The 71,559-nt window shown below is 43.9% G+C and overlaps 4 protein-coding genes and 2 long non-coding RNA genes across 6 annotated transcripts in view; 1 reads left to right on the forward strand and 5 right to left on the reverse strand.

The window, feature by feature from the left end:
- LOC115363733 (uncharacterized) overlaps nucleotides 1–8,189 on the reverse strand; it is a 26,160-nt gene extending 17,971 nt beyond the window's left edge. The window contains exons 1-3 of the mRNA XM_030058002.1: nucleotides 8,078–8,189; nucleotides 6,493–6,746; nucleotides 2,809–2,931 (exon numbers count right to left, since the gene is read on the reverse strand). Of these exons, the coding sequence (XP_029913862.1) occupies nucleotides 2,809–2,931; nucleotides 6,493–6,746; nucleotides 8,078–8,189 (489 nt within the window). The remainder of the gene's footprint in view (nucleotides 1–2,808; nucleotides 2,932–6,492; nucleotides 6,747–8,077) is intronic.
- A 4,953-nt stretch (nucleotides 8,190–13,142) lies between these two features.
- On the reverse strand, nucleotides 13,143–15,156 carry LOC115363604 (uncharacterized). The gene is made up of 4 exons (XR_003928598.1): nucleotides 15,107–15,156; nucleotides 13,874–13,941; nucleotides 13,729–13,772; nucleotides 13,143–13,345 (listed from the first exon to the last, which is right to left on the reverse strand). It is a non-coding gene; the product is annotated as an uncharacterized LOC115363604 (long non-coding RNA).
- Nucleotides 15,157–17,998: 2,842 nt separating this feature from the next.
- Nucleotides 17,999–28,675, reverse strand: LOC115363506 (protein NLRC3-like). Its single transcript, XM_030057764.1, has 3 exons — nucleotides 28,610–28,675; nucleotides 20,441–20,731; nucleotides 17,999–19,773 (listed from the first exon to the last, which is right to left on the reverse strand). The coding sequence occupies exons 2-3, from the start codon at nucleotides 20,712–20,714 to the stop codon at nucleotides 17,999–18,001; spliced, it is 2,049 nt and encodes a 682-aa protein (XP_029913624.1). The 5' UTR covers nucleotides 20,715–20,731; nucleotides 28,610–28,675.
- A 7,757-nt stretch (nucleotides 28,676–36,432) lies between these two features.
- Nucleotides 36,433–38,839, reverse strand: LOC115363563 (interferon alpha-1-like). Its single transcript, XM_030057834.1, has 5 exons — nucleotides 38,711–38,839; nucleotides 37,400–37,489; nucleotides 37,152–37,313; nucleotides 36,814–36,885; nucleotides 36,433–36,528 (listed from the first exon to the last, which is right to left on the reverse strand). Exons 1-5 carry the CDS (start codon nucleotides 38,837–38,839, stop codon nucleotides 36,433–36,435), a joined length of 549 nt encoding a protein of 182 aa, XP_029913694.1.
- Nucleotides 38,840–43,049: 4,210 nt separating this feature from the next.
- Nucleotides 43,050–44,891, forward strand: LOC115363734 (ABI gene family member 3-like). The gene is made up of 3 exons (XM_030058003.1): nucleotides 43,050–43,215; nucleotides 43,340–43,468; nucleotides 44,392–44,891. Exons 1-3 carry the CDS (start codon nucleotides 43,050–43,052, stop codon nucleotides 44,553–44,555), a joined length of 459 nt encoding a protein of 152 aa, XP_029913863.1. The 3' UTR covers nucleotides 44,556–44,891.
- Nucleotides 44,892–49,071: 4,180 nt separating this feature from the next.
- Nucleotides 49,072–70,786, reverse strand: LOC115363608 (uncharacterized). The gene is made up of 4 exons (XR_003928601.1): nucleotides 70,775–70,786; nucleotides 53,742–53,841; nucleotides 52,675–52,855; nucleotides 49,072–49,098 (listed from the first exon to the last, which is right to left on the reverse strand). It is a non-coding gene; the product is annotated as an uncharacterized LOC115363608 (long non-coding RNA).
- Nucleotides 70,787–71,559: the final 773 nt, after the last annotated feature.

Genomic DNA, 71,559 nt, shown 5'->3' on the forward strand with positions numbered 1-71,559 from the left:
GCAGATCAGCTGTGTGGGATTGTTGAGCACATGTTCAACCTGAGCCTGACGCTGAGGAGAGTGCCACAGCTGTGGAAAACATCCTGCGTGGTACCTGTGCCCAAGACTCCGCACCCCAAGGATCTCAACAGCTACAGGCCAGTGGCGCTGACATCCCACCTGATGAAGACCCTGGAGCGGCTGGTCCTTGTTCATCTCCGCCCCCTGGTGGGACCATCACTGGATCCACTTCAGTTTGCCTACCAGCCTGGCATTGGGGTGGATGACGCTGTGATCTTCCTCCAACACCGAGCTCTCTCTCACCTGGAGAAACCTGGGAGCACTGTGAGAATCATGTTTTTTGACTTCTCCAGTGCTTTTAATACCGTACAGCAGCAGTGAAATGTAATTGCAACAACTCCGTTTTTTTTTTTTTTTTTTTTTTTTTCAAGAGAGTTGAATAGTGTGCTGTGGTCGTAGGTAATTAAGCCAGAAGAAAGAGAGGTCAAAGAACTAAAGAAAGCTAAGAAAGTAACAAACAAAAAGCACAGTCTACGCGGAGCAGTCACGACGGCGTCTGGACTCGTCCGCGCCATCTTGAATCAAAGAGTACAGAGAATTGACGCAGGACTTTGTGGACTGGTGCCAGCAGAACTGCCTCCAGATCAACGCGGGGAAAACCAAAGAACTAGTGGTGGATTTCCGTAGACGAGCACTCTGCCCCCCGACACCGGCGAACATCAAGGGAACGGATATTGAGATGGTGACATCTTATAAGTACCTGGGAGTTCACTTGAACAATAAACTGGACTGGAGCCACAACACAACTGCACTTTATAAGAAAGGCCAGAGCAGACTCTATCTGCTCAGGAGACTGAGGTCTTTTGGAGTGCAGGGGGCACTCCTGAAGACCTTTTATGACACCGTGGTGGCATCATCCATCTTTTATGGAGTGGTCTGCTGGGGGAGCAGCATCTCGACGGCTGACAGAAAGAGACTTGACAAACTGATCAGGAAGGCCAGCTCTGTCCTGGGACGCCCCCTCGACTCAGTGGAGGTGGTAGGTGAGAGGAGGATGATGGCTAAGCTGTCATCCATGATTGTGAACGACTCCCATCCCCTGCAGGACACTTTAACTACACTGGAGAGCTCCTTCAGCGACAGACTGCTTCACCCAAAGTGTGTGAAGGAACGCTATCGCAGGTCCTTCCTTCCTGCAGCCGTCAGACTCTATAACAAGCAGTGCTCCCAGTAGACCACACACTCTCCAGGACTGCACTGACTGCACTAGAATGCACATTCTCAGCACCTTAACTACCCCCCCCCACCCCCACATACACACACACACACAAACACTGCACTACTGGTAGATAACACGTAAAGACTGGAGGGAAGGGGTGACTCCATGAGGCTGGATCAAGTCTGACAGTTCCTGAATCCCAGGACCGGGAGTCAGGTTCTGCTACTTGGTCTCATGGTTTCACACTAAGACAAGGCAAAGCAAGGCAAGTTTATTTGTATAGCACAATTCAACACAAGGTAATTCAAAGTGCTTTACAAAGATATTAAAAGCAACAAAACACAATTTAAAACAATAAAATCAATAAAATAAAAATAAAAAATAAATTCAATAAAAAGGGAAATAGAATTGAGAATGATAGCGAAAATAAAATACAGTAACATAAAATATCAACAGGCTCAGTACACTGCCTGAGCTATACGGACTTCCCCGTCACCACCTGCAGGGATGCCGACAGCCCAACCTCTTAATTCCTTAGACTCTGAAACCTCTCCTATTGGAGATTTCAGTCCAGACTCAGTCCTCAGCCCTGGAATCTCTGACATTTGACATCAGAACTTTTCCTGACATCAGAACTTTTCCCGACATCAGAACTAACCCTGAACCTCCGTCAGAGCGTGCTGTCCCTCAGGTTTTAGGTTATTTTCTTCTATTGTTTTAAATTGTTCATATAGTATTTTTCTACATTCCTTATTTATAATGTTTATATTGCTTTTTGGTACTTTATTATCTGTTTATACTGTTTATAGTGTAAATTGTGCTTCATATCTTGCTATCCACTTTGCTGCTGTAATACGTGAAACTTCCCCACCGTGGGACTAATAAAGGAATATCTTATCTTATCTTATCTTAGTAAGCTATTATTAACAGTTTACTGTTGCACACATTGTAGCATTTTGTATTGAGTATTAAGTATTTGTAAATAACCAAATGAACTGTAAACTTTAAAGAAATCATTTGTAAAACATCTACACACATTACATAGATAGATGGAGCAGATTTTGTTAATGGGTGATAACTGGTTTATATACCATATATGAACAGTATTTGGATGGCTACTGTGCAGTTGCATTGATGTGATAAATAGTTCATAAATACTGTGTAGTACATCATTAAACATTGGGATGGATTTTATTTTTAATTAAGTTGTGAAGCTTTCAACATTCACTGCAGCTTTATTCATTAGATAATTATTACCGGCAGTAGCAGCATTTTTATAATGGTTATCAAAATAATATTGATGGTATTGCAATGGCGCTCATTCAGTCGCCATAGTAGGAAACAAAAACTGTCTGTCAGTGGTTAGCTTAGCCAAGGAGGGGCCAACTTTGAATGAGGTGTTTACAATCTGCAACAACAAATCCTGTTTTTGCCTTTAAAGGCTTAAAATTAACATGAACCCCAACTTCATCTGACTGTTTCCAAAATACTGACACCTTTTCATTTGGACTGGCCAACTAACATGGAAATGTGAAATGAAACCTGACGCATGGCGGCTGTTGGGCTGGGAGCAGAGAGGACTGGCTTACCTTAGGCTGGACACGGTTGGCAGGATGTCCGGACAGTTTGTACGTCTGATTTGGGATCAACTTGCAGTCAGAGATAGTTTCAATATACCTTGCGCCATTTCTCTCCTTCCAAATCCTTTTCACCTGATAATAATAATAATACCAAAATAATAATTTATACCAAACAAAGCAATCAGGTGTTCTCTACAGATGGCCACTGGGGGCAGCAGAGGATCTGAGTAGGAACAACTCATCCTGGAGGAAGCAGACACAGAACTGTAGTGCACTGCACTCACATTACCTAAAACCCAAACGCGCTCTAGCGTGATTGCCCCCGGTATGCACATCATCACGTTGAAATACAACAACAGGCATGGTCCGACATCATCATAAATCAGTATAGTTCAAATACATTCATCATGTCTTCCTTTTAACTAAAAGACGCTTTTTGTTTCTTTTGATCAGACATGGGATGTTTATTTACCTTGATTTACCTCTTGTAAAAGTGGCCCAGCCACCGCCACCTCTGCTCTGTAGGCATAACTTGTTGATCACAAGTGGCTTTTCTCAGGCTCAACAGATAGATCACAGATAAACAGAACCGTTTTAGTCAAAAGAAAAGGCTCTTGATGATCACTTCAGACTAGAGTGTGAAATTGGAGGTGTGGCGTGAGAGCGTGCCAAGCCAATCAAATGCGTGAGTCTCACGGCCAATGCGTAAGAGTTGGCAGCTCTGCAAGCCTCAGCTGGAGGGCTCAACCATCAGCCAAGGCCATTATGTACCATCACCATATTAACAACCTTGCATTCTTTGTAGGGGTGTATAGCCATTGCACTATTTGTATTCAGGTTCAGATTCAGGCTTTTAAAAAAAACTTCGGATTCGGGAAGAAGCCGGAAGTGGGCGCACTAAAGACTTCTGCCAAGCTAACCACCTAACTTCCGGTTTACCCCTCGGCTGACTAGAATGGGAATAAAATAATTTAATCATGCGGCTCTTCTAGACTTTCCAAACGTAATCGGACTGAATGGATCAAATTCTGCAAGTGAAACGAGTCGTTTCTAGCTTTTGTTTTGAACTCACAGCAAATAGTGTTGGCACCACTGACATTTCTCCAGTCTGCAAGTCACGACAGTCAGTAATTAACGTTAGCTCCCAGATTCAACTTACCTGCCTGTGTTGCTACAGTGCTGCCTGCTTTTGTTCTGTGCTGCTGCTCCTCTGTGATGACGTAAGGGTCTGAGCCTGAGGGCTCTCACCAAAACCAAACTGTGGCAGTGTCTCAGATGGATGTGATTGGTCAAAACATGCATCAACATGTTTTTTGTTACGGTTTGTTTTAATCTCTTGTAATTGGCTCAAAATCATGCTCAAAACATCCATCCAAATGTTTTTTTTTTTCTTTAGAAAAAAGCTCCTGAATAATGACGAGAAACTTCGGACAGAAAAACTATTCAGGATCAAAGCATTATTTGCGTACTTCCGAATATCGTATTTGGGTTTGGGTACTACTTAATTGTTTGGTTAATGAAAGCAACCAAAGATGTACATGACTACATCACACACACACACACACACACACACACACACACACACAGTCACAGGAAACCACTGGATGGTGCTCTCCTTGTTCCCATACACACCCAGTGGAGAAAATGACTGTTGATCACAAATGGACCTTATTCCATGTCATGTGTATCAAACCCAATGTAAACACTCAGTGTAACGTCAGCAAAGGTCATGTGGATGTTGTACTAGTTAGGAGAGCTATGCAGCCATCTAATCTGAGACATTGTGTGGGCCTGATGAAATAGGTAACAAATGTGTCTTACCCAGGATACTGGTTAATGTGCCATGCCAGGAGAAATTGGATGTAATGTATCGCTGAACATTAGACCAACTTAATTCTAACTAGTTAGGTTTGGCAGTGTTTAACAGACTCTGCATTCTGTCTTCAGAGGAGACCACCCATGTGGTACCTCTCCAGCACACTTTGCTTACTTTCCTGGTGTTCATTTAACTCGTAGCACTAATCCATAATTGGCTCACGTTCTTTCAAAACAGGCCTAAATTAACGTTCAGAGCTACACGGTGCTACAGGTCCATGGTGGTTGATTAGTCCGTGGTATAACCTCATCTACCTTACATAAGAGTTTCTCACTTTGGGATCAATAAAGTACATCTATCTATCTATCTATCAATAGTGGTGGAAAAAAGTTTTCGGACACCCTTAATATTTTACACAATCTCACAATCTCAAATATTATCATGAAATATTTGTGGAAAAATCTTTTATAGTTGACAGTGTTTCCTGCGTTAGGTTCCTTGTTTTAGCCATTTTTGTGTCTGAAGCACTTTCAGATGTGCTGCTTTATATAGACACCAAGCTTGGCAACAAAAACTGGGTCTTTTAATAAAAAGAACCACTTTCATCACTGGTACCAAAATGAGCCAATACTCCAAATGTCTTATGTATTTTTATGGAACCAATCAATTTTAAGTTTTTAATGGCTTTTTTAGGATTTGTTTAGTATTTTGGCTGTGACTGGACTAAAAGAAATTGCACTTGAAGACCTAAGAGTGATTCTTAATGCAATATTTCACAAATGCATGGGGTGTCCAAAAACTTTTTTCCACCACTGTATATATATCATAGTTTGTAAATAGTAGTTGTAACTGTAATAAAGTGTCTAATACACATCAGTTGTTCAAGTATTTTATGAATGGAAATCTTGATCCCTATTCAGGAAAGCCTACGCATATAGTGTACTTTATGCTTAGGCTACCAGTACTAAGGTAATGTTCCCGGTGTAAACTGCTTTCTTGCCTGATCACCAACAGATGTAATTTTGATTGGTAATTATTACGCCTATCCTCAATAAAAACTGTCTTGGTGAACTAATAATCACTCTTATGGTGATTAATAATAGTTTTCAATAATTTCCATTTCCGCATTTTTAGTGACGGCACCACAGGAATGGAATTCAGTACCAACAGAGAGAACTTAGTACTTAGCATTCCTTCACAAGGCAGCTGAAAATAAAGCCTCTGAATAATCAGCCGTGTGTTTGTTAGTTCTGCTCCTGCAGCATCTTCTCACCTGACTCGTCCTGCTGGCTGGTCTCCAGTTTGTACTTCTCTCTCGTTCAGTGTGTGTTGCTGTCTATGGTGTGCTATTCTACGTGCTCCAGTACCATATATGTGCTTTTATTGTAGGGGCATTTGCTCTGCTACAGCCTGTTACCGTGTGCACTCTGCTACAGTATATTATGAATGATTTACTTACATGTACATTGTTTTGTCTGCCTGCCATTGTCTGCTGATTGGGTCTTTGATGTGTTACTGAATCTCAGCTTACTTATGTAGCTTTTAAACCAATAAAATGAATGAATAAGAATATTATGCTGTTGTTATGTTATGAATTGGATGACAGAATGGGGTGACTGCATTGAACTTGAATATGCCAAACTGGTTATGTTGTCTGTGTTTGCCTGTTGTCTGACCAGCGGGTTTCTCCATCTGTTGACAATGAGGCAATGATATCGGCACCACAGCTGTTCAGAGTTCAGCCCAGTTTTTCACACAATTCAGACTGAAACTGGGTCCAATGGTTACACCATCCCTGCCTTCATTTCATCACTGGGGCCAACAAAGACACTCTGCTTTTCAGGTGTGGACAGGCTGAACAGGAAAGTCTGCTTTACCTGATCGATGCTGGCGTTCTTGGGCAGCAGCAAAACGAACAGCGAGGCGTAGAGCTCCGGATCGTCCGACGGCTGGTGAAACAGCAGCACCATGCCATTGATGGGACCTTCGGACTCATTCTTCCTGCCCAGACCGAAGCGAGAGAAGCCAGAGATGCTGATGGCCACGTACTGGTCTGTTACCGTCTGAGGCTGGATGAACTTGACCCCGTCCTTCGTCACGTGGACCACAAACATCAAGTCCTGCCCGCCGTCTGCAACACACAGAAACTCAGCTTTTACAAATAGACTCAGGGTCCTATCTTGTGCCAGACTCCCTAAACCCGTTATTTGCGGATTTAGGATTGCACAAGAGGCGTTCCCCCGCAAAAGTTGCTATCTTGCGCACCTGCCGTTACCCGTAAAACACCTGCGCTACCGCTATATTATGCATAGGAGTGTTTTGGGCATTACGCCAGTTCAACCAGTCAGTGTGCCAGGTGCCATTGCCTTTAAGGGCAGGATGCGCTATCCTAAATCCGCAAACCGAAACCCGTGATGGAGAGAGGGAGGTCGCGATTTAGTACTATCTCTGCCATTTTCTCAGGGGTTCAACTGAGGCTGAAGCAAGGTGGCTTTTTATTCGGGAGGCAGAGCCGCATGTGCACGTCCAGATGTGTCCAAGTCGACACACATTGATGGCGCCTGGTCGCGCTCTTGTAACAGCCGAAAACTGTGTCCCTAAACTGTGTCCGCAAGATAGCAATTTTAGGGATAACACATGAAACACGCCCACGGACACACCTGCATGCGCAAATAACAGAGTCAGCATAATGGATAGTGGGTAGTGTGGGCACAAGATACCGTTTAGGGAGAGTGGAAGCTCCTAAATCCGCAATTCACGGGTAGCGGGTGGCACAAGATAGGGCCCTAAGTGTCCACTTCATCACATCCAAATGCATAATCTAATCTAATCCAGTCCAGCTGTTGTGCCATACAGTTTCCTCTCCTGCTGCCTCAGCTTGTCTTGTTGTCACGGTAACAGAGGTGTTCATTCACTTCTGTGTTTGGCATTGAGCTCATAGTTAGTGCTGCACTTTACTGACAGCTGTTTCCACTATTCTGTCCCTCCTCATATACACTCCTGATCAAAATTTAAGACCAGTTGAAAGATAGATTAAACAAGAAAGATGGCGGAGCCGGCTGGCGGTCTGGCAGGAGCCGCAGACGCGCTCACCAAACTTTCATCTTTGTTCTCGTCTGCACTGTTAAAACCGGCTGAGGAATGCCATGATCGCACCCATACTACAAAAGGCAAACTTGGGCCGAGGATTGAGGACTTTATACAGCAATCGGCACTTTTAATCTACATTGTAGTGCTGCTGATCTTCTCGGTCCGCAGCTGCGGGATCAATCAGCTGATGGCCTCACGAGACACTGCTCTGCCACCAATGCAACTTGTCATACACAATGAATGGAGCCGATTAACCCTCTACACCGCAATACTACGAGATAGCCGAGCAACAGCACCATGTGAACAAACCAACGCCACGAGAGATAAAGCTTCACGTTCATACAGAAAGCTGTTCGCTTACCTGTTGACTACCCTCCTCCCTGCCGGCGACGTGCAGCTGAACCCGGGGCCTGTCTCTGTGCAAGATCCGCAGCCTCCAGCTGGGACGCTCACTAATCCAGGTAACGTGGGTCAACAGGGACATTCATGTGGAAACCCGGCGATCACAAAACACTTCAATATCGGGCTCTTTCAAACTGTTCAGCACTCCAAAATCATTTGGGACCCACGCGCAAAACCGAAAGGTCTCCTTGGAGGTCATCTGAACATTCGTAGCGTAAAGGCAAAAACTGAACAACTCGAAAAACCTGTAGCTTCTTTTACAATGCCTGGCTACAAGGTTTTCAGAAAAGACAGAAATAAAGGAAGAGGCGGCAGACTGCTTATGTACGTGAGAGATGAGATTAGATGTGAACAAATCGATCTAATATGTACAAATGAAACTGAATGTATTGTCATCAATATTACTCTGTCTAAGCAGATGTCATTTAACGTGATTGGCGTGTATAGACCACCATCATCTGGCGTCACGTTTTATGTGCATTTCAAGAACCTGCTTAAAGAATTGGATAGAAAGAAGGAATGTATAGTTCTTGGTGATTTTAATTTAAACTGGACTGAAAAAACAACTAGAAAGAGACCAAAAGAACTTACAAATCAATTTGAACTGACTCAATTAATAGATGGACCCACAAGAATAACAAATGTCTCGAAAACACAAATTGATCTCATCTTTAGTAATAAGCCTGGGGGAATCATCAGATCTTACAACCTTCTCACTGGTTTGTCAGATCACAATATGACTCTTATTGCAAGGAAATTAACAAAGAACAGGTTTATTTACCAACAAGAGATAATTAAGCACTTCTATGGAATAAGAAAACAAGATATGAATGCATTTAAGGAAGAATTAAGCCAAACTGATTGGAGAGATGCTTTACTCACAGATGATATAGAGGCCTCTTGTGAGTCCTTTATAGGTACAATAAATAGAATTAAAGAAAAATGCATAAAAACATTTAAAAATGGACGCCGTAAGAGTAACCTGCACTGGTTTAATGACCACCTGTGGGACTTGATGAAAAAACGTGATTTTGCTTTGAAAGTAGCGCTAAAGTCTAAATCAATTAACGACAGACGCATTTTCATAAGCCTTCGTAATAAGGTAGTGAAAGAACTAAGGAAAGCAAAGGCAAACTTTTTTATGGACATTATCAAGGACGGAAAAGGAGACAGTAAATTGATATGGAGGAACATAAATAAACTGACAAAGAAAGACAGCAAGCAAAATCAGGGAAAGGGACATGAACTGAAAATTCAGGGAAATTTAACCAATGATCTTAATGAAATTGCCTCTGCATTTAATACTTACTTTACTGCGTCAGTGCAAAATCTATCACACACTTTTGGTGCAAGACCTAAAGACATAGCAGCACCAGATTTTACTAAACCGATTTTTAAGATAGCTGAAGTCCTTGAAAGTAAAGTTTGTAAGATCCTAAGCACTTTAAGGTCCTCAAAGGCAAAAGACACTTTTCAGTGGGATTCAACATTTTTAAAAAACAATATTCACTCCCTCAGCACCCCCCTTACACACTTAGTTAATTTGTCTATAAAACAGTCAATTTTTCCAGCTGCATGGAAGGCTGCAGTTGTAGTTCCCATTTTTAAGGCAGGTGAACCAACTGATGTAGCCAATTATAGGCCCATCAGTATTTTGCCTGTGGCATCAAAGATCGTAGAAAAAGTGGTAACTGAACAACTAACTGACTTCCTAAATTCTGGACAAGCTCTCTTTCATCCCATGCAATTCGGCTTCAGGAAAAACCACTCGACTGAAATGGCTACTTGTTATTTTATTGAAAAAATCAAATCAAAACTAGACAGTGGGAGTGCTGTAGGAGATGTCTTCTTGGACCTTAAAAAAGCATTTGATACAGTAAACCATAATGTCCTTCTCTCAAAGTTGTCAAATTTTAATTTTTCTGATGATGTAATGAAATGGATGGAATCCTATCTCACCATGAGAAAACAATGCACCAGAGTTGGGGATAAAATGTCATCATTCATTGACTGCTCTGTTGGTGTCCCGCAAGGCTCAATTTTAGGCCCTTTATTATTTAGTTTATATGTTAACGACCTACCACTTGCATGCCCTGAAGTTGAAACTCAAATGTATGCGGATGACACGGTTATCCTTGCACATAGAAGAGACAGATGTGAAGTAGCAGCCAAATTAACAACAGCAATGGCCAAAATTTCTACTTGGCTTTCAGAGTCTTGCCTGACACTAAACATCAGTAAAACTGCATGCATGTACTTCTATATAAGAAAAAATGGAAACCAGCCAGATATCCTTGTAAATGGGGACAAGATCCAGACTGTGTCATATTTTAAATATCTGGGAATTACTGTCGATTCACAGTTGTCCTATAAGAAACACATAAAGCAGGTGTGTAATACTGTCAAATTCAACTAAAGAAACTTTAGACACATCTGAAACCAGCTTCCCTTAGATGCCACCAAACTATATATGCACTCAATGATTTTTTCACACATTGCATACTGTATCACAAGCTGGTCACAAGCTGGAAAAATAACACTTGCTCAGCCACAAACGCTCTATAAACAAACTCTCAAGGTACTAGACAGAAAGCCATTAAGTTATCATCAGTGTAACATCATTCAAAAGCATAAACTTTTGACTTTTGATAATTTTGTGTGTCTTGCTGATGTTAGTTTAGTGTATAGAGTAATTCACGATTTGGCTGCTCCTCCATTAAAGGAGTTCATATCACTGCGCCCTGACAACAGGAGAACAACTAGGATGACCAGCAGAGGTCACTGTGCAGTACAGCACAGATGTGCTGTGAAGGAAATTGTGAATTTCCTTCGGGATGAATAAAGTATCTATCTATCTAAAGTATCTATCTATCTATCTATCTATCTAGATGTACTGAGTTTGGTAGATCAGCCTTCTCTGTCAGAGCCACTAATTATTGCAACTCAGTACCAAAATAGATCAGAGAGATTAGCACCTTTGCTGGTTTTAAATCCAAGATAAAATCATGGCTTAAATCAACTCAATCATGTACCCATCAATCATAAACTCAAACACTGGCTCACAATTCAATTGGTTTGTAATCGTGTTAGTGTCATGTTTTAACATTATATTGTCTTATATTGTCTCGTTGTTGTGTTTTGAAGACTGTGAAACCTTGTTATTGTTGTTGTCTGATAAGGCTGTTTTTGTGACGATGTTTTTATACTTGTTTGTATCTGTATGTGTTTATCTGTTTTGTATTGTACTGTTACACTTTGTTTTTTCTATTCCTGCTCAGGGACTACAGATGAAAATTAGCTAGTAGCTAATTCTGGCATGGCTGAGAGCTATCCACTGTCCCAAATAAATTAAAAAAAAATTGCAAGAATTTACATTTTGCACTGTTGGATCTTAAGAAGGTTCTAAGTAGAGCTTCAAAATGCAAAAAGAAGAAATGGGAGTGAGGCAAAAAAAAAAAAAAAGAGTAAGCAATTTATTGCAAACAACCATGAAACTGAACTAGGCTGTTCATCAGCTGATCAAAAGTTTACCACCACAGCCTTCAAAAGCCCAAATCTTCGCCTTAAAAGCCCAAATCTGATGGCAAAGGCACAAAAGCTTTCTGTCTTTGAACGTGGTCGGATTGTTGAGCTGCATAAGCAAGGCCTCTCGCAGCGTGCCATTGCTGCTGAGGTTGGACACAGTAAGACAGTCATTTTAAACTTCTTAAAAGATCCTGAGGGTTATGGAACAAAAAAGTCAAGTGGTAGACCCAAAAAAATTTCAACGGCCCTGAGCTGCAGGATTCCATTGGCTGTCCGTCAAGACACGGGACGATCCTCGGCCCAAATTAAGCTTGTCACTGGTGCCAACTGCAGTCCCATAACCATCAGACGGCATCTGCCAGAGAAGGGTTTTAAGAACAAAAAACATCTTCAAAGGCCTCGTCTCCTTCAACGGCACAAAATTGCCCGTTTGGAGTTTGGAGCACCAAACATGGGACACTGAAAGGTGGAAGAAAGTTTTATTCTCTGATGAGAAAAAATGTAACCTTGACGGTCCTGATGGCTTCCAACATTACTGGCATGACAAGGAGATCCCACCTGAGATGTTTTCTACACGGCATAGTGGAGGGGGGGCCATCATGATCTGGGGGGCTTTTTCCTTCAATGGAACAATGGAGCTTCAGGTTGTGCAGAGGCGTCAAACGGCAGCTGGCTATGTGGAGATGTTGCAGGGGGCATCCCTCAGGACTGAAGGCCATCGTCTGTGTGGTCATGACTGGGTTTTTCAACAGGACAACACTGCAGTTCACAATGCCCGCCTGACAAAGGACTTCTTCAGAGAAAAAACATCACCCTTTTGAACCATCCTGCATGTTCCCCTGATCTAAATCCAATTGAGAACATTTGGGGTTGGATGGCAAGGGAAGTTTACAGAAATGGACACCAGTTCCAGACAGTGGCTGCCCTCTGTGAAGCTTCTTCACCACTTGGAGCCACATTCCCACTAGCCTCCTGGAAACACTAGCATCAAGCATGCCCAAACCAATTTTTGAAGTGATTACCAAGAATGGCGCAGCTACTCATTACTGAGTCCTTTTTTGAAAATTTTATATTTCTATTTTAGGGGGGGTTTGGGTTTTTTGAGATATGGTCTTAAACTTTTGATCAGCTGATGAACAGCCTATTTCAGTTTAATGGTTGTTTGCAATAAATTGCTGACTCAAATTTTTTTTTGTCTCACTCCCATTTCTTCTTTTTGCATTTTGAAGCTCTACTTAGAACCTTGTTAAGATCCAACAGTGCAAAATGTAAATTCTTGCAATTTTACAACTGGTCTTAAGATTTTGATCAGGAGTGTATATGCGTATTTCAGTGAAAATTCAATTCCTACATCATTTTCCTACACCTTGATTCACTAAAACAGTGTATCAAACAGTGTAAACCTAAAAACAGTGTATCTTGTAATAGGCATGCAGCTCATAAACTTGGTCTAACAGGGGTGAATAAATTACACATTTTTTCTGTTTCTACACTTCATACTGACCAGAGAAGATCTGGCAGTGCGGCAGTTGGAGCCGGTGGAAACTTCCTCTCAGGCAGGTGAACTTGACCAGAGGTCCTGCCGGCCGCCAGCCTTTTGTGGTGAGGATGTTCCTTTCCCAGGGAACTATCTGGTAGGTGACATCACCCTCGCCCTCCAACACCAAACCGGTGAGACTGCAGCGAAATGCTCCGGCGTGTGGACACCGCAGCCTGGAGATGCAGCATGAACAACAACAGTAACACATTCATGCTAAACACTGGGGCTGTAACAGTACACAGAAGTCACAGTTTGGTTCGCGTTTGGTACAACGGGAAAAAAGGAAAGAAAAAACACAAAAGTATAAGGCTATGTTTCTAACAAAGAGCGGTGCCAGTTTAAGTTTTTTCCACCCAGTGTTTACTTCCCCCTGAGGTGGCTGGAACAGGAGTATTATGCAGTAAACAGTGAACATACACAAAAGGCAACAGGAAGACTTGTGCACAGGGAGTGTTTAAATTTGCACCACTTAAGTTTACAGTTAAACATTAAAAGATGAGTACAAACACTTGTTATGACATATGCGCATTAGAGATGGAAGAGAAGCCTGTGTTACCGGTATATGTTGCCTTCCTCCTGGACTTCAGGTGTAATCTCAGTCTAGATAAATGAAATGAAAGGTAAATAAAACACAAAATGCATTTCCCAATTGCTGATTAGCCTGCAGTGAATCAGAAGACCAGTTCAACTTCTCCTGTTACCAGTAATGAGTCTGTGTCCAGCTCTGCTCGGGGGTCACACCATGAAGCCTGGCCCTGCAGACCGACACCTGCAACATAACACATCACTTAGCCTGATGTTGTCTTTCACATGAAGTCTTAATGTGAGGCCTTCTGTCCCAGTGTTTTAGCAATACTATCTACAGTATTACCATTTAATGTATAAAAGATCAGTTACTGTAAGTTCCCCAATGTCTTTTACACCAATAACTCCTAAGCCAGTTATGGTCATTTTCACGTTTAGGGTTACACAATCCTCTCTGGGCTGAGAAAACTCTGCCAACCTTCATCTAATGAAACGCTTTTAACCCCACGCAAGAAAGTCAACAATGAATTCTCCAAAAGCTGATGTTTTGGCAGATATCAAGTTTTTCTTGCACAAATATTGGCTTTGATCAGTCTACTCCAGACATGGAAAAAATAAGGCCTGCGGGCCGGATTGAGGTCATGAAAAAATTTAATATGGCCCTCAGACATACATCATGATTTCTGCTGCCAAATTTATGTTTGTATAGAGAAACAAATTTTTTTTTTTCACAAAGCTGCTGTGCACCAACAGTCCTGTAGATGGCAGTGTCAGATAGGGGTTGGGCTGAGTTTGACTTGGAAGCTCCTCCTGTACGCGCTGAGTGGGCGGAGCTCAGCTGGAGACGCCACAGTCAAGTTTCACTGGCTCACAGAATCACAGAGACAGACTGAAGCATTGTGGGAAACTACAGGCACCATGCGCAGTTCTCACTTATTTTTGTGTAAACTGAACTGATGAACATTTGTGTGTCAAACTAAGAGGGTCCACCTGAGAAAATGATGAAAGAATACGAAGAAACTGAGAGGACGACTCCACAGTTCCTACTGAGATGCAGCATCACACGCTGCTGATGAGTTCTGAATATTTGGAAGAGCAATAATTAACAAAATGTTTAAAAACGGATTTTGTGAGGGAAAAGTGCTGTGATATACCTGAATGTGTTTTGAAACAAAAAGTATTGGTATAGAAACTTGGTTATAACTAATTTAAAACTTGGAATGCTCTCTATCCGGCCCCACAAACAAAATGTCTGCCCACCCCTGATCTGATCCCAGGTAAGCAGGTAGTTCACCTGGGCCACGGTCCAGCCATGGCTGAGAACAAACAGCAGGAAGTGAAGCTGCACCATCTAAACAGCTGAGTGTTTGCTGCTTAGTGATGAGGAATCAAACTAAATCCACACTTACACTTCCCCAGCCTGGGTTTCAGCCTGTGCTCTCCACCATGGTCCACCCTGGAGGAAGAAAACAGAGTCAGCTCTGAACGGACTGAAGAACTACTGACACCTTTTTTTGTTATTAGAAAACAGCATAGCCTTGGTTTTGTCTGCATTTAGCACGAGTCTGAGGTGGAACAGCTGCGACGGAATAACATCAAATACCAGCTGCAGATGTTCGAATATCAGGGCAGCAGTGTTTGCACAACAATAAACAATACTGTGACTCGCATAAAGATGCTCAGATGTGTTTATATTTTGACCCACAGATGAATAGTGAAGAGAGTGGGTCCTAAAACTGAACCTTGTGGCACACCTTTGGTGACATAAAGACAGCTGGAAGAAAGACCACTAAGCTGCACACATTGCTTACAATTGGAGAAATAATGTGAGAACCAGCCAACAGCTTGGCCTGACAGGCCTAAATCTGACAGCCTCTGACATTAAATGTCATGGTCAATCATATCAAAAGCCTTGGACAAATCAATAAAAAGTGCAGCACAATTATTCAATAATGGAAACATGGGCAGTAAATAACCTTCCCTATGAGTGACTTAGGCCAAACAAAAAAATACCTTGGGTTCCGGTTCCTTGTCATTTAAGGGCATGAATAGGTAGGCAATTTATTTTATTTTATTTTTTATTTTATTTAGCATTTTAAGGATGGGTAGGGGGGATTTATTTTATTTTATTTATTCATGGGAAGGATGGGTAGGTAGGGATTTTATTTTATTTTATTTTATTCTTTTTTTATTTTTGGAAGCGACGCATGGGTTGCTTTTTAAATATAATTAATTCAATATTTGCATAAGTTACCACCTTTTTAACGGACAGAGCAGCGTCATTACTAGCAGAGGGAGTTAGGGTTAGGTCTCTGGCTCAGATGCCTGAAGTGGAATCCACCCATCACACCCACCACCACAGCGCCAAGCTCCACGGTGGGGAAATCTCCAGTGGCACGATTTCACCTCTTGCACCACATCTGCAAAGGTTTCCTCTTGTAGTCAGATTATTTTCTCTGGTGGTTTGCGAGGACAGATCACACACACCGTGCAGAAGTCCATTCTTTCCAGCCAGTGCTGTCGGTGGCGCGTGACTCCATGAAGTTTTTTTTCCAAAGTTACGCGAGAACATCACAAATAAGGCGAGTGCAACATAGATCAAAATAAAAGCCCTGCTTAACTTTTGACCAGTGCCAACAAGGTCACACTCGGTCGCATAATGCCTTTATTTTATTTTTTTATTTTATTTTTACACAGAGGCCAATGAAATAACCTGACTAGGGGGTTAAATGGTCAGGAACCAGAACCCAGAATTTTTTTTTGTCTGGCCTTACCAGACGACGTCACTCAAATTCACCATCCACCATGAAAACATACTCCTCAGGCCTCTATAAGACATTGTGTGTGTCTCTCCATACCTGAGAATCTTCAGTCTCCAGGTTGGATCCTCCAGTCCAGCAGAGAGCAGCTTCACTCCTGAGTCTCCTGGATGATTGTAGCTCAGGTCCAGCTCTCTCAGATGGGAGGGGTTGGAGCTCAGAGCTGAGGCCAGAGCAGCACAGCCTTCCTGTGTGACCAGACAGCCTGACAGCCTGAACATCAACAGCACATTTTCTCATTAGTGCACTGTTCAGAAATTCATCAGGGTAACTCATATACCGGCAAAAACTGTAACCATCACAGAAGCATGACTTTCTTTGTATTTTCATCCAGTCCAGTTGGACGGTTCTCCACTGAACCAGTAACAGAATCTAAGAAGTCAATTCTTCTGGTATTTTTAGCTCTCAACAACAGAACATTTTACAGTCATCCTACTGACAGAACCTCTACACGAGGTTTCACCTCCTTATTAGAGGTTAAACTGCCCTGGTTAGTGATGTGTTCAGTGACATGAAGCTGCATGTAAATCAGGACTGAACTTGTCATGTGTTGATCAGGTTGAGGAATCCTGACCTGAGAGCCTCCAGTCTGCAGTGTGGACTCTCCAGTCCAGCAGAGAGCAGCTTCACTCCTGAATCCTGCAGCTGGTTGTGACTCAGGTCCAGCTCTCTCAGACTAGAGGACTGGGAGCTGAGAACTGAGGCCAGAGCTGCACAGCTTCTCTCTGACAGATTACAGCCACTCAGCCTAAAGAGGATATGGAAAGATTAAGTATTAGGTTTAAAATAAATATATTATATATTTAATTAAATATAAGGTTAAATATTTCTTAAATCTGGGACTTGAGAACTGAAAACAACTCCTTGTAGCAATTTGTTGTGGGCTTGTTGTGATCAAACCACACAAAGCAAAAACATGTTTCTCTACATTTTAGAAACGTATGAGAGATATTTTAGACATTCAACTCAGGGAGGAACAGGACAGAGTTATGTTTTTTACTCAAGTCCACTTGGGCAGGATGCATTTTATGTTTCAGATATGTGGTCTATGTTTTAACCCTGACCACCGATTTAATTTATTAACAGTAACCAAAACATTAACAAGAGGTATTTAAATCAGTTGTTGATTTTGAGAGTTATGTCATGGCTGGGTGTATGACTGTAGATACTGCTTGAAGGTTTTCAGATTTGACCCTTGAGTCCTGACCTGAGAGCCTCCAGTCTGCAGTGTGGACTCTCCAGCCCAGCAGAGAGACGCTTCACTCCTGAATCCTGCAGATCGTTGTGACTCAGGTCCAGCTCTCTCAGACTAGAGGACTGTGAGCTGAGAACTGAGGCCAGAGCTGCACAGCTTCTCTCTGACAGATTACAGCCACTAAGCCTGAGGAGGAATAAAAAAGGAACACCATAACACTGAAGATATTTTTCGCTTGTGTAGAAAACATCATGTTATCTGTTTAATATGTCCGGTTTTCTATGAACTTACACAGATTTCCTGGAGGCTTTGACCTCTGGTAGCAGCCTCAGAAGAGCCTCCTCTGAAGCAGAGTATTTCTTCAAGTCAAACACCTCCAGATCTTCTTCTGATGTCAGTAAGATGAAGACCAGAGCTGACCACTGAGCAGGGGAGAGACTGGCTGTGGAGAGACTTCCTGAACTCAGGTACTGTTGGATCTCCTTCACTAGAGAATGGTCATTCAGCTCATTCAGACAGTGGAACAGGTTGATGCTTCTCTCTGGAGAGGGATTGTCCCTGATCTTCTCTTTGATGTACTGGACTGTTTCCTGATTGGTCTGTGAGCTACTTCCTGTCTGTGTCAGCAGGCCTTGTAGGAGAGTCTGAGTGGCCGGCAGTGAAAGACCCAGGAGGAAGCGCAGGAACAGGTCCAGGTGTCCATTTGGACTCTGTAAGGCCTTGTCCACAGCACTCTGGAGGAGGTGTTTTAGTTGGGAGGTTGATTGTCCTTCTGTCAGCAGATTGACTCCAGAGTTGATGAATGTCAGAAAGACATAAAGAGCCGCCAGAAACTCCTGAAGGCTCAAATGGATGAAGCAGAAAACCTTGTCCTGGTACAGCCCACGCTCCTCTTTAAAGATCTGTGTGAACACTCCTGAGTACACTGAGGCTGCTCTGATATCAATGCCACACTCTACCAGGTCTGCTTCATAGAAGATCAGGTTGCCTTTCTCCAGCTGCTCAAAAGCCAGTTTTCCCAGAGACAGGATCATCTCCCTGGTCTCTGGAGTCCAGTGTGGATCTGTCGCAGCTCTCCCATGATACTTGATGTTCTGCACTTTGAACTGAACCAGCAGGAAGTGGATGTACATCTCAGTCAGGGTCTTGGGCAGGTCTCCTCCCTCACTGGTCTTCAACACGTCCTCCAGAACTGTAGCAGTGATCCAGCAGAAGACTGGGATGTGGCACATGATGTGGAGGCTTCGTGATGTCTTGATGTGGGAGATGATTCTGTTGGCCTGCTCCTCATCTCTGAATCTCTTCCTGAAGTATTCCTCCTTCTGTGGGTCAGTGAAGCCTATCACTTCTGTAAACACATCAACACACTCAGGAGGGATCTGATTGGCTGCTGCAGGTCGTGTGGTTATCCAGAGGTGAGCAGAGGGAAGCAGTTTCCTCTTGATGAGGTTTGTCAGCAGAACGTCCACTGAGGTGGACTCTGTAACATCAGTCAGGATCTGGTTGTTGTTGAAGTCCAGAGGAAGTCGACACTCATCCAGACCGTCAAAGATCAACACAACCTGGAACTGCTCAAACCTGCTGATTCCTGCTTCTTTGGTCTCAGTGAAGAAGTGATGAACAAGTTCCACCAAGCTCAACTTTTTCCCTCTCAGCAGATTCAGCTCTCTGAACGTGAATGGAAATGTGAATTGGACATGCTGGTTGGCTTTGTCTTCAGTCCAGTCCAGAGTGAACTTCTGTGTTAAGACTGTTTTCCCAATGCCAGCCACTCCCTTTGTCATCACTGTTCTGATTGGTCCATCTCTTCCAGGTAAAGGTGTAAAGATGTCCTCACATGTGATAAGTGTTTCTGGTGTGTCTGGTTTCCTGGATGCTGTTTCAATCTGTCTGACCTCATGTTCAGTATTGATCTCTCCACTCCCTCCCTCTGTGATGTACAGCTCTGTGTAGATCTGATTCAGAGGTGTCGACTTTCCTGCTCTTTTGATTCCTTCAAACAAATCCTTAAACTTCTCGTTCAGGTTGAATTTGAGATTTCTCCGGCAGTCAGCAAGAATGGCTGAATAAAGAAATAACAACAGATGATATCAACTAGAGGATGCAGTAGTAAATCTTAATTGCATTGTCTTCTTTTGTGTGACTTCCTTTCAATTTCTGCTGTTCTTGATTATATATAAATTACTTTTGAGATTACGTTTTGGACAACACATGCATTGGTAATGTGAAATAGCCATAATACCTTTGTGGACCGTCCTTAATAAAGCATTGCTATAGTTCATGTGCAGCACTGGAGGTCATTATGGTCCGGACAAGCATTATTGATACTAAAGTTTGGCTGCAACCACTTCACTCACTGACTCCTCTCATGTCTGGAACCTTCCTCTCATCCCTGTGCAATCAGTGTTTCTCAGGCTATTAGACATTTGCCTTGCCAGACTTTCAGGCCTAACAGTGTTTTGTATGTGTAATCTTATTTTGATCAACATATAACCCCACCTATTTATCTTCTGTCTTTTAATCTCCTCCTAGCAGCACATCCACTTTTAAGTCTAATAAACCAGAGACACCTTTAGCCTTTTTTTTTTTTTTTTTTTTTTTTTTAAATATAAATATATTTATATTTACATGGTGCACATTGATGCAGCTTCACCTCTACACAGAGTGAATGATCTGATAATGTGTTAACTTTCTAAGATGTCCCTTTTTCTAACCTTCCCCAGACTTACCTTCTGGACTTGGGCAGTGTGCCAACTGCTGAACGAGGTCATTCTTGTTCATCTTAGTCAAAACCATCTTGGTGACTTCCACAGTGTACTCGCTGTAGGTCTTGACCATTTCGTCCAGCGTGTCCTGCCTGTCTGCCGTCTCCAGTCGGCTCTTTGGGATGGCCGGGAGCTCATTCAGGATGCCGGGTTGCTGCAGGAAACACTTGAATGATTTTAGCTCTTTTTCTCCCAGATCCTCCAGAACTCGGAAGAGCAGCACTACTGGAGTCGCCATCGATGGATCGTTGGTCCCTCAGAGGAAAAACAGAAGAAAGTGAAAATGATCACAAAAGATGCATCGTGATCCCATCACTCAAACCAGCTGCCGAGGATTCTGGGAGATATTTGACCACGTATTATTTGTAATGCGTCCTGATGTGTCCCTGACAAGAGCATAGTGAAGGAAGTGATATACACCCTCAGAAAATAAAGTCTCCTGAGCACTTCAGGGGCAGCTCGTCCCCGGGGCCTCTGAGGGCAGCCTCTGTCCCCTTGACTCACTCAATTCACTGATTCACTGAATTCTGTTGGTGTTTTCAACCAAAATTATTATTTTGATAAAAAATAACTGCACTGCTGAGGACATTCCATACATACAGTTGGGTGGCCTTTGACTGGCGTTGCTTTGCCTGCTACATTTTACATGTCAATCCTTCTAGCTCACTACTGGGTTTACAGGCGCATGTGTGCAAGTAAAAATGTGAATAGGTGGATTTATTTGTTCAGATGCTGCTCGATATGTGCAGTGCACGACATCGTAAATGTAATGTAGGTCATCACAGGTGGCTAACCCCTTAGCTGTTCACAGTTTGGTTTTCAAAATTACACCAATCACTTTCAGGTTATAAAAAATGAGCAAAATATCTGTCTTTTGTCACAAACAAACACCTGAATGTTCTAATTTATTTTGAAGGCTTTGAGAAAACTGCATTCACTTCTCCCATAGATGATTATCTGCATGTCTGGAAATGCCAACAAACCAGCGTTGACTGATGTGGAACACATCAACACACATTCAAGTAAGGTTAAAATCAAGGTCAGCTGGACTTGATAGCAGGTTTTTGAAGACGTTTCGCTTCTCCTCCAGGAAGCTTCTTCAGTTCTGACTGACTGGCAGGGAATCCCAGTTATTGAACCTGTGTGGGGCCAGGACTCAACATTCAGCCTACACCTGAAGAACAAAGGCAGGGTATATGCAGGAATCTTGAAGTTAATTTTAATACCTTTTTAAGACTTTTTCAAGACCTTCTCAATATTTTTTAATACCTCACCGCCACTTCAAGCTGTAACCATTTACATCAGTGATATTTTTAACTAGGGATGGCTCGATACCACTTTTTCACATCCGATACTGATACCGATACTGCAGCCTTGAGGATCGGCCGATACCGATTCCGATCTGATTCTTTTTGTCACTCTAAAAGTTGTTAATAATACGTGGATGTAATTTGCTTGATACTGACATCTAAAAACACCACATTCACTGTACAACAACTATTCTGATCCCCTAAAGAAAGAAGGAAAACATGACAACAACTGAAGTCGTGTAACTGCTGTGGCTTAAACTTAAAGCTCACATCACTTTTTACAGCATTTATAAACACAACAGACCCAGCTGCACCATTCAAATGTTAGAAATAAATTAAAAGTGCAACTTGGTGCAAATTTTGCATTTGAGTTAGTTTTATCAACTCGGAGTAGTTTCACCTGGAGTTAAGCGCGTGCACAAGAGCTATAAGACGAGTCACCGTGGCAACGGGGAAGCGTCAGGCTGCGTTTTTCACCCCAATTGAATTGGAAATCTTAATGCATTCATACAGCGAGTTTGAACATGTTTAAAAAAAAAAAAGTGCAGCAGCGCTGCAGTGGCAAAGGAGAGGGAGACGGCGTGGGAGAACATTGCTGCTCGGGTCAATGCGTAAGTTTAAATGGAGTCCGTTGCAATCAATAGCCTAATATTACAGGGGAAAACTGCTTGAATTACTGCCGGCTTATTAATTTATTTCATTCAGGTGGCGTGAAACGGTGACGCTCAAAAAGATAATTGTCTGGAAATGCTAAAACATCTATGCGCGGTCTTATAACCATCTCCCGACGAATATTTAATTCTCTGTGCAGAAACACTGCACCTTCATCCACGGGATCGCTGTCGAAAGGACATGCCATGTTCGCCACCTAACTACTAATGGACTTCTAATAAAGGCCTACTGACTGTTTTTTATTTTATTTATTTATTTAAAATAACAGACGGCAGAACTAATATGCCACACCAAAACTCGCCTGCTGACTGAATGAATGAGGAAGTTAAATCCCGTGTGTGGCTGAAAGAGGGCGGACACACAGAGAAACTCCAGGTTTCATGAGAAACACCTGGTCCTGACCAGGTTAGTTTCATGGAGTCTGTTACTGCGGTAACTGACCGAGAGCTTAAGTTACCTCCCTCTGTGAAACAGGCTGGAGTTACCCCTCTGTCTCTGCTTTGAGTTCCCTCCCTCTGGGAAACAGGCTGGAGTTACCCCTCTGTCTCTGCTTTGAGTTCCCTCCCTCTGTGAAACGGAAAACTCAGAGTTTCCCTCATTTCAGGGTTAACAGACTCAGAGTTTTCACTAAACCTGCTTTGGGAAACAGACCCCAGATTTGCTGCACCAAAACAAAAACGGTTCGCTTTTCTTTGCACTCGCCTGTAAAAAGTCTCTGTACTCCTTTCCATGATGCTTCTTCAGATGCTTTATTAAGTCCGTTCGTCACGTGACGAAAACACAGGCACATGGCAACCATGGCGACAGCTCGTCTGTGTTACGGCATGTCGCGCAAAGTGAAGTTGAGGATATATGAGATAGCTTGGGCTTATGGATCGGATCGGACGGGTTCTAATAAAAAAAATTTGATACCCGATCCAATCATTTTGGCCTGGATCGGACCCGATATCGATCCAGTGGATCGGATCGGACCATCCCTATTTTTAACTTCACAGTTTTAGTTTGTGATAAAGACTATAGACCACTGATACAACATAGTGTACTTTGTGCTTCTGAATTTCCACCCGCCCGCTCACCCTGGCGCTCTCAGAGACAATTTACGAACGCACCCACAATAGCCTAGTTTTTTTATGTACCTGTTCATCTTTGTTTTTTAATAAAAATGAATAAATTCACACACTTTTACGATGTTTTTGGGACTCAAACTCTTGGACAGCTAATTCAGAAAAAATACTTTCAAAATTTAAGACTTTATAAAGTCGTGATAAGACTTTTTAATACTTTTTAAGGGTCTTAATTTTCCCAAAATTGATTTATCACCTTTTAATACTTTTCAAGACCCCGCGGATACCCTGAAAGGACACACCTTTGAGGACCACAGTGTCCATATTGTGGACGGGGAGGACAGCTGGTTTGAAAGAGGAGTGAAAGAGGCGATCTGTGTCAAAGCAGAGAAACCATCAGTCAACAGAGGAGGAGGCCTCCGACACCACCTGTCCTCCATCTACAACGCTGTCCTCTCATCCCTTCCCAGGAGATTGAACCACCACTCACACCTGACCTCATGTGACAACGGTTGATCACACCTGGCACCAGGTGACTCCAACCACTCTCAGTGATGATGGTTAACACCCAGCAGCTCCTATGTTAGTGGTATCAATGCCCCTGACAGTGACCCCACACAGGTTAAATACCTGGGATTCCCTGCCAGTCAGTCAGAACTGAAGAAGCTTCTTGGAGGAAAGAAACATTTTCTGAAATCTATCAAGTCCAGTCGACTTTGCTCTAACCCTACCTGCATGTAAAATATTATATAACAGCTACAATAACTGGTCAGAGTGTTTTGCTTTCTTGGTGGATCAACGGGAAAATAAATGAACTCAAGTCAACTTTCTCCAAGCTGTCAGACTGGTTCTGTAACTTATTTTGCATATTTCATCGATGAGGAGCTCAGATTACAGCTCACCTGACGCAGACTTTGGTCAGCAGTAAAACACACAGGTAAAACATTTCAGACAAAGATGGTTTTGCCCTCAGTCAACATTAAATATCATGACATGATGAATATTTAGATGCTGAAACACGTTAACCCCGTTTTGAAAGCCTTTCCACATGTGCTGGTCCCAGTGTGCTCTCCAGTCCTCCAGCTCTGAAACACAATGTAGGAGCCTGTTCATCAAACATCTCTAATGATCCCTGGTCTATCCTTACCTGCTGAGTCAAAATCCAAGAGACTTTCAGCTTCACCTGGAGAGGAAACCCAGAGAGAGAAGACGCTGCTGCTTCTGCTGCCACACTGCTGAGTGTGTGTGTGTGTGTGTGTGTGTGTGTGTGTGTGTTTGGTTGGTATAACCCAAGAGGAAGTGATGAGTTTTTTTTTCTAAGCCTTGTAGTGTGGCACACACTACAAGCCATAACCTGAAGAGGATTCTTCCAGTTAAGCTGCGCCCTAACATGGAATGCAATTCTCTATTGAAATGAACAGCAACAGCGCCCTCTGCTGACAGAAAGGCAGCACTGCAGAAAAAAATAATAATAGTTCACTGTGAGATGAAAGATTTGTGAAGGTTTTAGAGTTTTTGAGTGAGTGTGTGTCCTTGCTGCTCGTCAACGTTCCGTTTGGTTTTGGTTGATCTAACCCAAGAGGAAGGGATGGGTTTTTTGTCCAAGCCATTGAAAACACGGAAATGAAATGATTTCCTTCTGCATTCAGTTGAAGTTGAAAGTGAATGTGCGGGTTGGCACACACACACAGCCCCCTGCTGGCCAGATGTTAGAACTACAAGCCATAACCTGAAGAGGATTCTTCCAGTTCAGCAGCGCCCTGTCATGGAATGCAGTTCTCTATTGAATTGAACAGCAACAGCGCCCTCTGCTGACAGAAAGGCGGGACTGCAGAATAAACAACAATAATAGTTCATTGTGAGATGAAAGATTTGTGAAGGTTATATTGGTTGAAATGTTAATTCACAGCCAGTAGAGCAGGATGATGTCACTGTGTCAGATGTTCTGTTTTACAGGAAGTAGAGGTCACGTGAGGTCATTTCATGGGGACTTACAGCACCCCAACGTACTCCTAGGGGACGCATACCCCCATTTGAGAACCACTGGTGTCATGAACCAAAAACAGTGACGTGCAAAATAAAGAAAATGAGCTCATCACGGAATCAGAGGCAGGCGACGCCACACCAACCTGTGTGTGTGTGTGTGCGTGTGTGTGCGTGTGTGTGTGTGTGTGTGTGTGTGTGTGTGAGACCATCAGCTGATCTCCTCTGGCCCGGCCACACACTCCCATTGTTCACACCCACTGCCAATCAAACTTCTCTGCGATGCTATTGGCAACCTCAGACAGTGTGTGCGCTGGGTGTGCGTTGCCTGGGCAGCCGGAGCGCGCGGTGTGTTTGTTGTCCGACAGGCAGAGGTGTCAGAGCACGAGGCCCCGCCCACCGCGGGAGCCCCGGTGCAGATAATAATAATAATAATAATACATTTTATTTGGAGGCGCCTTTCATGTCACCCAAGGTCACCTTACAGAAGATAAAAGCATAAAAGAGTCGAAAACATAGCATAGAAGAGTCAGTAACATAAATTAGGACAAGACAAAGCAGCATAAAGCAGGAGAAGAGCACAGTGTCCAGTTAGAGTGAGTGTGCCAGTCTGAACAGGTGAGTTTTGAGGTGGGTTTTAAATGTGGTGATGGAGTCAGACAGTCTTATATGTGGAGGAAGAGAGTTCCAGAGCCTGGGTGCTGAGCAGCTGAAGGCTCGGGCACCCACGGTGCTGAGGCGTGACGTGGGGATGGTTAAGAGAGGAAGAGTGGAGGTGCGGGAGGGAGTGTATTCATGAAGGAGGTCGTGGAGGTAAGTTGGGGCTAGGTTATGGAGAGCTTTAAAGGTGAGGAGGAGGTTTTTGTACTGGATGCGGTATTGTACAGGGAGCCAGTGAAGTTGGATGAGAACAGGGGTGATGTGGTCAGATGATTTGGTGCGGGTGATGATCCGGGCAGCCGAGTCCTGAATCATTTGCAGTTTATTGATGAGTTTGGTGGGGAGTGCGGTGAGGAGGGCGTTGCAGTAGTCGATGCGGGATGTGACGAATGAGTGAACCAGGATTTCAGTGCTGGATTGGGACAGAGATGGGCGGAGCCTGGAGATGTTGAGGAGGTGAAAGAAAGCAGTCCGGGTAACATTTTGAATATGGGGTGCAAATGAGAGGGTGCTGTCCAGAATGATGCTGAGGCTCTTGACTTGGAGGGCAAAGGGTACAGGGAATCCATCAATGATGATGTGTGGAACTGGGGTAAGTTGGGTTTTGGTGAGGGTAGATTTGGAGCCGATGAGTAGGGCCTCGGTTTTATCGCCGTTCAGCTTGAGGAAGTTCCTGCTCATCCAGCTCCGGATGTCATCGAGGCAGGTGATGAGGGAGGTGGGGGGGATGGCAGTGTTGGGTTTGGAGGAGATGTAGACCTGTGTGTCGTCAGCGTAAAAGTGAAAATGGACTCCATGGTGACGGAGCAGAGAGCCAAGGGGGAGGAGGTAAATGATGAAGAGAAGTGGGCCCAGAACTGACCCCTGGGGGACACCCAGTGAAACACCAGAACTCCCAGACTTGTGGTTCCTAAGTTGAACAAATTGTTGGCGGTCACTGAGGTATGATGTGAACCATGAGAGTGCAGCACCAGTGATCCCAATGTCAGCCAGACGGTGTAGGAGCAGTGGGTGGGAGATGGTATCAAATGCTGCAGTGAGATCGAGGAGGATGAGAATGGTTAGTAGTTCTGAGTCAGCTGCATGGAGGAGGTCGTTGGTAATTTTGACCAAGGCTGTTTCTGTGCTGTGTTTAGGACGGAAGCCGGATTGGAACGGTTCATGGAGCAGACCTCCGGAAGCAGAGCTGACAGCACACCGAGCACACAGCCGCTCCACCCGTTCTGTCCCGTGGGTTTGTTTACTTGTTTACTTGTTTACTCGGCTTGTTGTTGTGTTGCACAGCTGGAGCAGTTTACGACATGTCGTGGAACAGTGGAGAGACAGACAGGAGAGAGGAAGCCAGCCCACGTGGAGACACACACATACACACACACACACACACACAAACACTGTTTACCTGGCTGACTTGCTGTCTGTGATGGGTTTGAGTCCAGGCTGCAGGCAGGGAAAATGAACACTGCCACGCCGCCTTCACTGCCACGCCGCCTTCGCTGTCACGCCGCCTGCACTGTCACACCGCCTTCGCTGTCACGCTGCCTTCACTGCCACGCTGCTCTAATGTCACGCTGCCTTCACTGCCACTTCACAGCCCTCCCAGGGCCCATAGAAATGAATTGTAGGGTCAAAAATGTGAAAAAAAAAAAAAAAAAAAATCTCATCATGTAAGTCTATGAGAGCGTCTGGGGTGATTTTCAGTCGGACTGAGATCGCCCCAAGGGAAGCCCAGTCTGTGGACACTTTCAAAACAGGACTCAAAACTTTTTTGTTCAGGCAGGCGTTTTTCAGCTGACCTTAGTTGAATTTTCATCCTGTGCTCTTCCTCTTCCTTCCTTTTAGCTGTTCTCTCCTTGTTGATGATTTTTTACTGTTTTACTGCTCGCTGTGTTTTTGTTGCTATTTTAGGTTTTTGTAGCACTTTGAGATTCTTTTATGAAAAGAGCTTTACAAATAAAATTTATTATTATTATTATTATTATTATTAAGGGGGCGGGGCAGCTGGTTGGACATTCAGGTTGCTGATGTCACAGCGATATTCGGGCTGCTGATTGGACAATAATATTAAGACCTAGATCAGCAGAATAAACTTTTTTCTCTCTTTTTTCGTTTGGCTTTAGGAGGGAGATGCACTATCGCCCTCTATGGGCCAGCTGCCCCTGCCATGGGGCATGGTAATAATAATATAATAATAATATATATTAACATGGCACCACCTCTGAATATTGTTTTCCTCATTTATTCGCCGTTTGGAAACTGCCGCTGGTTACCTGAAGCAGCTAGAGCTGTTTAGCAGCCCATCACCTTATTTTCAGGTTTCAAAATACCTAAGTTTCGGTATACCTTGCAACACTAATTGAAACACATTGAAACGCACTGAAAAGCATTGAAATGACACTTGAAAGGCTCCGGCAGCAGCACAGCCGTGTGAGAGCGGCTCCACTCACCGGGTGTGTCTCTCCGCAGCCGAGAGGCTCCTGCTGCTGCTGCTCCGCTCCAACACAGATCACCGCCCGGACTCACTGTGGGACCCGGACTCACTGCGGGACCCGGCCTCACTGCGGGACCCGGACTCACTGCGGGACCCGGACTCACTGCGGGACCCGGACTCACTGCGGGACCCGGCCTCACTGCGGGACCCGGACTCACTGCGGGACCCGGACTCACTGCGGGACCCGGCCACAGGCTCCGGCCGCCCGTTCACTTAGACAGTCCGTTAGAGTTACAGACAGTCCGTTAGAGTTACAGACAGTCCGTTAGAGTTACAGACAGTCCGTTAGAGTTACAGTCAGTTGCTGTCAGTTGGCGCTGTGCTGCGGCGGTGACTCTCAGCTGAACTTCCTTCCTGGTTAACCGCCGTGCTCCTCAAACAGCGCGCTCACGACACCAGCTTCATGCACGCGCATCCGTGCAGCAGATACAGAGGTGAGGACAGTGAGCCAGGCTGTGCTCCAGGTGTGCACAGGTGCTGTCAGTCATTACCAGCAATGCATCACACGAACAGACCTTTGACCACATCGTCCCACCAGCATGTATTGTAAGCCAGGGGTTCTCAAACTTTTTTGGCCCAGGGACCACCTGGAGGGGTCAAAATTTTCCAGGGACCCCCTGACACTCGCAACACTGATAAGCATAATACTTATATCTACATTTGTACTCTCTGATGCCGTGAAACTTTTTAATCAAAATTATTCAGACCTGTTTTACAGTCATAAATAGAAATATTACAATTTGAATCATGCTAATACAATTACCTTTAAACAGAATAGCTTTATTCAAATTGCTCTTGTACAAAACTTGACAGCACACTTTTCAAGTAACAGCTGATCTTAAATATTTTCAGAAAAAGAACAGTAGCAAGACTTGCTTCAGAAAATGAGCAGCAGCATGACTGGTATAGTCCTAATAAAAACAGACATGTAAAATTACCAGTCTAATAGTGACTTTCAGTAAGTGCTTCAGCTTTATTTAATAAACTTATTGTCCTTTCTCAAATCCTTGGCACGTTGGCATAAAGCTCTCAACAAATCTTAAATAAACACTGTCACAGAACACATCAGTAATGAGGCCTATGTCTTCAAAAAATTGTCAGTCTTAAACACATTTCAATTTGAATCATGTTAATAGGATACCACTTATTAACAGGTTACATTTGTACAAAACACACTTCAAGTAATGCATCTTGAAAGCTTTCAAAAAATGAACTGTAGCAAGACTGACATAGTCAGAATAAACACATTTAAATGCTACATTTAAACCTTACTTTCAAGTAAATAGTAAGTGCTTCAACTTTTTTAATAAACGTGTGTGTGTGTGTGTGTGTGTGTGTGTGTATGAACTTTGGCTTGGCTGACATTGGAGCATATACAGCACACACAGCTACACATGGAATGAAGAAACAAATGCCATACAATGCAAAAGGGCAATGCTTGAGCAAACTACATGTACCACTCAACATACATGTATTATTTTATGCTTGTTATTTTACTTCTAATGCACTTCAGGGTCTCTGTTTGAGCCTTTGAAGTAGAAACCAAAGAACCATTAACTATTGTGTTATTAATGACTGGATTGTTTTATTAAGGTGCACTGAAATCTGTGTTAACTGACTGCTATTGAAATTGATTACTGGAAGTACTGACAGAGCAAAAGAAGCAGATTTTATTTGTGGAAGATTTAACTGTTTTTGTTGTAGTGATGCAAAATGATCAAGAAAAAATTTTACTCACAGGTATTACAGCCAAATATCAACATTGAGTGTTTGTGCAGCTTTATCAAGTCTCTGTGTAATGAAGGTGTGGATGTTTGTAATGTTTGTGTTGGGTGAATAAAGGGGCAGTGATGTGCAGCTTTCAAGGCAGCTCACTGTGCCACATGCTTTCTGCACATTATCTGGTATCTGGTGTGAGTGAGACAGAAAGAGAGAGAGAGAGAGAGAGAGAGAGAGAGAGAGAGAGAAAGAGAGAGAGATTTGGTTCTTATTGAAGTCACTGGCAGCTTTATAACAGAAGCTATCGTAACAGTATTACAGAACTGATCCCATTTTAAGTGGAACATTTGCATTAAGCTTGTTAGCTTGGTCAACTCACCACTAACTTAATGAGAAGGATGAGCTTGTTTCTCATTACACAGTTTGTCCAGTCTTGGACTGATGGATGACAGGCAGACTCTAAGATCGTTTTCCACATGCAAACGAGCCCTGTACTTTGTCTTTATTGCAGTCATGGTGGAGAATGATGACTGGCAGAGGTAGGTGGTGGGAAAGGGGAGCAATATCCGCATGGCCTCAGTAGTGAGCTCAGGATACTCATGTGAGAGGGAGGCCCAAAAGTCCTCATGAGCCAGTTGTCTGAATCTGACCTTCAATGTCCCATCACAGGACAACTCCAACAGCTCCTCTTCTGCCTTACCAGTGAGGTCACTTGTTGCACCTTCAAGATACAAGAAATGTATTGTAATATGTACAGTAAAAACAGCTAGTGTTCACAATGAAATTCTTACTTTGCCTTCCACTGTGCACACCTAAAATAAATTAAATTGATTACCAGTTAAAAATCTAAATATAAAAAGCAGAAATAGACAAACAGAAATGCACAAATAGAACAAGTTAGCAGGACCTCCTACCTAGGAATAAAAGTAAATGTGTGTGAGTTTATGTTCATGTGTGTGTATGTATATGTGAGCAAATATGTACCTGGAGCAAACGGATCCCGCACCCAGTCCCAGGCAGCGGTGTTCACATCAGTGAAGTATGAGCTGAAGTGCTCACTCAGCGCAGTGAGATGAGAGGTGACTACCTTTCTCACTATATCCACAGTCTCCACAGACACTTCTTTTTCGCAGATAAACTCTGTCAGTTGGGGGAACATGTCTGTTATTCCGTCTTGTATGCGTCTGCTCCATAGCTGTGTTTTCTTCATGAAGGCGAGGATTTTATCGCTGACCTCGAGGATGGATGCATAGCCCCCTTGGATAGAGAGGTTAAGGTCGTTGAGCAAGTTGAAAACGTCGGCAAGGTAGGCCAATTTGGCAACACACTCCGGGTTGGAGAAAAACTCTGCGATGTCAGGTTTGTGTTCTCTCATGAACTCTGACATCTCATTGCGCAGTTCACAAACCCGCTGCAAAACTTTTCCACGAGAGAGCCATCGCACTTCCGAGTGAAACAGCAGTGTGTCATGATCAGCACCCATCTCCTTACAAAGCTTTGCAAACAAACGCGTCTGCAGTGCCCTTGACTTCACAAAATTAACCGCAGTCACAACTGTGTTCAAAACTGAGTGAAGGTCTGGTTCCATATCTTTGGATGCGAGCGCCTGTCGGTGAAGCATACAGTGCGTAGCAATAACTTTAGGGTTGACAGCCTTTATGCGTGCGATAACCCCCTTATTTCTACCTGTCATCGCCGCAGCACCGTCCGTACAAACGGCGACACATTTTTCCCAACTCAGCCCCGCTTCAGTCATGAAAGCATCCAAGATTCCAAAGATTTCCTCACCCGTTGTCCTCCCTAGCACCTCCTTGCAAAACAGAAAATCCTCCAAAATCTTCCTTTCCCATGGATAGCGAACCAAAACGATCAACTCAGCCGCGCAGGCAATGTCTGTTGCTTCATCCAATTGAATGGAAAACTGCGGACAGGGACGCAATCTATCCAGTAGCTGTGACTGAATGTCATCGGAGAGATCTTCAACTCTCCTCTTCACTGTGTCGTTGGAGAGAGGCACAGCTTTCACTTTATTACCAAACTCCTTTCCAAACATGTTTTCACATATTATCTCTGCAGATGGAATTATGAGGTCTTCCCCAATGGTGTGTGGCTTCTTGGCCTTAGCTATTTGTTGAGAGAGCAGATAGGATATTTTCTGTGCGTTATTTGAAATTGTGGAAATGTTCACCATAGTCGTTTTCTGGCGAGTGTATTCCTCGCTCTTGCGAAGAAAAAAGTCTTTTGTTTTGTTTTTATACTCCGGGTGCCGAGTTTGCAGATGCCGCTTTAGTTTAGCGGGCTTCAAAGTTTCATTTGCTAACATCTGAAGACATAAAACGCATTTTGGTCTGCCTTGGCTGTTCTCAATAAAACCAAATTTGATGTAACTGTCATTATATTTTCTGAGCTTAGATCGTTTGGCAGGGGGATTCTCAACACACGATGAAGTGGAAGGGGACACAAATTTGTCCATGCTTGTCGTCGCGAGCATTAGCACATAGCCTCATCTTACCAGTAGGGGTGCTCTGAGTGTTTGTTGTTGCTGTTACTTGTTAAGCCCTGTGAGCGCCTGTGAGGTGTCATACCAGATTGCCTGATGTGTAATCACATAAGTAAGCTCCCCAAATCAATCATGGGAGACACTTTGAGAACCATGGTTGTAAGCAGATGCTTATAATACAATACAGTTCATGTTTTGAACTTTGACCTTTGACCTGTGAAGTCCCCAGACAGTTCTAGAATCTTCTCTGCTTTTTTTAAATTCTTTTTTTATATGCAGTTAACGCCAATAGTTTCAGAAATAATAAGAAGTAGTATTGATATTTTTTATTTGCAGATATCTCATTTTAGTCAGTGGCTGTGCAAATACATACATGAAAAGTTTTCCTGCTGCAATTTGTATTTTATTTGTTCAGTCAGACATGATTTGACTAAAGTAGAAAAACAGGGGACGTTCATGTTTGTGGTGAACGGTGAACTGAACATGTCTGTTTGCAACTAATGAACATGAATGTAGGCCAGAAACTCTCACACTGTTTTACAGAAGCCGAGAGAGGACGCTCGCTGGCGCCCCCTATGGAGGCCACCATCACTGTCTGGATAATGAGCTCCAGACCGCAGAGAAACCTGCAGCACTGACCTCAGAGCTGCTGTTTGCTGCTCAGTCACTTTCAGCCTCAAGACAGCAACGCATTTTCAGAGCAACAGGCCCATGGAGCTCAGAGGGACACAAGACACTCTGCTGTTTCCACAAGGGGGCGCTGCACAGGGACATGACACCTGAGCCACGCTCAGCTTTGCTCCAGGTGGAAGCCTGTACCTCACCCTAACCCTAACTGAGCTGCTTCTTGCACAACACTGCCCCCCACTGTCCACTGTTGAAGTGACACCTACAGCCTTGATACAATGAGCCTTACACACTGCACACACACTGCACACACACACTGCACACACACACTGTACACACACTGCACACACACTGCACACACACTGCACACACACACTGCACACACACTGCACACAGTCACTGCACACACACTGCACTCTCACTGCACACACACACTGCACACACACTGCACACACACTGCACACACACTGCACACACACACTGCACACAGTCACTGCACACACACACTGCACACTCACTGCACACACACACTGCACACACACTGCACACACACACTGTACACACACTGCACACACACACACACACTGCACACACACTGCACACTCACTGCACACACACTGCACACACACTGCACACACACACTGCACACACACTGCACACACACACACACACTGCACACACACTGCACACTCACTGCACACACACACTGTACACACACTGCACACACACACACACTGCACACACACTGCACACACACTGCACACACACACTGTACACACACTGCACACACACTGCACACTCACTGCACACACACACTGTACACACACTGCACACACACACTGGACACTCACTGCACACACACACTGCACACACACTGCACACACACTGCACACACACTGCACACACACACTGCACACACACTGCACACACACTGCACACACACACTGCACACACTCACTGCACACACACACTGTACACACACTGCACACACACACTGGACACTCACTGCACACACACACTGCACACACTCACTGCACACACACACTGCACACACACACTGCACACACACTGGACACTCACTGCACACACACACTGCACACACTCACTGCACACACACACTGCACACACACTGCACACACACACTGCACACACACTGGTCCACCTGCAGGAGTTTCCCAGAGTTCCATCCTGAACCCAGACGCTTTCTGCCAGATGTTGGAGTGTCTGTGGGAGTTTCTGCCAGATGTTGGAGTGTGTGTGTGGGAGTTTCTGCCAGATGTTGGAGTGTGTCTGTGGGTGTTTCTGCCAGATGTTGGAGTGTCTGTGGGAGTTTCTGCCAGATGTTGGAGTGTCTGTGGGAGTTTCTGCCAGATGTTGGAGTGTCTATGGGAGTTTCTGCCAGATGTTGGAGTGTGTCTGTGGGAGTTTCTGCCAGATGTTGGAGTGTCTGTGGGAGTTTCTGCCAGATGTTGGAGTGTGTCTGTGGGTGTTTCTGCCAGATGTTGGAGTGTGTCTGTGGGTGTTTCTGCCAGATGTTGGAGTGTGTCTGTGGGTGTTTCTGCCAGATGTTGGAGTGTCTGTGGGAGTTTCTGCCAGATGTTGGAGTGTGTGTCTGGGAGTTTCTGCCAGATGTTGGAGTGTCTGTGGGAGTTTCTGCCAGATGTTGGAGTGTCTGTGGGAGTTTCTGCCAGATGTTGGAGTGTCTGTGGGAGTTTCTGCCAGATGTTGGAGTGTGTCTGTGGGTGTTTCTGCCAGATGTTGGAGTGTGTTTGTGGGAGCCTCAGGCCTTCATGGAGCTGCTGTGCGTCCGCTTGGCGCTCTGACTGACCGGCTCATGTTCTGCTCGTGGTCACAAAGTGACTTCCTTAAAGGTATCATTTCATTATGTTTTAATAAATTAAATAAATTGTTACATTAAAAAACAACAACAACCAAAAAGTATAATTGCTTTGGCCTCGTTTTAGTCTCACCCTTTTGGAACAAAGTGCAGAGGAGCAGACTGGAAACTGGAGAAATTTCTGTGTTTTGGCTGCATGTTAGTTTTCATCATCAGACACACAAACTGTCATTTTTCATGTAAATCACCTCAGCAATATCTCCTCACAGGTTCAAAGCCTCTGTTACAGTGCAGATCAACAAACAACACCTGAATTCAGATGTTCAGTAGAAAAAATAATTTATTCATTTTCTGTTGAGTAAAATACAGTTTGGAAATATGGGAGATAAAAAAATAACTTTAATGCTGCCAATAAATATCAGTGAATAGATCAGTTACAATATACAGATCAAACACCTGCCAATTATAAATATAATAAATAAATAAATATGAATGTAAATAGAAACCTATTCAATATTTTAAATAAATAAGAAAAAATAAATAAATAGAAAAATAAACTCTGCCACTTAAATTCTGTCAATTAAAATCAATAAATAGATAAAAACATGTTCCATAATAGTTCCAAGTATAAAGTGTGTGTGCATGTGTGTGTGTGTGTGTGTGTGTGTGTGTGTTTAGGCAGTGTGTGTGTGTGTGTGTGTGTGTGTGTGTGTGTGTGTGTGTGTGTGTGTTCAGACAGTGTGTGTGTGTGTGTGTGTGTGTGTGTGTGTGTGTGTGTGTGTGTTCAGGCAGTGTATGTGTGTGTGTGTGTGTGTGTGTGTGTGTGTGTTCAGGCAGTGTATGTGTGTGTGTGTGTGTGTGTGTGTGTGTGTGTGTGTGTGTGTATGTTCGGGCAGCAGTGTGTGTGTGTGTGTTCAGGCAGTGTGTGTGTGTGTGTGTGTGTGTGTGTGTGTATGTTCGGGCAGTGTCTGTGTGTGTGTGTGTGTGTGTGTGTGTCCAGACAGTGTGTGTGTGTGTGTGTGTGTGTGTGTGTGTGTGTGTGTGTGTGTGTATGTTCGGGCAGCAGTGTGTGTGTGTGTGTTCAGGTGCTCTGGCTTCAGGAGAAGCAGCTCAGGTGATGCTGCTGCAGGCCGGAGCGCAGAGCCAGCAGCAGATCCCTCCGCAGCAACAGCCAACCACAGCCAGCGCTGCCCTGCCAGAGGACACACCCCCCACCCCCATTGGTTAGTGCACTGACCAGTGCTTCCAGGTGTGCAGGTGTGTGTACAGGTGTGTGTACAGTGTGTGTGTACAGTGTGTGTACAGGTGTGTGTACAGTGTGTGTACAGTGTGTGTACAGGTGTGTGTACAGTGTGTGTACAGTGTGTGTGTACAGTGTGTGTACAGGTGTGTGTACAGTGTGTGTACAGTGTGTGTACAGTGTGTGTGTACAGGTGTGTGTACAGGTGTGTGTACAGTGTGTGTACAGTGTGTGTACCTGCTGCTGCAGGACGGAGGTCAGGTTGCTGAAGTAGGAAGACAAAACCTCTGAGCCGTTCACCCTGGACAGCTACACAGAGAGAGAGAGAGAGAGAGAGAGAGAGAGAGAGAGAGAGAGAGAGAGAGAGAGAGACTGACTGATTGACTGATTGATTGATTGACTGACTGATTGATTTATTGATTGACTGATTGATTGACTGACTGATTGATTTATTGATTGACTGATTGATTGATTGATTGGCTGATTGATTGATTGATTGATTGGCTGATTGATTGATTGATTGACTGATTGATTGACTGATTGATTGACTGACTGATTGATTGATTGGTACTCACACAGCTCCCGTCCTCCACCAGGCGGTACAGAAGGTTCTGGAAGTTGTCCAGTTTCTGGGAGTCCCAGGAAACCCCGCCCTCACCAACAGGAACTTCATTGTCCTCAAACACTTGCCCCGCCCCCTTCAGGGTCTCGTAGACGACCCATAATGTCCGGCGGCACTGCGGGGACCAATCAGAGTGAGATGTGAGTCACGTGTCATGAGGAAAGCTTCATGCTGTCAGTAACAATGTGAGAGCGCTCGAACCTGAGGCCGGCCGGACCCGGCGGGGAGGGCGGAGCTCGGGAAGGAAACCACAGAGTTGTACTGCAGGCAGTGGACTGGCAGCGGCCCCCCCTGCAGGCCACACAGGGAACAGCAGACAGAGGAACGTTTGTCATCAAGATGGAACTCTACTTCAGGAACTCTACTCTGAGAACTCTACTTCAGGAACTCTACTCTGAGAACTCTACTTCAGGAACTCTACTCTGAGAACTCTACTCTGAGAACTCTACTTCAGGAACTCTACTCTGAGAACTCTACTCTGAGAACTCTACTTCAGGAACTCTACTCTGAGAACTCTACTCTGAGAACTCTACTCTGAGAACTCTACTTCAGGAACTCTACTTCAGGAACTCTACTCTGAGAACTCTACTTCAGGAACTCTACTCTGAGAACTCTACTTCAGGAACTCTACTCTGAGAACTCTACTCTGAGAACTCTACTCTGAGAACTCTACTTCAGGAACTCTACTCTGAGAACTCTACTCTGAGAACTCTACTCTGAGAACTCTACTTCAGGAACTCTACTCTGAGAACTCTACTCTGAGAACTCTACTCTGAGAACTCTACTTCAGGAACTCTACTTCAGGAACTCTACTCTGAGAACTCTACTCTGAGAACTCTACTTCAGGAACTCTACTTCAGGAACTCTACTCTGAGAACTCTACTTCAGGAACTCTACTCTAAGAACTCTACTCTGAGAACTCTACTTCAGGAACTCTACTCTGAGAACTCTACTTCAGGAAATCTACTCTGAGAACTCTACTCTGAGAACTCTACTTCAGGAACTCTACTCTGAGAACTCTACTTCAGGAACTCTACTCTGAGAACTCTACTTCAGGAAATCTACTCTGAGAACTCTACTCTGAGAACTCTACTTCAGGAACTCTACTCTGAGAACTCTACTTCAGGAACTCTACTTCAGGAACTCTACTTCAGGAACTCTACTCTGAGAACTCTACTTCAGGAACTCTACTCTGAGAACTCTACCTCAGGAACTCTACTCTGAGAACTCTACTCTGAGAACTCTACTTCAGGAACTCTACTCTGAGAATTCTACTCTGAGAACTCTACTTAAGGAAATCTACTCTGAGAACTCTACTTCAGGAACTCTACTCTGAGAACTCTACTCTGTGAACTCAACTTCAGGAACTCTACTCTGAGATCTCCAAGTTGGGTCAAAACGTTCCACCGCCGACGTCATCACATCAGACCTACTAGCAGCTGCCCCCAGTGCAAGACTGGTCGTCATGGTAACCTTCCCTGGAGAAATAAAGGTCAGAGGTCAGGGTCCTACCAGGTCTCTCAGCAGGTCGTGGGCCTCCTGGACCACGTTGCCTCGGAGCTCGCAGGTCGGCATGGCAACCGCCCTCAGCAGCAGGCTGAGCAGCTGGAGGAGGAGGAGGCTGGAGGCCGACGGAGACATGGCTCAGCTTCTGGGTCTAGTCCTGGGTCTGGTTCTGGAGCCTCTGGGCCTGTTTCTGGGTCTGGATCTGGAGCCTCTGGGCCTGTTTCTGGGTCTGGATCTGGAGGCTCTGGATCTGGTTCTGGGTCTGGATCTGGAGGCTCTGGATCTGGTTCTGGTTCTGGATCCGGTTCTAGATATGGTTCTGCTGGTTCTGGGTCTGGTTCAGATTCTGGTTATTCTGGATCTGGTCCTGGATCTGGCGCAGGAGGCTCTGGTTCAGGTTGTTGGTGTGGTTCACCTGCTTCTGTGTCGGGTTCAGGTTCTGGATGTGGTTGAGGTTCTGGTTGAGGTTCTGGATGTGGTTGAGGTTCTGGTTGAAGTTCTGGATGTGATTGAGGTTCTGGTCGAGGTTAGGGTTGAGGTTCTGGTCGAGGTTCTGGATGCGGTTGAAGTTGTGGTTGAGGTTCTGGTTGAGGTTCCTCTGGGTGTTCTGCAGACTGTCTGAGGCGGAGGTTTAAATAAGGCTTCATCCTGGACGCACAGAAAGTGAAACTCTGACATCAAACCCATGTTGGCACCTCAAACCGCAACGGGCCCGGAGTTCCCTTTTCAGCCAAGATATGTGTGTGATTATATCAATCTGTCTATCTGTCTCTCTCTCTCTCTCTCTCTCTCTCTCTCTCTCTATATATATATATATATACATAGAGAGAGAGATAGACAGATAGACAGATAGACAGATTGATATTTAAGTTTTACAAAACAGTTTTACGGCCTGTAAAAGTCGTCCCCTGTTGAAAATCTGACTTTGTGTCAGGATTTTCAGTTCCAGGAAACCAAAGAAGAAAACCTGTCATCATTTTTGTTTGTTTGTTTGTTTGTTTGCTTGTTTGTTTTTGTCACTTGTCTTTTTCTGTTTGTCATGTCATCAAATTTCCAAACTGACCAGTGAGGAAGGAAATCCCTTTCCCACCCCCCCACCACACACACACACACTTTCAGTCTCTGTTTCTCTTTCCTGTCCTGACACACACACACACACACTCTCATGTCTGCAGCTGAGTCTACTTCCGCTCTCTCTCCATTCACTGTTTACCTCGCTCAGCCATCTCTCTCTCTCTCTCTCTCTCTCTCTCTCTCTCTCTCTCTCCCCTCTCTCTCTCTCTCTCTCAGTTTCTGGAGAGCTGGACTCTGAGGGGCCCCTGAGGGTCTCGGCGTCGCCCTGTGTCGCCTGCGGGGGTCCCCGAGGGTCTTCCAGAGGGTCGAGGCTGCTGACAGAAACAGAAAGTCACCCGTTCATCTGCTCTGGCGGTTCACTCATTCATACGTGGTTTCCCCAGATTTTTTTTTTTTTTTTTTTCATTTTCCAGTTTTCTAGTCCAACAAATTCACATTACAGACCAACGCTGGACACGACGCTCAGGGTTAAAGAGCCAGACGCTGCAATCAGTCAAACTTCATTCATGGACATGTCAGATTCTCTCCATGGACGTGCACGTGCCTGACCACAGCCGAGCGCACACAACAGACACAAACAGCAGAACAAAAGATTAACTTACAGAAAAAAACAGAAATGGGAAAAAGAGGAAAGTAAGACTCATGAGAGCTAAGAGGCAGAATATTTCCAAACGAAGACCAGACAGATAAATCAGTGATGAATAAAACCTGATGAGCCTCGTTAGTCCAACCATTTTAAACTGTGAACTGTGAAGATGAAAACAGCAGCTGGAGGTATGGACGGGGCAGAGGAGGAGAGCCAGGAGGACGGCTGCTTCACCCCACACAGCTCAACGCAGAACGCAGAACGCAGAACAAACTTGGCAGACTTTATTGTCACTGTACAATGTACAACGAAATTCCTACATTCCTACATGTATGTGGATATGATGATATGTAGATATGTAGATATGTAGATGCGTAGATGCGTAGATATGTAGATATGTACAGTACAGGCCAAAAGTTTGGACACACCTTCTCATTCAATGCGTTTTCTTTATTTTCATGACTATTTACATTGTAGATTCTAACTGAAGGAATCAAAACTATGAATGAACACATGTGGAGTTATGTACTTAACAAAAAAAGGGGAAATAACTGAAAACATGTTTTATATTCTAGTTTCTTCAAAATAGCCACCCTTTGCTCTGATTACTGCTTTGCACACTCTTGGCATTCTCTCCATAAGCGGTAGTCACCTGAAATGGTTTTCACTTCACAGGTGTGCCTCATCAGGGTTAATTAGTGGAATTTCTTGCTTTATCAATGGGGTTGGGACCATCAGTTGTGTTGTGCAGAAGTCAGGTTACTACACAGCCGACAGCCCTATTGGACAACTGTTAAAATTCATATTATGGCAAGAACCAATCAGCTAACTGTAGTTCTGAATTACCATGGTTGGTATTTAAAATATCTGCAATCACATTTGATGATACCAATAACCTCATGTCTTTAATATTCTACATTGGCACTTTAAGTATACAATAATAATTTCTACTACCTAACTGGCATCTTTTACACTGCACTTTACATTAGGAATGGTTAGGTTGTTTATTTATGTTTGTATGGCCTGCCTGTAGTGTTTATGTTGTGTATATTGGTATGTGATAGGTGCAGGTCTGTTTGTTTTAATGTTTGTTTTACTGTGTTAATCGTTTTAATGTTTGTTTTACTGTGTTGATTGTTTTAATGTTATTTGTAAGGACTACGGATGGAAATTAGCTTTCTTGCTAAATCTGGTGCACTCATCTTTTTATTCCTTGAATAGCTAATGAAAGTGCACACTGTCCTTTATAAATTGAATAAAATAAAATAAAAATAACTAAAGAAAAACAAGTGGCCATCATTACTTTAAGAAATGAAGGTCAGTCAGTCCGGAAAATTGCAAAAACTTTAAATGTGGAGTCGCAAAAACCATCAAGCGCTACAACGAAACTGGCACACATGAGGACCGACCCAGGAAAGGAAGACCAAGAGTCACCTCTGCTTCTGAGGACAAGTTCATCCGAGTCACCAGCCTCAGAAATCACAAGTTAACAGCAGCTCAGATCAGAGAGCAGATAAATGCCTCACAGAGTTCTAGCAGCAGACCCATCTCTAGAACAACTGTTAAGAGGAGACTGCGCAAATCAGGCCTTCATGGTCAAATAGCTGCTAGGAAACCACTGCTAAGGAGAGGCAACAAGCAGAAGAGATTTGTTTGGGCCAAGAAACACAAGGAATGGACATTAGACCAGTGGAAATCTGTGCTTTGGTCTGATGAGTCCAAATTTGAGATCTTTGGTTCCAACCGCCGTGTCTTTGTGAGACACAGAAAAGGTGAACGGATGGATTCCACATGCCTGGTTCCCACTGTGAAGCATGGAGGAGGAGGTGTGATGGTGTGGGGGTGTTTTGCTGGTGATGCTGTTGGGGATTTATTCAAAATTGAAGGCACACTGAACCAGCATGGCTACCACAGCATCCTGCAGCGACATGCCATCCCATCCGGTTTGCATTTAGTTGGACGATCATTTATTTTTCAACAGGACAATGAGCCCAAACACACCTCCAGGCTGTGTAAGGGCTATTTGACCAAGAAGGAGAGTGATGGAGTGCTGCGGCAGATGACCTGGCCTCCACAGTCACCGGACCTGAACCCAATCCAGATGGTTTGGGGTGAGCTGGACCGCAGAGTGAAGGCAAAGGGGCCAACAAGTGCTAAACACCTCTGGGAACTCCTTCAAGACTGTTGGAAAACCATTTGAGGTGACTACCTCTTGAAGCTCATGGAGAGAATGCCAAGAGTGTGCAAAGCAGTAATCAGAGCAAAGGGTGGCTATTTTGAAGAAACTAGAATATAAAACATGTTTTCAGTTATTTCACCTTTTTTTGTTAAGTACATAACTCCACATGTGTTCATTCATAGTTTTGATGCCTTCAGTGAGAATCTACAATGTAAATAGTCATGAAAATAAAGAAAACGCATTGAATGAGGTGTGTCCAAACTTTTGGCCTGTACTGTATGTATATATGCATGTGTGTGTGTGTGTGTGTGTGTGTGTGTGTGTGTGTGTGTGTGTGTGTGTGTGTGTGTGCTCTTTATTCACTCATTTACTTTCTGTGTTTTTAAAGTCAGACAGAAACAGGACGAGTGTGTTTACTGAGACGCTGCTTCACCCTGTCTGTCTCTCTGCCTGTCTCTCTCTCTGCCTGTCTGTCTGTCTGTCTCTCTGTATCACTTTCATCAGTGATGATCCCTCCTCCTCCCCCCTATCCTCCCCCCCTCGCTCCTCCTCTTCCTCCTGCCTCCCCCTCCTCCTCCTCCCCCTCCTCCTCCTCCTCCTCGTCTTCCTCCCGCCTGCTTCCTCGCTCCTCTTCTCCTCGAATCTGCTTGCCTGCTCGCCTGGAACACCTGGGTAAGTGGACACACACACACACACACACACACACACACACACCTGCTTGGTTCAGCCCCCGCCCTCTGAAAGCTGCTCAGCCAATCAGAGCGCAGCCTCACAACACCTCTGTCCCCTCTGTCAGATCTGGAGATCCCGGCCCCGCCCCCTCCCCCGCTGTTCCCCTGTGATGTCACTTTTGATGACATCACCCCACCCCTCCCTCCTCCGGTCGACTACGACACCGACGCCCCAGCAGAGTACCTGGACAAAGGTAATAATACTTCTACTAGCACTACTACTAGTACCATTATTACTACTGCTGCTGCTACTACTACTACTACTACTATTACTGCAACTGCTGCTACTAGTACTGCTACTACCACCACTACTACTACTACTACTGTTGCTGGTACTACTACTACTACTGCTTGTGCCACTACTATTTGCACCACTCTACAACCAGTACTACTATGTGTACACAGTGTGTACTTGCAGTATTAGTGTTGGTGCTACAGCTTCTTCTAAAACTGTCAACACTTTTCACAGGATTGTAGTTCTACTGCAGTATCAGTGATACTGTTTGAATTCTGACTGTAGTACCCCGTCTGTCCTCATGGTGGTGCTGCAGCCAGAGCAGATACTTTAAGAACTATGTTGACATACTACTGATACCAATACTACTATTCATACTTCAATTACAGCTAATAATAATTGTAATAATAATAATAATAACAACGATAAATCAATTTAAAAACAATAATAATTAATATAATAATCAATTCCATTCAGTCGCTGGTGATTCAGTTAAAAATGATTTCTTTCAAAATTCAGTTCAGTTTGAGCTTGTAAAACACACTTTACATCCAAAAAACTTTATTAACAGAGAAATAATAATAATAATAATAATAATAATAATAATAATAATGATAATAATAATAATGATAATGTATGGCACAAATGGAATATAAGTAGTTTAGAGGCAGTTACATAATCTCCTGTCCAGGCACATCACCATGGTAACCATAACCCTCTGTGCAATGGCGTCTTGGGGACTTCCCCTTGCTCGTCGCAGTGGTGCAGCACTCCTGGGAAAGTGCGCCCTCTGGTGGATCGTGTCTGCACTGCAGGACTGAGCCTCTGGTGCTGCGGTTTGTGTGCTGTCTGTTGTAACTGCAGTGCTCCTGTCTGTCCTAGTGGTGGCGATGTACAGCTACGAGGCCACCAAGCCGGAGGACCTGTCCTTCAGCGAGGGCGACGTCATCTACCTAACCTGTCGCCATGACAACGGCTGGTGGGAGGGCGTCCTCAACGGCAAGCGAGGCTTCTTCCCGGAGAACTACGTCCAGTCCAGCGGCTAGGCGGCCTGGAGAGCCACGCCCCCCTCGCTGGATTAAATCAAGCCACGCCCCCGTAATGACATAATGTAATGAGATAATTATGTCTTGAATTGAGAAAAACAGGGCAGATTGTTTTTTTAATTTCTGAAGTGAATGCATGAGGCTTCTGTAGAGCACTGATCACACGCCAAGAACCACGTCGTTTCTGTTCAACTTGTTTTAACCCGGGACAGAGGCTGCGTCCGGGCCGCTGCCGGGGCACAGAAACATTATGGAGCCAGGAGAGGTGGGGGGATATTCTGAGGGGTAAAATCAGAATGTCTGAGATTAAAGTTGCAAATTCATGAGAAAAAAAAACTCAAATTCATGAGAAAAAACTCAGAAAACTAGTTTTTCCTTCTCCTGTGTGTGGCTCCACATGTGCTGCCCCCTGCTGGCCGTGTCTCAGGCCTGCAACTGATCCCCTCAGCAGATCCTACAGGAACAAGGAGATCCTGCTGATCTGACCCAGAATCAGCAGATTGTTTTCTTCTGAATCGGCCCAAGTCACAGCAACGTCTCTTCAGAGTCCAGATGCTGAGGAGGAGGTTGGGGTTCTGGACTCAGACCAGCAGGATTTCCTTCAGACTGGATCCCACAGGAGGAGGACAAACTGGTTCTCATGTTTTTTTCCTCATAAGTTTACAACTCTACAATCTCAGAATTTTGTTTATTTTCCCACATAAATTTGTGAGTTCTTTCTCAAAAATTTGCGACTTAAATCTTGGAAATCCTGGATTTTTCCTCTGAATATCGCAGGTCCGTAATTTTTCCCGCCTACAGCGGCCCTAATATGCCGCTATCCCATTAGTAGTTTTTGTTTGTTTTAATCATGATCTGCCCATAAAATAAAGGCATTTTAACTTTTCTATGGATGCCTTGGTATCTACTAAGTTTTTTGAGTAGTTTTTGTTTGTTTGTTTGTTTGTTTGTACCTTGTTTAAACAGAAACAGACTCGGACAGTAAATGACGTGGTGACATGGAGATTTGTTGCAGTTCAGGTGGTGAAACTGAAACCCTCTGAACAAGATTACTTTTAGCTCTTTTCACAAATTTATCACAAATCCTGACTTTGGCCTCTTTATAAGAGAAACCGGCCTAAGAAATATGAACGATGATAAAATAATGGTAACCGTGAGCGACGGTCTCAACTGAACTGTGAGATCTGCTGCTCAGGTCTTTGAGGCCGGAGGTCTACAGCCACGTTTCCACAAAGTGAGGCTTCACAACCATTTAACTCAAATAATAATAATGAGTCTCATTACTTCGCTGGACAATGTAACTATGATTATTAATCTGTATGATCTAAGGAATAAAATAATTTCACTGCACTGGCATCTTAAATGTCTTGACCATTATTTTGTGGTTATCTTCTTGAAATTTAATTGAAAATACAGTATATATTCAGAATATCAAATAATAATGCATATAATATCATGTATTATTATTGTTGTTATTAATTAATAAAGATGATGCAACAAATAGATCCAACCGAGCAATTTCACTGGACAGGAGCTGCTCCCTGAGTGCTGATGTTTTCCTGGCGTCTCTCTGCTTTAATAATAAAAACCCAGGAGGCAAACAGAGAGAGCTGGTCGTTAGAGGAGTGTTTCTGCCGCAGGGTGGACGGCGGCGGCCTGCCTCCAAGGCTGTGGGCGGGGCTAAGCCGAGGCTACGGAACCACAAAACAATGAGTGACAGCAGAATATACATACAGTATATGTCCTGCTGTCATATATATATGTGTGTATATATATATATATATATATATATGTGTGTGTGTGTGTGTATATATATATGTGTATATATATATATATATATATATATATGTATAAGATAAGATATGCCTTTATTTATCCCACAGTGGGGAAATTCAGTGTTGACAGCAGCAGTCCACACACACACACACACACACACACACACACACACACACACACACAGTGCACATAAGTGGACCGTATTAAAAACACACTGAGCTGGTAACTCTGCATGGACGGCTGAACTCACTGCACCCTCTGAGCTCTGAGGCCAGGGGTGGGCAGGTGAACGGTGCTGATTTAAAATTAAAATTTAAAAGCATTTAATCCATCAAACAAGTTCACAAAATGTATCATCAGAGGGCTAAAAATGATTTCATAAAGTCGTTATTTTAAGGGTGCTGAGATTAAATGTACTCTTATAAACAGTCTAAAATCGCCCCTGATTGTAATATAATTATAATTAATATAACTGGAATTTCTACTCTAAATGAACTCATAAATCATTAGCAATAACAAATACAATTTTACAAAACCTCATTGTTTTATTTTTTTTTTCTGTCCATTTCAATGGACAGAAAATCAGAATACGAGAAATCTCCTAATTGTAAAAATGACAATAAATACCTTTTTCTCAGTAAAAAACAAGTTTATTTATTTTACATACATGGTTAACTAACCACATCAATGAATAAAGTGATGCTTCAAAACACATTGCATATATGTTGTATTATTTTGAAAAAAGTATTGATAAAAACAACAAAACAAACAGTTGAACAGTTGAATGTTCTGCAGACATAATCAGTGGGACGCATTATTCAACTCAACTCAACTCAACGCAGCTTTATTATATAGCACTTTAAAAACAACCACAGCTGAAACAAAGTGCTGCACATGAATTATAATAAAACAACAAAACAATAAGAACAGTAGAAAGAATAAAAACAATCAAACAAATTAAAACAGAGCAATGTCTGATGCTGGAATTTAAAGTCAATGTGCATAAATGATCATAAAACAACAAAACAGTAAAATCAATAAAACAGTAAAAAGAATATAGATAATAAAACCAATTAACTGATCATTAAAAAAAATCAAATCAGAACAGTGAGAAAACATCAAAACTCTACTTCCCTTTTTATTTCCCCTCAGCAACATTAAGATCCCCTGAGCATTCCAACAGATGGACGTTTTGAAAAGATTCCTGAGTAAAAGCTGTAAATTATATGATATTTTGACAAGTGTAAGTAATATCACATTTCACATTTACATTAAAGCTAGTTTAAACACAAATGATGATACTTTAACTCTGTAATTAAAAGATTAAAATGTGCTTCCTCCTCTGCCTCATGCCTGCTGAAAAAGGGGTGTGGCTCCACTGCAGTTCACTTCAGATGATGTGGAGCACTGTGATTGGCTTATACGCATCCAATCCAATAAGTGTCTGCATTTGGGTGGAGACAGTATAACAGTAATCATAGATCAATCAGTCACCACCGCCTCTGATCAATGATCAGCTTGCTGAGGCAGGAGAGGAGCTTCAATATGGAGGAAGCTTTAACTTGAACTTTGAATATGTGGACATGGTGCAGCCGCCTGGCTCTGAGAATCAAAACAGACCAAATATCCAGAATTACAAACACAGCCTGTCAAATGACTGGGAAAGAGCAGAGACGACTGGGACGTATAGAATGTAAACTGCAGCAGAGACAAACAGCTGAACAAACTGGGTCTGATCCTGTTCATCCCCTCTGCAACAAATTCATCAAACGGCCCTCGGGAGGCGCTACAGAGCCGCTGCAGCAACCAAGAACATTTACACAAAGTCTCTCAGGGCAAATCCAAGAACTGTTTAAACTGGTAACCAGCATCACACTGGAACCAGGTCCCTTAGTGCTGTCTGCACCCTGCAGGCTGGGCTCTTATTGTGAAATACTGTCATGTGTTTTACCTTGTGAAGCTGAAGGCAACTTTCCCCACTTGTGAACAATAAAAATGATCTAATCCTAAAATGAAAAGGTCATCTACACCTTCCTTCCAAGGTGAAACAGTTCATGTAAAAAGAACAAAAACACCATGAAGACATAAATTCTCTGTGTGACGGTAGTTTAAGAGAGGCAGTCTGAGTTGTGCTGTTCAGAGGAGATCCTGCAACTTCAGATGAGCTGAAAGGAACCTGTCCTCCTCACATAAGATGGTGATCATATGTGAACTGGCATCTGGTCCTTTGTTTATCACCATGTCGATCAGTTCTGTTGCTTTATCAGACTTCAGGGTTATATCTTTTACTGCATCCTCTTCTCTGTGGTTTATTACATTCAGGGCCCGAAGTTGTAGCAGCAGAGAGTCCAGAACAGGTCCAGACACTCGCTTAATGAACTCTGTTCGAACAGCACGCAGCCTCTCATCAGCAGGAATAATGGCTGAAATTCAATGAGCACACACAACAATAGAGACAATGAAGAAGAGATGAGAGGAGGCCCAGTATGGAGGCTGGTTATCTCTCCTGTCCTGTCCCACTCTCACAAAATTCCTCACAGTTTTTCAGAATCAACACAGTTATTGTGTGCCACAAACAAATCACATCAACTGTTGATTTATTTCCATGTTTCCCTCCCTATAATTTGTGCTCCAGCCTCAGAAAACCTACTAAAAGCAGTGAGGAAGTCTAAATTGGTGACATTTCCAATAAAATCACAGGAACAAAAGTGAATTTGTCCAAGAGAGGAAATGATCTTACCGGCTGCCGTGTGTGATGCTGGAGTGGCTGTGGAGAGGAATGTGCATTTAGATTAAAATAACAACAACAACAACAACATTACTAAAAATGTGTGTTCAGACAATATAAACTCATAACTAAATGGTGAACTGATAATAGGGTTGAGCATGCCGCCAGGAAGGAGCTGCAGAAACCACAAGCACCTGGACCAGGAGGCGTGCAGAGCATGAGGATGTTCTGGTCGGTAGCCATGAACTCAACAAAGAAGTGGTTTGACAAAGGCAAGCCAGTGACCGTCCGATGTGTTGTGGAGCAGTTTCGAGTAAAAAACAGATCGAGTGTATTGCCTGCTTTATGTATTAATAGTGGTGGAAGCCTGTTTTAGGCCAAATGAGGACAGAAGTGCAAAGAAGTCCACTGCTTTTAGTTTGTCAGGATGGATATTCATGTCCCCCACGACAATGAGTGGGGTGCCATCTTCAGGCATGGCTGAGTATCCCTGGTGGGCGATATACAGTTGTATGAAAAAGTTTGGGCACCCCTCTGAGATTTCATGATAATTTGCTCTACCTTTATAAGAGAAGATCACAGCAACAAGATTTGTTTTCCTACAGAGATGTAGACATTTGAATGTTTTCCAAACCGAAATTCTTAGAGTAACATTACATAGTTTTATTATAATAAAATAAAATGTAAAAAATGTGATGTGCAAAAGTTTGGGCACCCTTTTAATCGCATTCATTTCAAGACCTGTAGGGATTTATAGCTGACAGACTGCAGCACAGAATTGCTTTGATTAGCTCGTTAGACCTTCTATTACAAAGACAGGTGGAACCAATCATGAAAAAGGCTGTTTCACATAGGTAATTTCTGGCTGTGCTTGTCCTAGGTTCTTTCTTAGAGAGTGGCAACATGGGGGCCTCTAAACAACCCTCGACTGACCTAAAAACTAAGATAATTCATTATTATGAATTAGGAGAAGGGTACAGGTTTGGACTGTCTGTCTCCACAGTCAGAAATGTAGTGCAGAAATGGAAGGCCACAGGAACCGTCCTTGTGAAGGAAAGATGTGGTAGGCCAAAAAAAATACAGGAAAGGCACAGGCAAAGGATGGTTAGAATGGTCACAGACAAGCCACAGACCACCTCCAGAGAACTGCAAGAACATCTGGCTGCTGATGGTGGAGTTGTTCATCGTTCCACAATCCAGCGTACTTTGCACCAGGAAAAGCTCATTGGAAGGGTGATGTGCAAAAAGCCTTTCCTGAGTGTTCGTCACAAGAAGAGTCACATGAGGTATGCAAAAGCACATCTGGACAAGCAAGACGCATTTTGAAAAAAAAATACTGTGGTCAGATGAGACTAAGATAGAGTTATTTGGTCAGAACAAGAGGAGGTATGCATGGTGAAAACAACACACTGAATTCCATAAGAAGAACTTATTGCCTACTGTGAAATTTGGTGGAGGGTCCATCATGTTATGGGGCTGCGTGGCGAGCACATGTACTGGAAACCTTGTTAAAGCTGAGGGCCACATGAATTCCTCTCAGTGTCAGCAGATTCCTGACAAGAATGTTCAAGAGTCGGTCTCAAAGTTGAAGCTATGCTGGGACTGGATTTTTCAGCAGGACAATGATCCTAAGCACTGTTCAAAATCCACCAAGGAATTCATGCAGACGCACAAGTACAATGTTCTGGAATGGCCATCCCAGTCCCCAGACCTGAACATCATTGAAAATGTATGGATTGATTTGAAGCAGGCTGTCTACACACAGAAGCCAAGAAACCTGACTGAACTGGAGGCGTTTTGTATGGAGGAATGGCCCAAAATACTTCAGGGACTGTCTGTGGCTATAGCAGGCGTCTACAGGCTGTTATTGCAGCAAATGGAGGCTCTACGAAATATTAATGCAATTATTTCTTTGGGGTGCCCACATTTATGCACATGCCTATTTTTGTTTAAATGCACATAAAAATGTTTCTGTTGGACCAATAAAAATGATTTCACTACTGAGATGTTTCTGTTTCCATAAGGTATAACATATGTTAAAATGAAGTTGCTGCTTCAAAAGCTCAGCAAGTGACAAATTGATGCAGTGATTTTCCTAAGGGGTGCCCAAACTTTTTCATACGACTGTATGACGACCACAATCAGTTTAGTTTGAGTGGTGACCATGACTGCATGGTATTCAATGGATGACTTTTGGCATAGGGGAGAAAGCTTAGTGAATCTCCAGTCTGTACCACCTCCTTGCCCACTGGGGCAAGGTGTGTGGGAGGGAGTGGAGTCAGCAGGTGTGGCTGTGTTCTCTGGACGGATCCAGGTTTCGGTCTGGGCTAGCACCTAAACGTTTCCAATAAATGAAAGTGAATTTGTCCAAGAAAGGGAATTATCTTACCGGCTGCCGTGTGTGATGCTGGAATGGCTGTGGAGAGGAAGCAGTGTGCATTTAGATTAAAATAACAACAACAAGAGCAATACTACTAAAAATGTATGTTCAGACAATATAAACTCCAAACTAAATGGTGAACTGATAATAGGGTTGAGCATGCCGCCAGGAAGGAGCTGCAGAAACCACAAGCACCTGGACCAGGAGGCGTGCAGAGCATGAGGATGTTCTGGTCGGTGGCCATGAACTGAACAAAGAAGTGGTCTGACAAAGGCAAGCCAGTGACCGTCCGATGTGTTGTGGAGCAGTTTCGAGTAAAAAACAGATCGAGTGTATTGCCTGCATTGTGTATTAGAGTAGTGGAAGCCTGTTTTAGGTCAAATGAGGACAGAAGTGCAAAGAAGTCCACTGCTTGTAGTTTGTCAAAATGGATATTCATGTCCCCCATGACAATGAGTGGGGTGCCATCTTCAGGCATGGCTGAGTATCCCTGGTGACAACCACAATCAGTTTAGTGGGAGTGGTGACCATGACTGCATGGTATTCAATGGACGACTTTTGGCATAGGGGAGAAAGCTTAGTGAATCTCCAGTCTGTACCACCTCCTCGCCCACTGGGGCAAGGTGTGTGGGAGGGAGTGGAGTCAGCAGGTGTGGCTGTGTTCTCTGGATGGACCCAAGTTTCGGTCAGGGCTAGCATCTGAATGTCATGTAGTTTAGTAGACATGCTTGGATGAGTTCTGTCTGATTTACAGCAGAATAACAATTAGCGAGTGGCAGAGGCTTTCCTCAGAGTCCTGAGTCTTTTGTGACCGAGGCATTTTTTGCGGTTGGCCTGGATGACAGGGATGTAATGGTAGCACATGGTGAGTGAGAAGCCAGGCCATGAGAGTCTGGCGCTTCAGTGCAGCTGTGTGTTTAAATACCAGAAGATGCCACAGCTATGCCCAGTCACAGCTCCTTAATGAGGCTGAACCCGTCAATTTCAGATTTCCACAACAAAGGACCAGAGAGTGGGCGTGACCCGTGTCAGCTGACCCACCTATCGAAACTCAGAGACTGAAACCAGAAAGTGCTCAGTCAAAACAAAGCCAGACTATCCTGGCCTATTCTAACCCAGAAACAAAAACTTAAAAAACAAAACAAAAAACTTACTGACCAGTTGCTACCTCCTGTGTTCTAGATCGAAGCTTGTTCTGCTGATTACTGTTCAGCGGTGTAATCCTAGTCTCTCACCTGTAAGCTGGACGACGCTGCTCCACACCACAGGCTCATGTGATCCAAACAGCCAGTCTGGCAGCCACCCAGGCCTCAAAAGTTTCAGCTCCAGCTCCACGATTTTCACATCGATAGCGAGCTGGACTTCAAACGAAGCAGTGTAGTTATGGTATTCTTTAAAGTTCACGAATTTTGCATTCTGGAATTAAAAAAAAAAAAAAGATCAGAGAATTTAAAAGAGGGAACTGTAGAGCTACTAGTTTTCCCTTGTTGGACTCTGTGATTTTTGTGTGAGTTTGGGAGGGTTCTGGTCAGCGGGTGTTGTTCTGTGGGCCAGAAAAATCCCTGAGACTGTAACTGTGATTAAATGTGATTAAATGAACTGGAACTGAAAGCACTGAGTGCACACCTCCATCAACACTGTGCAGCTGTCAAGATAAACCACGTATTTTTTACTTCTACCATTGGAAGTGCAAGAGTCTTGTAAGTTTGAGCAACAGATCTGAAATCTGAGTGTTGAACTCAGACCGTCGTCTTGTGGATGATTTTTAAAAAAAGATTTATAACGTCTTCTGGGTGATGTGATAATGTCGGCCTGTGATGCTTGAACTGAGTTACTAAAGGGTTTCTTCTGTGTCATGGATGAAAGGGATGGCTTTTCTTCTCATAATAACGATAACACCACATGTATAGTGTATTATAGAACCATATGTATAGAACATTTGGGCTTATTGAATTTATATCAAGTTATATCGAGTTCTGCCCACAGCATGAAGTTTCTTTATTCTCTATTGAGACCTCCATCAGCTCCCAGAGGGTGTTCCTGAGCTTTTGCTCAAAATTTATATCCTCGCTGATACCAGCTGCACATACTGGAAATCATCAACCCAACCACTACTAGTAAAAGGAAAACTGGCTGGTGACAGTCAGCTCAGCCAAGGAGGAGGGTCCAACTTGAAAGTGATGTTTACATTCATTCTGCTTTAAGGGCTCAAAATTAACAAACTTCAACTTCAACGTGGAAATGAGAAATGAAATCTGACACATGGTGGCGGTTGGGCTGGGAGCAGAGAGGACTGGCTTACCTTAGGCTGGACATGGTTGGCAGGATGTCCAGACAGTTTGTACGTCTGATTTGGGATCAGCTCGCAGTCAGAGAGAGTTTCAATATAACTTGCGCCACTTCTTAACATCCACATCATTTTCACCTGAAAATAATAATAATACCAAAATAATAATTTATACCAAAGAAAGCAATCAGGTGTTACCACGTGCTCTACAGAAGGCCACTGGGGGCAGCAGTGAGTTGTCCTTGGAGCGCGGAGGAGCGCAGACACTCCGCTCTTTGCTCTCTGCTTTTCTTTCCTTTACTTACTTTACTTAAGCTTTTAATCATTTTTAATCATTTTCTATCACCACATAACTTTCTGTGGGGCTTTTATTTATTTTTACCATTTTTACCGCCATTGAAGAGTGACTTTACTTGGTCACAGTCAGACTGCCTGTAGCAACTTAGCTTGGTTTGCTAAGCAGATGGTTACATCCAGCCCTCCAGATGAAAACCAACTCGTTAGGAAAGACAGGATTATTGCCAACCTCAGAGAAGACATCCGAAGGCTGTCAGCGGAACTCAAGTCCCAATCTGAGCTGCTGACAAACACCCAGGACGTGGCTCATGAGCAGTCTCTACAGATCTCATCGTTAAAAGCTGCTCTTCAGGACACAGTAGCCTGGGATCCTGCCGCTTCTCTTCCGCAGCCCAGCAGCTCAACGCCCCGTCGTAAGCTGCAATGGTCGAAGGTGGTGTTAAGGGGCAAAAAAAGGACTTCACTCGGTCTCTCATCCCACCTGAGCCTTTCCAGCAGATTTGAGCCTCTGTCATCACGGCTCGAAGCGCCGGACTCCGACGAGCTCAAGGATGATGCAGCCCGTCCCATGTCTCCCCAGTTCGGGAGTCTTCCTCTGCCGGCAGCCCCCCACCCAGCTGACAGCCGGCAGGCCCCCCGTGTGGACGGCTCTGTGTCCCCCCCCGCACACACCACGGAAACAGAGCAGCGACGAAGGAAAAAGAGTCCCTCAACTCATAAAGGTGAGACTATGAGACTGAACAATAACAAAGTTAGTGGGTCACAAGCCAGTGCCAGGCCGAGAGCCAGAGAGCAATCCGCTAAAAACAAAGCTAAGAAGATAGACACTATTCTGCTTGGGGATTTTATAACGAGGCAGGTGGAAATGGCCAGGACTGAAAATCTAACTGTGAATAACACATCAGTCAGAGAAGTGGCAGCTATGCTACCTGACATCATGTCTACACGGCCACATATTAAGAGCATTGTTATTCATGCTGGCTCATTTGACATCCTCAAGAATAAATCTGGGTCTGAGATAGGGATGTACCCGAACCCGAATACGATATTCGGAAGTACACAAATAATGCTTTGATCCCGAGTAGTTTTTCCGTCCGAAGTTTCTCCTCAGTATTTGGGAGAAAAAAAAAACGCTTGGATGCGTGTTTTGAGCATGATTTTGAGCCAATTACAAGAGATTAAAACAAAATGTAACAAAAAACATGTTGGTGCGTGTTTTCAGTCAGTCACATGCATCTGAGACACTGCCACACTTTGGTTTTGGTGTTCAGTCCCGTACGTCATCACAGAGGAGCAGCAGCACAGAACACGAGCAGGCAGCACTGCAGTAACACAAAAAGCATTTTGTCATAGACAATAACGGGAAAAGAAGCGGCTATAAAACGGTGGATACATTTTTTGAGTGTCACAACCCCCGCGAAACGACTGCCGCCTGATGCCGGCCGCTGCACCGGCCGGTACTGCGCCCACCTGGTCAGGTCTGCTGGATCTGACAGGTGAGCGGCACACACATACTGCCATATATACCTTTCATTATAAATCAACTTTTGTTCATACGCGGCTGCAGCAGCACAACGGACAATGACACAGACAACATGGTTGATTAGTGACGGCACAATGCGGCCATTCGCTGGTAATCACGGCATCAGGCGAGCCTACCTACTGGTTTACATATGCAAGTACAATACATGTGTATTTGCTTAGACCCCCAATATTAGATGAGGACGTTTTTTCAGGGTATTTTCAATGGAAAAAATATCTTGTCATATTTTATTCCCGTTCTAGTTAGCCGAGAGCTAAACCGGAAATTAGCCGGCTACCTCGGCGGAAGTCTCTAGTGCGCCCACTTCCGGTTTCTTCCCGAATCCGAATAAAGAATCCTAAGTTTTTTTTAAAAGCCCGAATCCGAACCCAAATACAAATAGTGCAATGGCTGTCATCAGCCTGTCTCGAGCAACAGGTTGGATTTATTGACAATTTTAATATTCTTTGGAACATAAAAAGCCGCTTCATGCCAGACGGGATTCACCCAAACAACCTTGGCTCCAGACATACAGTTCAAACACCAACATACGCCACACCATCAAGTCATCTTATCAGAACATATATGCACTGATAAGCAGGAAGGTCAGCACACAGGGAGCAGCCAGAGAGACAGTTACTGCTCCCAAAACAACAACCGCAAATGTCAAGAAAAGAAGAGATAGGACAGTCACCATGCTGCTTTCCCCCTTATGCCAGCAATTTCACACAGCCGGTGGCATGAAACATGGCTAGGTCAGGAAAATAGTGCAGCACTTCTGATTGAGACAGCCCCTCCAAATTTTAGTTTCTTTAGTGAAGCGAGAATACAGGGGCGGGGCAGCGATTTTGAAAGAGTGGGGGATCTGGGGTTGGGACATGAGCACCATAACCTCCTACCTTTGACATCCGTTCCAGTCTCCACGACATGCCAAATCAAAATGAATGTCATGCAATAATACTACTAATTATAATGATGATAATAACAACAACAACAACAATAATAGTAATAAATTATTGTTAATGCTAGTAATTATAGACATATCTTATAAGATACTATATTCACCAGCATTCATATACTATAATCAGTGACTTTCACAAAAATTTAAACAATAAGACTGTAATTGTCTTTTTTTCCTTGGGTGGTTGAAATTGGCAAGTTCTTCCACATTACAAAATCAATACTCAAAACCAGTACTATCTTGTAGAAAATAGCACCATTACAATATAGTCAAGTGACTTATAGAGTAAAGAGTGTAGAGCAAGAAAATAACAAGTAACGGTTTATTTTAAGTGTCTACATATTAGAAATGTGTTGAAAAAATGATGAAGTAAATGAATATGTACAGTATTTCCATCCAAAATAATGTAAATATTTCCTCTATGGCATCATAAATTGCCTTCTGCATCACTATTAAAAAAAAAAAAAAAATCAACATTACCAACTAGTTGGCCTAAATAGCCGTTCTCTATCATGTACTAGATCTAGTCTCTCCAGTCAGAGAACCCGAGGCCTGTACCATTAAGCTGGATTTCGGTAACTTCAGGCTTAACCCTGGGTTTTCTGTACCGTAAAGGTGGTTTACTTTTTATCGGGGATTCGGGGTATGTTGCCGTGGTAACATATGCTGAACACCTAACCTGCTCTGGAGGCATTTTAATTGTTTGTTTTTCTCTCACATTTTTTCAAGTTTAAAGAGAAGAAGGAATTCTTCTTTTTTTTAGGCTACTCATGACTCTACACTGTCCAACCAAAAATTGATCCTGTAGACTGATGTAATGATTTTTAAAAATATTTAATTCAGAGGGTTAGATAAAAGCCTGATTAAATACACACCAGCCTCTGGGCTCCTTCAGGTTTCCATTAGTTTGCTCATATTTAGTATTTAGGCTGGCTGCCCTGAAAAGTCCACATGAGAGTTGGTGCCAAATGTTTTACTGTCTTTAAGTGACAGTGAAATAATATTTTAACCAGCAGAATAAACACAAGGCGTCAGATGCTTTATAAAATTAAATATCTAAACCAGTTGAATCAAAGTGACGATTCTGCTGAAACTCAAACTGAGGGCAGCGGTCCAGCGAGGGTCGCCCCTCACTATGAGAGAGGGCCAGTTCCTCTGCAGGAGTGTACGGCTGAGTGGGAGACACATTCATTTACTGAACACACAAATGTTACTGCAGTCACATCTACTGCTGCTGTCATGGTGGGGAAGTCAGATTATAATCCCACTAATTTATGCATTGACGCAGTCGGCGATTTTTGCCACCATTCCTTGCGGCTGTTGGCAGCTGCAGCTGTGTTGCTTTTTGCCTGGATGATGGATTTATATTCCTCGTTATTTCAGATTACTGTCTGCTCCTCGGATGTGAAGTATGCGGCTCAGGTAGATTTTTCCTTGTCTGTGATTGGTCGTATGCAGCAAACACCGCTCTTTTTATGTGAGCGCGCACAGATCTAGAGGTGATAACTGGCTTCATGGTACCGAAAATCCGGAGTGCGGGTGTCTGGTTAAGTGAAGCCAGATAACTAAGAGAAAGCCCGGCTATGTTAATCCAGCTTTATGGTACAGGCCTCCAGGTTCCATATGTAACCATGCATTTCATCCCTCTGATCTGTGTTTCCTTGTCACAGCCGGCGGCACGTGACTGAAACAAAGTTTCGGCTTTGTTTACATTCGCGCACGCGCCAGCTACGTGCATGCCGCCGGCTACGAACAAGAACGGAATTACTGTTGCCTAGCAACCATTGTAAACAAGGAAGGACTGCCGCTGGAAACAGTTGTAAACACTGATGAAGAGCCGCCAAACATTGCATTATTTTGTGAACTTTGTTGCTTTTCAGCGGCGACTAGCAATACCTCAGGAAAAAGTGGGGGGGATGAAATCATGTTTCTGTGAAAGTGCGGGTGTCACAACACCCGCATCCCCCGCGGCTGCGACGCCCATGCGAGAATACACAAGAGAGGTGGCGGAGTTGCCACCCTGTTCAAGGACAGCTTCCAGTGCAAGCAAATGTTTTATGGTCAGTTTGACTCCTTTGAATATGTTGCCACTCAGTTAAAATCCCCCTGTCGAGCAATTTTAGTGACCATCCACAGACCCCCCAAATATAATGCAGGATTTTTTGATGAGTTTGCAAAATTGCTGTCTATTGTGTGCATGGATTTTGACTGTGTTGTTTTAGTGGGAGATTTTAACATTCATGTTGATAATCTTACAGATGGGTGTGCTAAGGAACTTTTAAATATCCTGGATAACTTTGGACTTTCTCAGCATGTCACAGAATCAACACATAACAGAGGACACATATTAGATCTAATTATTTCCAAAGGTCTTAATATCTCTGAGGTTGTGGTGAACGATGTCGCTTTATCTGACCATTACTGTGTTTCGTTCAAAATGACCACCTCTGCTAATAATATGAAAAGTGAAGCAGAGGTGATCAGAAAGCGTTACATAAATGATAACACCTGTGCATTATTCACCCAGGGTTTTACACCATCTCCAACCCTGCCCTCAGCTCTAGTTGATGACCATGTAAACAGTTTTAGCTCCAATGTTATGACTGTTATTGATTCTATCGCCCCAATTAAGACCAAAGTTCTGTCGGGCAGAAAAAAGGCACCCTGGAGAAACGCCACATTGGTTAAAGAACACAAAAGATTATGTAGACAAGCTGAACGCAGGTGGCGAAAAAACAAACTCCAGGTATATTACGACATTTATAAAGAGAGTCTTCACAACTATAATCAGTAACTGAAGAATGCAAGGCAATCATATTTCTCAGCAGGGGCGGCTGGCCCATAGTGGGCGATAGTGCATCGCCCTCCTAAAGCCAAACGAAAAAAAGAGAGAGAAAAGAGCTTATTTTGCCGGTCTAGGTCTTAATATTATTGTCAAATCAGCAGCCTGAATATCACTGTGACATCAGCAGCCTGAATGTCACTTTCCAACCAGCAGCCCCGCCCCCTTGGGGCGATCTCGGGCAGATTGAAAATCGCCCCAGGCGCTCTCATAGACTTACATGGTGAGATTTTTTTTTTCACATTTTGGACCCTACAATTCATTTCTATGGGCCCAGGGAGGGCTTGCCCCAACGTGATTTCGTCATACGCACTGATGCATGCATGGACGATACGTGCAGCGTCGGGCGGGAGACAGCAAGATGAACATGGCTAGGAACTGCAGGCAGCAACCTATTGTATTTGAGGCATTTAACGTATTGACCCGCATGAAAGACGACCCTGATTTTAAGACGACCCCTCTTTTTCAAGACCCTTTTTTGGAAAAATACTTTTTATATGGACAAAATCTTGTTTGAATAAAAAAGCCACCGGTTGGCATCAGGCGGGCCGCGGCACCGGCCGGTACTGCGGCCACCCGGTCAGGTCTGCCGGATCTTACAGCTGAGCGGCCGGCTCGCCCAGCTCGCCTGATGCCGGCCAGTGCCGCGCCCACCCGGTCAGGTCTGCCGGATCTGACAGCTGAGTGGCGCACACATACTGCCATATATACCTTTCATTATAAATCAACTTTTTTTTTCATACGCGGCTGCAGCAGCACAACGGACAATGACAGACAACATGGTTGATTATTGACTGCGCAATGCGGCCATTCGCCGGTAACCGCGGCATCAGGCGAGCCTACCTATAGTACAATACATGTGTATTTGCTTAGACCCCCAATATTAGATGAGGGCGTTTTTTCAGGGCATTTTCAATGGAAAAAATGTCGTCTTATGTTCGGATGAATACGGTAACTTGATATAGCTGTACAAAAATACTACCATGTGTACAATTCATGTCTGGTGTTGCCATCTAGTGGTTGAACAGGAAAACCACATTAAAAATGCAATGTAACACTGTAAAGTTAGCTATCTGACTTTTATTTATTATTATTTTACCCATTGAATGGGTCATCTTAGCCATCATCGCAATAGTTGCCCCCCCTGAGAAATTTGTCAGGAGCTGCCACTGTTTCTCAGAGATTATCAATAGAAACTGTAATAATGCCCGCACACTTTTTTCTGTAGTGGACAGACTGACCAACCCCACAGCATCACTCCCTCCTGAACGACTGTCCAACAAGTCATGTAATGACTTTGCAGCCTTCTTAACAAACAAAATATTGCAGATAGGACAGGCAGTGTGCAGCTCCAGCTCAGGAATGATAACACTTGTGCCTTCCTGTCCTCCGGCTAATCTAGGACATTTTAGCCTCCTTGATTACAAAACTTTTCAAAATTAAAACCCACAACATGCTGCCTTGATATTCTGCCTTCAAACTTTTTTAAAACCATTTTTAACTGCATAGCTCCAGATGTACTGCGTCCTCCGGAATGTCCTGGTAGCGATGAAAGTCCAGCGAAAATGGTACCTCGCAGCACAATCCCAAGCTCAAAGGTGCTGACGACTGTACGCGTACATTGCCCAACATAAGGTGGTGTTTTAAGCTAAAAACACAACCGTTCACACATACAAAAACATATAATACGGCACCGAGAGTGAATAAAACCTCCTCTAAAAAATCAAATCTGGACGCCACAACAATTAGTAACTATAGGCCAATATCAAATCTGCCATTTTTGGTGAAAATCATTGAAAGGGTTGTCTTCCAGCAAATCCATACTTTTATGATGCAAAACAATCTTTTAAACACATTTCAGTCTGGATTTCAGCCGCACCACAGCACTGAGACTGTACTTATCAAAGTCTTAAATGATATTCATCAGAATAATGATGCATGTAAATCCTACATCCTGGTATTACTAGATCTAAGTGCTGCATTTGATAGAATTGATCATAATATTCTACTTAGCAGTTTGGAAAAGTGGGTGGGACTCACCGGCACTGTGCTACAATGGTTCAAATCTTACTTACAAGATAGGGACTTTTTTGTGTCAGTTGGTAACCATAAATCTGAGTGAACTACGATCACATGTGGGCTTCCTCAAGGGTCCATTCTCGGACCACTTCTATTCAACATCTGCATGTTGAATAGAAGTGCATGCTCGTGTGTATGAGTCGCTTTGTGAGACGCTCTGTCATACACTGACATTTTTAACCAGTTTTACCCAGTTTTAGAATAGAATAGAATAGAATAGAATGTCTTTATTGTCATTGTACAATGTGCAACGAAATTAAAAGTGTGATCCTTAACGGTAATCATTCATTCAACATAAAAAAAAAAAACATTGTAAAAAAGGACAAACAAACAAAACACAATAAATAGAATAAAAAAAGTAAACAGTAGAAATACACAAACACAAATTCACAATTAATTGCACTATCTCTTAGCAGCATTGTGCATTTACTGCAGTGGGGTAGACGCTGTTTTTCAGCCTATTTGTCCTGGCCTTGATGCTTCTGTATCGCCTGCCTGATGGCAGCAGCTCAAACAGGCTGTGACCAGGATGGAAAGTGTCTTTAACAATGTTCTGAGCCCTTCTGAGGCAGCGGGAACTGTGCAGTGCCTCCAGTGTGGGGAGGGTGCAGCCGATGATTTTGCACTCATGCACCTGGTTCTCATCCCGTCATCATCCCATCAATGTATTGCCTTTATATTCCTGGTTCAGACCGCCACTCATCGCCAGTTCGTCGTTTGCCAATGCGTGGTAACTACTCGGCTCCAGTGTTAGCGTTAGCATTTTTTCCTGTTTTGCATTTTGTGATTTTTTGGATTTCCGTTTCCTCAGACCCTGCTCCTCCGTGCCCTGCCTGCCTCTCCTTGCCCTGTCTGCCTCACCTTGCCCAGCCTGCCACGTCCAGCCTCGCTGGTGGATCTCCAGTGTTTTTTGTTCTTGTTTTTGTACCACCTTGTTCCTTTTTAAAGTGTGTTCTCTTCTACCGCATTCCGCTTTGTGGGTCCAGTATCTCCAGAGCTTCAAGCTTAACATGTTCTCCCTGCACCACACCGTCAGCTGCTCCACCTCGTCCCTGTAGGCCGACTCGTCCCCCACCCCCCGAGATGAGCCCCACCGCTGTGGTGTCATCGGTGAACTTGACGATGACGTTGCTCTCGTGGGAGGGGGTGCAGTCCTAGGCGTAGAGGGTGTAGAGAAGGGGGCTCAGCACGCAGCCCTGTGGGGAGCCAGTGCTGAGGCTGAGTGCCGAGGATGTGTGGGGACATACTCTCACCCTCTGTGTGCGGCCCGTCAGGAAGCTAATGATCCAAAGGCAGGTGGAGAGTGGAAGCACGAGGTCCACCAGCTTGGTCATCAGTCTGTGGGGGAGGATGGTGTTAAACGCCGAGCTATAGTCCACAAAGAGCAGCTGTGCGTAGCTCCCCTGCTGCTCCAGGTGAGACAGTGCAGCGTGGAGAGTTGTGGCCACGGCATCCTCTGTGGATCTGTTAGCCCGGTAAGCAAACTGGTGTGGGTCAAGGAGTGGTGGGAGGAGTCCTGTGATGTGACTCCGGACCAGTTTTTCAAAGCATTTCATCACCCCCGGTGTGAGTGCTACTGGCCGGTAGTCATTGAGGCTGGTGATGAGGGTCTTTTTGGGCAGGGGGACTATGGTGGAGGATTTCAGGCAGGTAGGGACAATAGAGCGGGACAGGGACTGGTTGAAAATCCTGGTGAGGACTCCAGCCAGCTGGTCTGCACAGTCCTTTAACACCCGACCAGAGACACCTTCGGGTCCAGCAGCCTTCCTTGGGTTGACAGCCCGCAGAGTGCGTCTCACCTCGTGCTCCTGCACTGTGAGAGTGGAGCTGCTGTGTGCCACCTGATGTGGCATAGCTGATTCAGGTGGGTCGGCTTCAAAACGGGCAAAGAAGAGGTTAAGCTCCTCTGCCAGTGAAGTGTCACCTTCAACAGCTCCGAGGACGGTCCTGTAGTTGGTGAGATGCTGGACCCCCTGCCACACTTGCCTGCTGTTGTTACTGTCCAGGTGGTCCTCAATCCTCCTCCTGTAGTCCGACTTGGTCTCTCTGATGCCTTTCTTCAGGTTGGCTCGGGCTGTGCTGTAGAGAGCCCTGTCGCCAGACCTGAAAGCGGTGTTTCTCTACTTCAGCAGCTGCTGGACCTCCCGGGTCATCCAGGGCTTCTGGTTGGGGTAGACACGGATGTGTTTGTCCACCATGACAGTGTCTGTGCAGGTCTTAATATAACACAGGACACTGTCAGTGAACACTTCCAAGTCTGGATGTTCAAAAATCTCCCAGTCAGTTGTTCTAAAACAATCCTGCAGCTGCTGAGAAGCGCCATCAGGCCAAGTTTTCACAGTCTTTATGGTGGTAGGAGCAGTTTTCCTGAGGGGGGTGTATGCAGGGATCAAAAGCAGGGATATGTGGTCAGACTGGCACAGGTGAGGTAGTGGTTTAGCCCTGTAGCCAAGCTTGATGTTAGAGTACACCTTATCCAGTGTGTTAGCTCCTCTTGTAGCACACTTGACATGCTGATGGAATTTAGGGAGCACTGTCTTTAAATCCACATGATTAAAGTCCCCTGTTACAATGTGCACAGCGTCAGGATATGCTTTCTGCTGACTGCTAATGCTGCCATGTAAATGTCCGAGGGCTGAGTTAGCGTTAGCATCCGGCGGAATATAAACAGCGGTAACCATGACAACGGTAAACTCTCTGGGGAGGTAGGTTGGTCTACATTTGACAGTCATGTACTCCAGGTCCGGGGAGCAGTGGCTCTCTACAGTCACTGTATTGGTACACCAGTTGTTATTGATGTATAAACAGAGTCCCCCTCCTCTGCTCTTACCGGAGTCACGGGTCCTGTCACACCGCTGCGCCGTGTAGCCGGCTAGCTCGATAGCAGCGTCCGGTATGGATGAATGAAGCCATGTCTCCGTGATCAGCAGGACACAACAGTCTTTCACGGTGTTGTTTGCAGCAATCTGTAGCCTCAGTTCATCCATCTTGGTAGCGAGGGATCTGGCGTTGGTCAGAAAAAGGCTGGGAAGCGGTGGTCTGTGTAGCTGCCTCCTTAGCCTCGCTTTTTCCTCCTCTCCCTGCGCTGCCTTTGCCTTCTCCCTCCGGGGATGATAACCCACGGAGAGCCGGGATGCTGTGTGAGCGGAGAAACTCTGCTGTAATGCCCCGCTCGGAGCAGACACCGATCCTGAGAAGATCGTGCCGGTTGTAGACGTTGTTTGCCCAACAGAATGTTATCACGTTGAGACAGAACACATACACAAAAAGCCATACAAAGTACCGGTAGGAAAGACACTGAGCTGCTGAAACTACGTGCGCTGCCATCTCCCTCCAGTCCACAGTTTTACTCTACACTTTTAGATCCTATTTATCTTACCTACATGTTTTAACAAGGTAAAAGATTTTAGTCATCGGATGTTTGGATTTTAAGTGTGTGAGTAATTGTAACTTCTATGCTAGTCTAGCTAGGTTTGTTTTTAGCCTGGAGCCTAGGCTAGCTACACTCGCCATGCCAACACTGGACTCTGCCGACTCGCCTGGAGAGGTGGAACAATTGTTAAAAAAGGCAAACAAAAGGATTGCTGACCTTCTCGAGGACATTCAACGAATGTCGGGCGAGGTGCAGAGGAAGGATTCCCTGCTGACCACCATCAGGTCTTGTCTCCCCGACGCTAACTAGCTGGCTGGAGACCTCAGTAACCGGTGAGCCCGCACCACAGAGCATCACCTCGGCACTCGGGCACACAGTTGTCTGGGAACCGTCCTCGTCCTGTCAGCAACCCGCCTGCTCCACTCCAAACAAGGGGACCCCCTGGACCGAAGTGGTCATCCGCAGGCGGAAGAGGGCCCCGAGCGGGACCCATGGCGGGGCTCCTTCTCCCCCGAGCCTGTTGCTCTCGAACATGTATGCGGATTTGACTGTGAGAGAGAAGCCGGCGGCCCGGGACCCGCACCAGGAAAACTGCGCCTGTTTCTGCGGCCCCAGACAGCATGCCCCCGTTGACGGACACCACAGCCTTCCCTCCACTCACGGCTAGCTGCCCTCCAGCATCAGGTGGGTGTCCAGCAGGGGGCCGTCCGCCTGCGACATCCTGCTCCTCATCCCAGCGCAAGCGGCTGGTTAAGGACGCGGTGCGCTGGCACTCCTCCCGTTCTCCCCACCAGGTGAGGGATCACACCCGGGGTCCTGGTGTGGGTGTCGGGGCGGCTGAGCTGGCATGACCCCCTGGAGATTGAGCGGATGCTCCCACAACCCTCATCATCGGGGACTCCATCGTGAGGCATGTCCGCATGAGGGGGGGCGTTCACCCTGTCGTTCCCCGGGGCTACCGTCATGGACATAACGGGGAAAATCCCGGACATCCTGAGCTCGCACCCCCAGGCGAAAAGGATTATTATCTACGCAGGAGTGAACGACATTGCCAGGCAGCAGTCGGAACTTTTAAAGCGGGACTTCACCCACCTTTTTAAAACCTTGTCACAGTCCCAGGTGAGTGTTTTTATCTCCGGCCCCACCCCCACCTGTGGCAGAGGGATGGGCAGCTTCAGCAGGCTGCTCAGCCTCAACACCTGGCTCTCCTCTGCCTGTAACACTCACCATGTCGGCTTTTTAGACAACTTTGATGTTTTTTGTGAGAGACGGCATCTTTTTGGGCCAGACGGGCTTCACCTGAACAGATCAGGTGCCCACATGCTATCCGCCAACCTGACATACGGTGTACAGCACGCCAATCTGCCCAAACCTGCAACAACTGATCTGTCTGCCACTGATTGATGTCCCCCAGGTCCGTGCTCCTACGCATCATGTTCCACCACTGACCATCTTACACACAACACCGGACATGGACCAATTCACACCAACATTTCACCTATTCCCGTTATCATAACACTACGTCAACACACCAGACACCACTATGCTCACTCCGTGAACTACAATAACCTAAGACCTCTCCCAAAACACCAGCAATCCACCTCTTTACATAAGTCACCTGTCACCATCAACATGGCACTTTTTAATGTTCGCTCCCCTTTTAATAAATCTTTCATTATTAATGACCTAATTTTAGACAATAAAATTGATTGTTTATTTTTAACTGAAACATGGCTGGGTACAGACGCGCCAGTTGTTCTCACTGAGGCCTCCCCACCACATTTTAACTTCACATTCTCTGTGAGAAGTGGCAGGAAGGGTGGTGGTACTGCAGCAATAATCAACGATTCACTTAGACCACAAAACATCTCATTTGATCAGTACACCACCTTTGAGCACCATGCATTTGTTTTTAGCAGCCCCTCCATTCTTTGCATCACAATTTACAGACCACCAAAATATGATGCTGCTTTTATCAGTGATTTTTCAGAATTTTTATCAATAATCCATGCCACTTACAATTTTATCATTATATCCGGTGATTTTAATTTACACATAGACAATCCATCAGACCACATGTCCAAAGAGTTTTTAAACCTCCTCAGCTGCATGGATTTTACTCAACACGTCACACAGCCAACTCACAACAGGGGACACACCCTGGATCTGTCATTAGCCATGGCCTCTCAGCTGGTGTGTCCTCTGTTGTTGACTTGGCTGTGTCCGACCATTACTGCGTGTTTGTTAATATCACCGGTTCTATTCAGCGGGAGACAACAGTGAGAACTGTCAGAAAGCGCTATATTACCTCTGAAGTGGCTGCAAATTTTACTGACATTTTAGATAAACATCCTCCAGTTTCTTTACCTGCACTACCAGTTGTACCGTGAGCAATTAAAAATATATAACAAAGCACTGAGAGAAGCAAGAAATGACCATTTTAGCAGAATAATCTCATTTCACAACAACAATCCCAAAATCCTCTTTGACACCATCGACCGTTTAATTAATCCGGATTCCAGCAAGTTCCAACACACTCCAACAAACTCTCTTTGTGAGGACTTTGCGGACCACTTCAGAGGTAAAAATGATTTAATCAGATCCACAATTTTAGGTAATAAAAATACTAATTTTAATTCAGTTGAATGTGTTTTACCCCGAGGAAACACTGGACAGTTTTGTCCTGGTTGATGCTGACATGCTTGGTAGTTCCCAAGTCAAACCAACAACCTGCCTTTTAGACCCGATCCAAACATCACTTTTTAAAACATTTTATGGATTCTTTGAAGTTGAGCTTTTAAACATTGTCAATTCTTCTCTTCAGACAGGGTTTTCCCTGCAGCTTTTAAAACAGCTGTAGTGAGGCCTCTTCTGAAGAAGAACAATTTGGATCCCAGCATTGTTAATAATTATAGACCAGTATCCAACCATTTTACCATTTTATTTACCATTTTTAAGTAAAATTTTAGAAAAAAATGTTTTTATTCAGCTGAATGATTTTTTTTTTTTTTTTTTTTTTTTTGCAATTTTCTTTTTATTGAACATTTTAGCATACATTCTGCTTACAACTGGTATACAATAATAGAAATTTTTGTCTCTCTTTTTTTGTTCTCAAACATGACCCTCAAAAAAGAAAGGATAACTTCCTCAGTCCTTTACTTTCAATCAAAAAAATAAATGACCATACCTTGTCATGTACACAAATATAATCACGCCCAAAACATAATGATTATTTACGGTCTACTATATACCAGGACCGGTTAAGTTAACAGAATTTTACCATTTTACCAGTGTAGCGTATTCAAAACAACACAAAACAATGCAAAACAGAAAATAAATAAATAAGTAAAAATAAAAAATAAAAAAATAAAAAATAATAATGAAGTAAAAGGAAAAGAAAACAACAACCACAACAAAAGAAAAATTTATACCAACTTCTGTAGCTATGAACTAGGGGTTCTTTTCCACAATGTACATCTCAGATAAAATCTGACCTAATTGGTTTTATGTACTCTATCCAGTTTTCCCAAATTCTTTTAAATCTATCCACCTCCAGTCTCAAAGAAAAAGTTAGTTTTTCCATCACATAAATATTATGTATTACTGCTGTTCATTTATTTCCTCCCATTCTTCTACCGATATGACAATGTTTGCCTCCCTCTCCCAACTCCTTTTTATATACACCGTGTCATTTCCCTTTAAGTCTTCCAGTCCCTTATAACATTTTGAAATTAACTTTTTCCCCGGTTTAAATTCATAGACTGAGGTGAACATCTTAATAATTTCTGACCCCCTCCCCTCATTGGTTCCCCTTATTGTTTGCTGCAAATAATGCCTTAGTTGCATGTACCTGTAGTGATTCAGATTTGTCAAATTATATTGGTCTTTTATCTCTTGAAAGCGTTTAACCCCCTTCTTACTTAGGAGCTCCCAGAATACCGTTGGTCCCCTTTCCCAATTTTTAAAATTCTTATCTGTTCTATTTGGTATGAATTCGGAATCATATCCAATCCATCTTAATAGTCTACCTTGTATTCTCAAATCATTTTTCACAGTTAAATCAAACCAAAGCTTTAGTGATACATCCAACCAAGGGTTTGTCCCTTCTCTAATGTGTTTTCTTAAACTGCTGTCCCCTATTATAGCCTGTATAGGAAACCCATCTGTTGTGCTGGCCTCAATTTCTTTCCATCTTGATGAGTATGAGGGATTGTATATATTCAGTAATATTTTTATTTGTGCAGCTTGATAATAACTCTTCAGGCAAGGAAGTGCTAGCCCTCCTTTGTATTTAGGTAACTGCAGCGTCCTGTACCTGATCCTCGGTCTCTCGTTCAGCTTCGTTCTAATGTGATAAACTTTGAAAGACTCCCATTGATCCTGATCCTAGCTGTCGGTTTATTATACAGGGCCTGTATGACCTTAATGAAAGTCTTATGGAAATTAAACCGCTCCAGCACTCTGTATAAGAAGTCCCACCCAACGGAGTTGAATGCTTTTTCCGTATCTATTCCCACCACCACAGTCTTTATCTTGTTTTTAATTACGTGATGTAGTACATGTAGAGTGCGCCTAATATTGTCTTGTGTCTGTCTTTGTTTTATAAATCCCGTCTGGTCTAAGTGAATTATTTCTGGCAGAATAATTTCTAAACATCTGGCTAAAATGGCTGTAAACAGTCTGTAGTCTTGATTAAGGACACTTATAGGTCTATAACTGGAGCATTCCTGCTCATCCTTCCCCTCTTTCGGAATTACCTAAATAATGGCTTCTCTCCATGAGTGAGGAATTTCTCCCTCCTTCAACACCCAGTTAAATGCCTTCCACAAAAGAGGGATTAATGTTACCTTAAGAGATCTGTACCATTCTGCAGTGAACCCGTCTGCTCCCGGGGACTTGTTGGCCTTCATATTTGAGATTGCTTTACTTATTTCTTCATCTGTAATTTCAGCAGTTAACACCTCGTTCTGTTCTTCTGTTACTCTTGGTAAATTTAATTCCTCTAAAAATTTATCCATCTGGGTTGTAGTACTAGCTTTCGGTTGAGCATATAGATTTTTATAATAAGCTTCAAAGCACTTTTGAATTTCCTCTGTTTTGTCCACTGTTGTTCTCATACTGTATATGGGTCCCTTATTTTGTAAATATTATTTTTTGCCTGCTGTTTTTTCAGTTTATATGCCAGCAGTTTTGTTGACTTACCCCCCACTTCATAATATCTTTGTTTTATGAACAATAATTTTTTTTGGATCTCCTGCGCATAAATCTCATTTATCTCTGCTCTCTTTTTTTTAATTTCTTCATATATGTGCCCTTGCCCTCTGTCTTTATGCTCTCTTTCTAACCTTTCAGTTCTGATTTTAGTGTGTCAAGTTTCAACTGTCTTATCTTTTTTAAATATGCTGATTTGGCTATTATCTTTCCTCTCATTACGGCCTTACACGTGTCCCACAGCACAGAAGGGGACACCTCACCATTATCATTCTCCTCTATATATGTCTTAAGTTCCTTCACAATTTCTTCCTTTGTGTGTCCCTTCGATATATTTGAATTTAGTCTCCAGATTGTTGATTTCTTCTCACTCACCAGACGTAATGTTAAAAAAAGAGGACTATGGTCTGATAGATCCATTACTCCTATATCACATTTTTCGACTCTATTCCTCTCTTTATGGTACATCAAGAAATAATCGATCCTCGAGTATATGTTATGTGGTGATGAGTAATAAGTATAGTCCTGACTTGTGGGATTCAAATCCCTCCATACATCAACAATTCCCAATTCAGACATCAGACCCTTTATTTTTTTACTAATTGTACTTTTTTGTGTTTCACCTGCTGAGGAGTCTAGCTGTGAGTTAAGTCTTTGATTCAATCATGATACCCTCCGCCTCCGACGTCATCAGATCAAACATCTGTCTATAAAATCTCCAATCTGAGCCTGGTGGGGCATAAATGTTGAGAAAAGTTACCACCTCTCCCTCCAATTTCCCCTTAACCGTAATGAACCTTCCCTCTTTGTCTCCTGTCACAGATATTTTTTCCAATGAACTCTTCCCCGAAATTAAAATAGCCACCCCTCCCTGGTGACCTGATTTGTAGGAGGCAGAAAATACCTGATTGTAACCATTCCTCTTAAGCTTTGCATGTTCCTTTTCTGTTAGGTGGGTCTCCTGTAATAATATCACCCCAACTCCTTCTTTTTTCATCTTACTTATTATCTTACTCCTTTTGATTGGGTTGAGTACGCCATTTACATTATAGGAGGCTACTTTAATACTGTTTTTGAAAGTTGTCATTTTTCTTTCTGTACCTCTTGCCTTATCTTTCCCCTCTCCTCCCTTCCATATTTACCCCCTTTGCTACAGGAACAATAATGAACATTAAACAACATATAACAAAAGTTTAACTTAAATACCTTGCAACAAAATACCAAACGGACTTCCTTAGGTGAGGTCTGATTATAGACCTTCTCTGAGCTCTGATGTCCAGTCCGCTCTGAGGGTTGTCCTCTACTCCCAAGAGGTAGGGGGCCCTCGCTGATAAAAATCAGCATCGTTCATGAGTCCACAACAGCTTTAAGTGCTAGCCCGACGGCCTTAGCTTGTGAGGATATAAACAAATCAACCAAAATCCGTGTAAAACACTGCAGTCTTATTCCAAATAAAGTCACATGCTTCTCACCTCAGTTTTCCTGGTAGGCTTAGGATATTTCCTGGAAACAGTCTAATCTTCACCTTGGAGTATTGTGTTACCTCAA

This window comes from Myripristis murdjan, chromosome 8 (assembly GCF_902150065.1).
Source record: "Myripristis murdjan chromosome 8, fMyrMur1.1, whole genome shotgun sequence".
Classification (NCBI taxonomy): Eukaryota; Metazoa; Chordata; class Actinopteri; order Holocentriformes; family Holocentridae; genus Myripristis; species Myripristis murdjan.

Coding starts and splice junctions, on each gene's coding strand:
- LOC115363506 (XM_030057764.1), bottom strand. CDS start 20,714: ATGGCGACTCCAGTAGTGCTGCTCTTCCGAGTTCTGGAGGATCTGGGA. Junction 19,774..20,440: donor ACACTGCCCAAGTCCAGAAG/GTAAGTCTGGGG, acceptor TTCTTTATTCAG/CCATTCTTGCTGACTGCCGG.
- LOC115363563 (XM_030057834.1), bottom strand. CDS start 38,839: ATGTCTCCGTCGGCCTCCAGCCTCCTCCTCCTCCAGCTGCTCAGCCTG. Junction 37,490..38,710: donor ACGACCTGCTGAGAGACCTG/GTAGGACCCTGA, acceptor TGTGGCCTGCAG/GGGGGGCCGCTGCCAGTCCA. Junction 36,886..37,151: donor TGGTGGAGGACGGGAGCTGT/GTGAGTACCAAT, acceptor CTCTCTGTGTAG/CTGTCCAGGGTGAACGGCTC.
- LOC115363734 (XM_030058003.1), top strand. CDS start 43,050: ATGATCCCTCCTCCTCCCCCCTATCCTCCCCCCCTCGCTCCTCCTCTT. Junction 43,216..43,339: donor TGCTCGCCTGGAACACCTGG/GTAAGTGGACAC, acceptor CCCCTCTGTCAG/ATCTGGAGATCCCGGCCCCG. Junction 43,469..44,391: donor AGCAGAGTACCTGGACAAAG/GTAATAATACTT, acceptor TGTCTGTCCTAG/TGGTGGCGATGTACAGCTAC.